Genomic DNA, 71,789 nt, shown 5'->3' with positions numbered 1-71,789 from the left:
CCTCTCCAATTTGTCAACATCTTTCTTGCACTGTGGGCAACAGAACTGGACCCAGGATTCCAGCAGCGGTCACACCAGTGCCAAATACAGAGGTAAAATAACCCCTTTGCTCCTACTCAGGATTCCCCGTTTTATGCATCCAAGGATTGCATTAGCCCTTTTGGCCACAGCCCTGCACTAGGAGCTCATGTGCACCTGATTATCCACCAACACCCCAATCTTTTTCTGAGTCAGTCCTTCCCAGGATACAGCCCCACATCAGTAAGTATGGCCGACATTCTTTGTTCCTAGATGTATATATTTACATTTAGCAATATTAATATGCAAATTGCGTGTGCCCAGTTTACCAAATGATCCAGATCACTCTGTGTCAGTGGCTTTTCCTCTTCTTATTTACCACTCCCCCAAATTTGGTTTTGCCTGAAAACTTTCTCAGTGAAGATTTTATGTTTTATTCTATTGATGAAGCTGAGAACTGTCTTCACTTCCCTCTAAACCAAGTTAGTTTTTTGAGCTAATACCTATTTTCTTCCTTGAGCGTGGCTTTTTGGGTGACTAGTAACACATCCGTAAATGATTCACTTTTTTCTGATTATACTTCCCAGCTGATTTGTCTCATAATTGTTTTCAGCTTTGTGCAATTGGCCCTTTTAAAGCCCCAAGTATATATATATATCACTATTCTAGGCGTTATTCTCTTTGCACATTGTATGCATGGTTAAGTCATGATCGCTTGTACTTAAGTAACCATGAATTTTTAGTTCTGTGATCAGTTCCTCTTTATCTTTCTAGATGAGATCTAATATAGAACTCCCTCATATAGGATGCAACACCTTTTGCATTAGGGAATTAGCATCTATAATATTTAGAAATTCAAGGGATGTTTTAGCATGGGACCTACAGCTAATGTCACTCAAATTGGAGTCCCCTATGATCACTCATCTTTTTTTCTTACACATTGTAGACAGGTGGGTTCATTCTGTTCTAGTGTGATTTGAGGTTCTGTCACAGTCTCCATCTTGTGCTTTATCTATTAGAATATAGATCCATAAGAATTCAAGATTATTTTCTTCCAAGTTACAGTGACTCGGGAACAGGTAATGCCATTTTTGATGTAGACTGTCACTCCACACTCCTTTTTGACCATTTGTTCCTTGCTAAATAGGTTATAACCATTAATTTTAACATTCCAGTCACAGGAATCATTAAGGGGCAGATGTTTCAGCACCCGCTAGCAAATCCTTACTGGGATTGTCAAAGGGGCCGAGGGAATTTAGGCACCAGCTCACATTGAATTTCAGTGGGAAGATTTTCATCTGTATTTGGGTGCTTACATTTGTAGATAGGTGCCTAGTGGGGTTTTCAAATGTGCCAACATTGATCTCCCAGTGATATCACTGAAGTCCCAGTGAACTCCTAATGTAACCATTCATTGAAATCAATGGGAGTCAGGCCCATGATGTGCCTAGGCATTTTTGTCAAGCCCACTAGGCCCCTATCTATCCCTTTAGGTACCTAAACACATTTGAAAAGCTGGCCATAGGAGCCTAGGCTCCTTTGAAATTCCTAGTCGGGGAGAGAAATTGTTGCTGCTGAGGGCTGAAGACTTTTGAAAATCTAGTCACTTATTTAGGTGATTGAATCGGGATGCCACTCTCATTCTCATGCTCTTTCTCTTTTAGATTGTTTTATTATTCTTATTCTTATTACTTATTGTTATTATACCAATCATTGTAGAATCTATGTCCTGACACTCTAATTTTTAGCTTGGGACATCACTGATTATGTCTGGGTGAAATCATTGATATCCCACCTGAAGCAAAAAACGCAGGTGCAAGAAGGGCTGAAAGAAACAAATGGTGATAGCAGGAAGGAAACTAGGTCTGCAAATCCTTACTGAAGAAAGAAAAGAATGGCTCAAGCCCAACTCTCCGCTGATTCTCTGATACAAAGTAGCTATAGCTATTAAGACAGAGAGCTGTTTTTTTTTTTACTTAAACTGAAGGGAAAGTGTGTGCATTAAAAACTGTGCATAACACAGTTGGAAACTATGACCTATTTTTTACTGGCTCAGAGGAAGCAATGGACTTGATTCCCCCTCTCAGTCACCCAGGTGTAAATCAGGAGTAACTCCACTGAAGCCCTTCATCTGAAACATCCAGTACTGGCCACTCCTGGGGATGTGTTGTAATTCATAATTTATGGCGTCAACTGACCAACTCTACTAGGAAGGTGTGACCGTCTGTAACCCTATATTCACCCCTTTGAGAGAACTATGATAAATCTTGTACAAAGTAAGCCTTGTGAGGTATCATTTTAAACTCATAATCCGCTGATTATTATTGTCTTGGTAAAATATGTGGGGTATCATTGTATGTAGGGTTATAAGATTCCACTGTATGATGTTACCAAGACATGTTCCAACATATTATGGAGGACAGTCACAAATCAGTTCCACAGAGACAAAAGGCTAGCCAAGAGCTGCCGGGCTGCACCTTCACCTAGGAGACGAGGGAGGGACATGTCACCACTTCCAGGGATCCTACCAAGGTAAGCACCACCCAGAGTCCGCAACCTCTTCTGTGCCCCTACCCCCTGCACTAGCCTTGACCCCCCTCCCACACTCTAACTCCTGCTGCTGGAGGGGCCCGATGGCTCGTGACTGCCCCAGCAGCGGCCGGTGCAGCTCATCATGGGGTTGCCCGAGCTGCTTAGGTGGTCCCCAGACCAGCCGCATGGGCCACTGCAGAAGTCACAGAGGTCCCGGAATGTCATGGAATCCATGACTTCTGTGACCTCTGTGACTGACTCGCAGCCTTACTTGTGATAACTTAAAATCTATCTTGCTCGCGTTAATACATTTGTTTTATTCTTATATCTAAACCAATGTATTTGGACTGAAGTATTTGGCATTTCCATTTTAGATAACGGGATTTGAGTGTATCACATTTATAGAATCATAGAAGATTAGGGTTGGAAGCACCTCAGGAGGTCATCTAGTGCAACCCCCTGCTCAGAGCAGGACCAACACCAACTAAATCATCCCAGCCAGGGATGTCAAGCCAGGCTTTAAAAACCTCTAAGGATGGAGATTCCGCGAACTCCACCTTTCTATTGATGAAGTGACAGACTTTATATGAGCTTGTCTAGAAGGAGAATGCTGGGCTGTAGAAGATGCACATTTCTGGAAGGAAGTCTGGGACTGGGAGTTTGCTGGTGTTCTGAAGTGTAATTCAAGAGTGGCTGGTTATAGCAGTCATACAATATAGCTAGGAGTGATTTACATGCTGGAGATGCTGTAGCCCACGAAAGCTTATGCTCAAATAAATTTGTTAGTCTCTAAGGTGCCACAAGTAGGCCTATTCTTTTTGCAGATACAGACTAACACGGCTGCTACTCCTAAATGCTGGAGATTGTGTGTCAACAGACTAGGTGTGGTGGCTTTCACAGTGAAGCACTGTAAAAGGCACCCCAGATTGGAGAATGGAGGGGACACAGCTGTTCAACAGTCCAGATTGTACCCTGGGGAATGTCATGGAAGGAAAAATGAATATTAAATTTAGAGTTTTGGATTGTAAAAATTGTCTAAGGCAGTTGAGTACTCATATTCCACTGTGAGGAGATAGGACGCCAAAGAAGATGAAAGAATTCAGATGGCACCAGCCAGGTGTGTGGATAAACAGAGCATCTGCTTGAACTTTCATAAGAGGAGATGGGTTACTAGAATTAAAATGAAATTTTATAGTGGGAATATCAGACATTCAAACTGCTGGGAGCCGAATACATGGTTGATTAAAATGTGAAGATACAGGAAAGTTCACCTTTCTGATCTGGGGTCTTGACTCACCTATTGGGAAAGTAAATAGCCCAGCACTTGGGTAGAGAACCCAGATCCCAGAAGAGAGGTGAGAATTTTGGTGTTCCTGGGATTAAATAAAAGATACTTGGCTAAAATTTACAAGTATCTCCTTAAATTTAAATGACTGAGTTTATTTTCTTTCCCCTAGATGCAATCAGCGGCAAACACTGAGTGGGGAAATCAGTCGAGCATCACAGCATTCATCTTCCTGGGATTTGAGAATATTCAGGAACTGCGAGTTCTTCTCTTCCTGGTATTTCTAGTGATCTACATTGTGACCGTGACTGGGAACATGCTCATCATTGCTCTAGTTATGGTTGATCAGCACCTTCACACCCCCATGTACTACTTCCTGGGGAATTTGGCCTGCTTGGAGACCTGCTACACCTCCACCATCCTGCCCAGGCTGCTTTCCAGTCTCCTGACTGGGGACAGAACCATCTCTGTCATGGGCTGTATTACACAAATGTATTTTTTTGGTTCTTTGGCAGCTGCAGAATGTTACATCCTCGCAGCAATGTCTTATGATCGGTATCTGGCAATATGTAAACCGCTGCATTATGCTACCTGTATGACAGGCAGGTTCTGCCTTCAGCTCACAGCTGGGTCTTGGATAAGTGGATTACTCGCTATTAGCGTAATAGTGTCATTCGTGTCACAGTTAACTTTCTGTGGCCCCAATGAAATTGACCATTTCTTTTGTGAGCTCACTCTGGTGATAAAACTCTCCTGCAGTGACACCAACGTGGTGGAATTTGTAGCATTCCTTTTTGCCTCCATTTTCACTCTGCCCCCATTTCTATTAACCATTATCTCCTATGTTCTTATTATAGCCACCATCCTGAGAATCTCTTCCGTCACTGGAAAGCAAAAGGCATTTTCCACCTGCTCCTCTCACCTCATAGTTGTTACAATTTTTTACGGGACACTAATGATTGCCTATGTGTTACCGAAAAACAACACACTCAGAGATTTAAACAAATTGTTTTCTGTCTTCTACACTGTCTTAACTCCTATGGTCAATCCCCTTATATATAGCCTGAGAAACAAAGATGTAAAGCAGGCTCTGAAAAAATATGCCAGTATGTTTTTGGCTTTCCCAAGAATGCAGACAATCAGAGCAAATCCATTCAGGATAACACCAAGTTGAAAGAACAAAAAAATTAAAATTTTTGAGATACCAAATTGTTCAGAAAAAATTTAGTTCATTTGTTTTTTAAATTTTCTTCTTTCTTTTTTTCTATTGGAACTTGCCATGAAAATTTGTTGGTTTCTTGTTTGTTTGTTCGTTTTTCTTTATTTTTCACTTTTTCACTTCGAGATTTTTTCCTTTCTTACCCTTTTTCCCGTAATTCCCCCTTTTCATTGGCAAAATAGGAAAAAGAAAAACATGGGGAAGGGAAGGAAAGGGGAAGGGAAAACTCTAGAGACATTGTGGAAAAAGCAAGAAACAAACATCAAACCACATAATAAATGATTTCTTCAACTCCATATTTCAATAATAAATGTCATGACAATTTTTGATAAATTAAAATGTAGTCCTTTTCAAAATATGCTGAAAGAAAATTATTATTAAGAGCTTGGGTTTTTATGAGAAATCTTTACCATTTTTCAAACAGCTCTTCGTGTTAGAAAAAACTTTGTGCAGGGTATGTAAAATTGGATAGTGTGGCTAGGAGTTTTCAAAGTATCCAATGTGGTCATTCCTAAAGAAGGAAAGGTTCTTACCAACTGTGCATCATACACATCTATTTCTTTAACTAATGTGGATTTTAAAACAATCAATAGCCTATAGGCTTGTCTGTCTAATCTAGAGCTTACCATCTCTGGAAAAGCTTAGGATGCACCAGTTGTTTTAGCCCCATCTGGAAGGGCCTGTCTATGGACTGGTCTACACTAAAGCTGTAAGTTGACCTAGTTACGCTACTTCACTTATGTAAATTACGCAACTTAAGTCCACATATCTTAGGTCGACTGACAGCAATGTCTACACCACGCTGTGTTGACAGGAGACATTCTCTTGCCGACTTGCCTTCCACCTCTCAGGGAGGTGGAGTAAAGACGTCCATGGGAGACCATTCTGCCATCAACTTAGCTTGTCTTCATCAGACCCACTAAATCAACACCACTGCATGGATGGCAGCAGTGCCGATTTATCTGTAAGTATAGACAAGCCCTATGTGTCAGTCTGTTTCCCTACAAAGAGCCCCTGACAACTCTCTCTCTCTCTCTCTCTCTTTCTCTCTCTCTCTCTTTAAAACTGTTTCTATCCTTTTGATCTGTCTTTTCCCAGCCTGGGCAGAAGAACCATAAAACTGAGCAGGATCCCCTGTAAATAACATCTTCACAGTTCAGTTTTAATTAGAAACCTAGACGGATACAAAATTAACATGGCACACATTAAATGGATTAAAAACTGATTAACTGACAAGTCTCAAAATGTAATTGTAAATGGGAAATCATCACCTAGTGGGCGTGTTTCTAGTGGTGCCCTGCAAGCCTTAAGCCATTTAAACTTTTTTGAAAAACCCATAAAATCTTCACTGGTAAAGTTTTCAGATGACTCAAAGATTCGGTGAGTGGGTAAATAATACAAATCTTGGGCAGGAAGGGACCTCAAGAGATCAAGTGCAGCCCCCTGTGCTTAGGCAGGACCAATTAAACCTAGATTCATAGATTCAAAGATTCCAAGACCAGAAGGAACCATTGTGATCATCTAGTCCAGGAGTGGGTAAACCTTTTGGCCTGAGGGCCACACTGGGGTTGTAAAACTGTATGGGCATCCCCAAACAGCCCCCTCCCACTTCCTACCCCCTGACTGCCCCCCTCAGAACTGCCAACCTATCCAACCTCCCTAACTGCCCCCTCCTGGGACTGCTGCCCCTAACTGCCCTCTGGGACCCCACCCGCTATCTAACCCCTGTTCCCAGTCACCCAACCCTTATCCACACTCCCGCCACCTGACAGGCCCCCTGGGATCCGACGCCTATCCACCCCCCCGTTCCCCATCCTCTGACCACCAAACCCCAGAACCTCCACCCCATCCAACCACCCCCTGCTTCGTGTCCCCTGACTGCCCCCCGGAACCTCCTGCCCTTATCCAACCCGCCTGGCACTGGTCCAAGTCCCCTTACCGTTCCGCTCAGTGCAGCATGTCTGGTAGACGCGCCGCCAGGCCGGAGCAAGACATGCTGCCACTCTCTCGGCAGGAGCTCATGGCCCTGCCATCTAGAGTGCTGCCCGCGTGGCAGTGGGGTAGGGGCTGGGTGCTAGCCTCCCCAGCCGGGAGCTCAAAGGCCGGGAAGGACGGTCCCGTGGGCTGGATGTGGCTCGCGGGCCATAGTTTGTCCACCTATGATCTAGTCTGACCTCCTGTAGAGCACAAGCCATGGGACTTCCCCAAAATAATTCCCAAAGCAGACCTTTTAGAAAAAAAACAAAAACAAAAAAAACCCATCCAATCTTGATTTAAAAAGTGCCAGTGATGGAAATCCATCGTGACCCCTGGTAAATTGGTCCATTGGTTAATTACTTCATCATTAGAGAATTACACATTATTTCCAGAATGAATTTGTCTAACTTCAACTGCCTGCCATTGGATCGTGTTAGACCCTTGTCTCCTAGATAGAAGAGCTCATTATTAAATATTTGTTCCCCATGTAGATACAAACAGAATTCAATTAACTTCTCTTTGTTAAGCAAAATAGATTGAGCTCCTTGAATCAAACACTTTTGGGCATGTTTTCTAATCCTTTAATCATTCTTGTGGCTCTTCTGTGAACCTTCTCCAATTACCAACATTCTTCTTGCTCTGTGGTCACCACAACTGAACATGGTTTTCCAGCAGCAGTTGCACCAATGCCAAACACAGAAGAAAAATGACATCCCCACTCCTTTTTGAGATTGCCATCTTTATGCATCCAAAGATTGTATTAACTCTTTTGGCCGCAGCACTGCACGTGGAGGTGATTATCCACCACGACCCTGCAAATCTTTTTCAGTCACTGCTTCCCAGGATAGAGCCTTTTGCTTGTAAGTATGGCCTACATTCTTCATTCCTAGATGTACACATTTCCATGTAGCCACATTAAAATTAAAATTGTTTGGTTTTGCCCAGTTTACCAAGCAATCCAGATGGCTCTGTATCAGTGACTTGTCCACTTCATTATTTACCACTCCCCCAATTTTGTGTCCTCTGCATACTTTATCAATTATGATTTTGTTTTCTTTCAGGTCATGGATAAAAATGTTAAATAGTGTAAGGTCAAGAACTGAGCCCAGTGGGACCCAGCTGAAATACACTCACTTGATGATGATTCTATTTTTATAGCTACAGTTTGAGACCTATCAATTAGCCAGTATTTAATTTATTTAATGTTCACTATGTTAATTTTACATCATTCTATTTTTAATCAAAATGCCATGTGATACCAAGTCAAATGCATTAGAGACTAACATTAGAGACTATCTCAGTATATTGACTAAACACTATCACCTTTATCAACCAAATTTGTAATCTCATCAAAATAAGGTACCAAGTTATTTTAACAGGATCTATTTTTTTAAATAAATTTATGTTGATTGTCATTCATTACATTACTATCTTTAACTCTTCACTAACTGAGTCACATATCAGCCACTGCATTATCTTGCCTGGGATCAAAGTCATTCTGACAGTCTTATAATTAATTGGGCCATCCCATTTATCCTTTTCAAATATTGGCATAACATTAGCTTTCTTTCAGTCTTCTGGAACCTCCCTAGTGCTCCAAGACATTGAAAATTAACATTATTGATCCATCAAGCTCCTCAGCCAGCTCTTTTAAAACTCTTGGAGGCAAGTTATCTGGACCTGCTAATTTTAAAAAGTCTGACTTTGGTATCTGTTGTTTAACATTCACCAGAGATATTAGTGGAATGCAAAGAGTGTTAACATCACTACTAAGGGGCATAAGAGAGTTAGGTGCCCACCTCCTATTGACTTTCAATGGGAGTTGCATGCACTGATTTGAAATGAAAATATGGTCCATGGACCTGCAGTGGGAGTTCTGTTAAATCTCAGCCAAACTCCACTGTACTGAATGGAGTTATTCTGAACCTTAACTGGTGGTAGGATGTGGCCATTTGTCTTTTTCAGGCCTTATCTCCAGTATTTCTCCTCACAATCCCACCTGCTGATCGCAACTTGCTCTTTCTGATGTATTCACACTGAGGGAAAGTGGTGTAGAGAGAGAGATGAACTAATATAAAAAGGAATTGTTATACAGACAGATCTCATAGTTTTCTTTGCGAAAGTATGTTGTGTGGCCATGACTTTCATGTCTGGGAACCTAAAGACAGGTTTCTAATCCATAACTTTCAAAAGGACCTAAAGGTGTGATACATAAGAAAACTCAATGAAAGCGAATAGACAAAAACAAACAAGTCAACAAAAAGCCAGCTATCTTACTCAAAGTCCTTCAGGGTTTATATGTGTTTGCTATTGTCCACCATCATAACTAGGGAGGGTCCTCAGAGTCCTTTCACCAGAAATCCTTAAAATATGACCGCATGAACTGTCTAGGAAACATTTCAATTTTGTCCTTCTCTGGAAACAGTCTGTGCTCCTACCAACATAGGCTCCGACTGTCAAAGAGGCCTATGGGAGTTAGGTGCCTGACTCCCACAGAAAGTCAATAGAACTTGGGTGCCTAATTCCCTTAGGCTCCACTGAAAATCCCAGCCTAGATCTCAACTAGTTGAGTGAGTCCAGTAAGCTAGTTCAACCTAATGATATGGTCTTGATGCAATTATCACTGGATGAAATACTTAGTACTGTAATGGTAGAAAGCTGTATTCTTCAGTCTTCCTAATTGCTCTGTAAATTGCAAAATGTAGTCAATTCCCCTATGACATTAATTTAAATATGATTATCACAAGCAATCTCAATGGAGAATCATGCATCAATATGATCCAGGGAGGCTGATTTCTTCTATAAAGCTGATAATAACCCAGAGAAAGGCAAAGGAAGATTTTGTGTAATGCAGTGTAACTGGACCAGACCAGCCTGTCAAGGAAAGTGGAGGGGTCTTTACAAAGAGAGTGAAAACATATGACAAAGATGAAAGACAGAAGAGCAAGGGTGGAAACTGGATCATGATTCCCAAAATCAGTCACTAGCAATACAACAGCCGCTCCTCAGACTCTGATATTATCAGTCACTCCTTCCCAGCCACAACTAAAGGTAGGAGTGAATGAAAATTGTCCACCAACATTTTCTCTTGTTACAGGAAATGAGATTTTCAACAAAAGGAATGTTTGCATGGAAAATGTCTGCTTTCCTCTTGTGATGAGGCTGTGAGAGTCTTGTACTTAACGGGGAGTCAGCTCCCGGACACCACTAGCCTGTTAGCCACCCAAGCAATCACCAGGGTTTGGCATAAGCATGTCATAAACTTTTATTGGATACCTCCGAGGCCGTCATTTGTGAATGAAAATGGCTTGCAAGGTGTAGTGAATTTGTCAAGCCTGTCTGGAGTTGCTGTTACTGAACAGTGACTCCCATGGAGCAGTTCTTAGGGTCACAGAAGATCGAGAGAAAGAAAGAGTTAAGAGTAACTGAAAGGCTATATCAAAAATAGAATCATTTCCCCAGATTGCACCATTCACAACGATGCCCCAGCCCCAGACCCCTCCCTGGCATCTTCCCAGGCAGATGGAATGCCCAGGATGAGTCCAGAGATGCATGTAGCAGCATCGTAAACGCTGGTCGGCTTAAAGAAAATGCAAAGGCAGGGGCCTTTCCTGGGTCCCTGGCCTAGAGTCCCATAGAGGTCCCGGTTGGCTCTAGGTAGCCGGCACCAGGTCGGATCTTTGCCTCTGGATCCTGGTCTCCTCAGGCTTGGATCTGCCTGATCCATGCATCGGGTCCCACATCAATTCAGGGTCTGCCTTTTTGGGGAGGGGGAGCTAAGCAGAGAATCCCTGAGCTGTTCTGCTTCTTATTCCAGACTCAAACTCTAAGCAGTCTGGGAAGTGGTGTCTGGAGGCCCTGGAATCATTATTGTTGTAGTCCATGAGTAGGTCCCCTCGAAGCTCAGTCCAGCATTCCAGGAGCCGACAAATTCTGAAATCGGCCCATTTATAGATTACACAGGAACACAGGACATGCACATAATTTCCAGGTCCTGATTCTGATCGCACTCATTCAGCTGTCCATGGGATTCTCTCCTTCAGAAGTTAATGTTGTAAAGAACAATTTAAGTGGGGTCAGAATGGGACCAAGGCAATTTCTCATGTGAGGAAAGGCTGCAAGATTGGGCCCATTATTATTGGAGCAATTCCCAACACTCTTGCTTAGCTCCTTAGACCTTTACTGAGTGGTATAAAAGTCCGCACTGGCTAGCATACCTTGAGAAACCAGTCCCAATGTTGCTCTGTATAGCTTAATTAAAGTCTTTATTCAGTAAAGCACTTGGGGACACATTTTTAAAGGTATTTGGGCACCTAACAGGATTTTCAAAAGCTCCTAGGCACCAAGAACTCATAGATTTCAATATAGGTCCTAATTGCCTTTTTAAGCACCTACTGCTTTTGAAAATCTGGCCTTCATCACTTGCTTAATCCAGTGCAAGTTCAGGATTCCCCAATTGTGCCTTTGAAAGTCCTGCCTCTCCTATATAGTATTTTTATATTTACCTAGATGACCCACATACAGAAAGCAGAAGTGGGCAATGAAACGGTCATCACCAAGTTCATCCTCTTGGGATTTGGGGATCTCCCTGAACTGCAGATTCTTCTCTTCCTGCTGTTTCTAGTGATCTACATTGCAACTGTGGCCGGGAACATCCTCATCATTGCTCTAGTTGTGGCTGATCAGCACCTGCACACCCCCATGTACTTCTTCCTCGGGAACTTGTCCTTTGTGGAGACCTGCTACAGTTCCACCATCCTGCCCAGGATGCTGGCCAGTTTCCTAATTGGAGACAGAACTATTTCTGTCTGTGGCTGCATCATGCAGTTTTATTGTTTTGGTTTATTGGCATGTACAGAGTGTTATCTCCTAGCAGCAATGTCTTATGACCGGTATTTAGCTATATGTAAACCTCTGCATTATGCAGCCCTTATGAATGGCAGAACCTGGGTTCTAGCAGCTGGGTCATGGCTATGAGCATTTGTGGCTAGTACCATAACTGTATGTTTGATGTCACAATTAACATTCTGTGGCCCCAGTGAAATCAACCATTTCTTCTGTGATCTCAACCCATTGATTAAACATTCCTGTCATGACACCAATCTGATCACACTTCTGAGTTTCATACTCACCTCAATAGGCGTCCCTTTCCCATTTCTATTAACCCTGGCATCCTACACTTTTATCATCACCACCATTTTAAGAATTCCTTCCACCACCGGGAAGAAAAAGGCATTTTCTACCTGCTCCGCTCATCTCATGGTGGTGACAATTTTCTATGGGACTATAATCATTGTCTATATTTTACCAGACACTGACACTCTTAGAGACCTCAACAAAGTGTTCTCTGTCTTCTACACTGTCCTGACTCCCCTGGTCAATCCCCTCATCTACAGCCTGAAGAACAAAGAGGTCAAGGAGGCCTTGAGGAAGATCATCCATAAATTGATGGTGCTCACAGGAATTCAGAAGGAGTGACTGCTGTGGGAACAAATCCATTTGGCTGAACTAGCAGTGGAGGTAGCATTTAGGTGGCTTCAAGCTCATGCCCATTGGTGCTTCCATGGGGAATGTGAGGACATACTAAGTTTTGGGATGGCTGCATTCCAATTAAATACTAGCGCTCCGATTTACTACTGCCTTCACTGCAAACATAACTGTGATATGCCTTGCACTCCACACAGCAAAATTCAAGATTCCTGTTCCGTATTTCATCTGCTCTTCTGCTCTAACTGAGTTTGGAAAACACATTTTGCATAGCCCTAGTTTTGGATTCCAATGGGTGGGTTTGGATTGTTACACTAGTTGGTCTCTCCTTTGTGTCCTGGATTCCTAAATGCTCCCTAATGTTGTATCTGGGAAGAGTTTATTTTTGTAATATGTGTTCTCTTGCAAAGATTAATAGGTTTAGAAGACCTAAATAGTTTCCTATCAATCAATCAATCAATCAATCAATCAGTCAATAAATGATAAAAATGATTTTGTTGAAAGATTTCTTTATAACAATGTCATTGTTAAATAAAAAAATTTCTAAGTACTTGTGGAGAAAATGCTACTCAATTCTGTATCTGAAAAACGTCAGGATCTATTCTCCTGAAGCACATTAGGTAAAATTATCAAAGTGCCTAAGTGCCTTAAAAGCCCAAATCCCATCGACCTACACTGAAACGTAGATTCAGGACCTTGTTCACTTTTGAAAATAGAACTTAGGCCCTAAATCACTTAGAGGCTTTGCAAGTTCTACCCATTGAGTAGTACCTGTGCCTTAGACATTCATTCAAAGTAATATACAGGATCTAATTCAAGGCATAACAATAGAGGGAGCCATTAAGCAGTGGTGCCCTCAGTATAATTAGGTTCAACATCCTAGGGGCAGGAAGGGTATCAAATAGTGATAGTTTTGGTTTTGTGGCTGAATGTTATCTGCTAGCATTAATGTCTTATGATTGGTATTTATCAATATGTAAACCACTCTATTATGCAGCCCTTGTGACTGGCTGTAGCATAAATACCTTTCTGACTATTACCATAGTAATATCTTTGTTGTAATGAATAATGTGGCTACCAATGAAATTGACCTTTTCTTTTGTGACTTCACCACATTGATCAATCTCTCCTGCCATGGCATCTCCTGAATGACTGGTGACCTTCAGATTCACTTCTACAGACACCCTGCCAATTCCTATTGACCCCAACATCCTATGCTTGTGTCATTGCCATCATCCTGATAATCCCTTCCACTACCACCTGCTCCTCTTACCTTATTGGGGTTACAATTTTCTATGGGACCTAATAGCCAGTTTGCTACCAAATGCTGTTGCACTAAGAGACCTGAACACTGTGAAATCTTTGCTAATCTTAAATGCAAAAAAAAAAAGTTTACAAGAAGTGGAAGATTGGACAAATGACCAGGGAAGAGTATAAAAATATTGCTCAGGCATGCAGGAGTGAAATCAGGAAGGCCAAAGCACACTTGGAGTTGCAGATAGCAAGAGATGTTAGGAGTAACAAGAAGGGTTTTTTTCAGGTATGATAGAAACAAGAAGAAAGTCAAGGAAAGTGTGGACCCCTTACTGAATGAGGGAGGCAACCTAGTGAGAGAGGATGTCGAAAAAGCTAATGTACTCTGTCAAGGTTCCTTCCCCACTCTTAACTTTAGGGTACAGATGTGGGGGACCTGCATGAGAAGCTCTAAGCTCAATTACCAGCTTAGATCTGGTCTGGCTGCCACCACTCACAAGCACTACTTCCCTTCCCTGGGTAGCCTTGAGATACTTCACCAATTTCCTGGTGAACACAGATCCAAACCCCTTGGATCTTAAAACAAGGAGAAATTAACCATCCCCCCACAGTATCCCCCCCTCCTTTCTCCCACCAACTCCTGGTGGATCCAGATCCAACCCCGTTGGATCTAAAAATAAGGAAAAAATCAACAGGTATTAAGAAAAAGGCTTTTAATTAAAGAAAAGAAAGGTAAAAGAAAACCCTCTGGGAGAGATTAGCAAACCAGCTACTCTCACAGACAACAGATTCCAAACACAGAGGGTGTTCCCATGGGCAAAAACTTAGTTACACAAAAAAATATCCAAATACCCAATTTGACTATTCCTCTAATTGCACAAGACAGGTTACAAAGAAATAAACATCAACCTATTTATTTCCTTCACTAATACTCACTACTTAATAAGAGGCTGAATTCTGGAGCTTTCCCACTCTGGTCAAAGTGAAACTGACCAAGACAAAGGGAACTTCCCTCCTCCCTTTTGAACCATCTTGTTCTTTCATTGGTTCCTCTGGTCAGCTGTCAGCTAGGCTAGGTGAACTTCTTAACTCTTTACAGGTAAAAGAGGCATTAACCCTTAACTATGTTTATGACACGCCCCCCAAATCTCAGATAGTGTTGGAGTGCACTGGCTGTGATTTCTTTCTAAACTTTAGAATAAACAGATTAATAAAACACATGAACCTTTACATATACTACTAATTATGTAAAAACTACAAGATTTTTCACATTTCAAGAATGATGTCCAGTTCATTCTGGGAAACTTTCACGGGAGCGTTCATCAGCCCTTGATCTGCTGTCGCTGCTAATGCCCAAGGGTCGTGGTGAGGTTCACCTCTTCCACGCCACCGTCACTTTTTCCTTCATAGTAGACACCTTCAGGCCCCTCCGTGTCATCTGTTTTCTGAGCTGTAAACTGGAAAACCTTTAATTCTCTGGAATAAAAGGGCTTAAGAGAATTAACATGGTATACCTTAGGCTTTATGTTGGAGGTGGGGGATGCTATGAGATAGTTAACAGCTCCTAGGCGCTCCTGGACCGTGAATGATCCTTTCCACGATGCTTCCATTTTATGGGCCTGGAGCGCCTTTAAGGCCATGACTTGGTCTCCTACTTTGAAGGACCATTCTTTGGAATGTTTATTATACCAGGCCTTTTGCTCTTCCTGAGCATCATTTAGGTTTTCTTTAGCAAGGGCTAAAGAGTGTCGGAGGGTGCTTTGTAGGTTGCTTACAAAATCTAGAATGTTAGTTCCTAGAGAAGGCGTAAACCCCTCCCATTGCTGCTTCACCAACTGTAATGGCCCCTTAACCTTACACAAGTTCAAATGGTGAAAACCCTAAACTGGGATTTGGTACAGCCCTGTAGGCAAAAAGCAACTGCTGCAGCACTAAGTCCCAATCATTGGAGTGTTCATTTATGAATTTACGTATCATGGCCCCCAAAGTTCCATTAAACCTCTCCACCAGGCCATTGGTTTGATGGTGGTAAGGGGTGGCAACCAAGTGATTCACCCCATGAGCTTCCCACAGGTTTTTTATGGTCCCTGCCAGGAAATTAGTTCCCGAATTGGTAAGGATGTTGGAGGGCCAACCTACCCTGGCAAAAATGTCTGCTAATGCCTGGCACACATTTTAGCCCTGGTGTTGCTTAAGGGTACTGCTTCCGGCCATTGGGTAGCAAAATCCATGAAAGTCAGTATGTACTGCTTTCCTCTGGGTGTCTTCTTTGGGAAAGGACCCAGAATATTCACAGCTACTTGCTGAAATGGGACCTCAATTATGGGGAGTGGCTGGAGAGGGGCGTTCCCACTTGTTGGCACACCTCACAAGACCGGACATAATTACCAACATCCTTGCCCATTCCCTCCCAGTGGAAAGGCTTCCCCAACCGGTCCTTGGTTCTGTTCACCCCAGAATGGCCACTGGGATGATCATGGAATAAGCTCAAGAGCTTTACCCGGTACTTAGTTGGAACTACCAACTGTTTTTGAGGATGCTAGTCTTCCTGGTGTCCACCAGAAAGAGTGTCTTTGTATAAAAGTCCTTGTTCTACAACAAACTTGGATCGGTTAGAAGACTGAGAGGTGGTGGGGTGCTCCGTGCTGCCACCCAAGTTTTTGAAGGCTGTCATCTGCTTCCTGCTCAGCCTGGAACTGTTCCCTTGATGCTGGAGACATCAGTTCCTCCTTGGACTGTGGACTTGGGCTTGGTTCCTCTGGAAGCGATGCAGGTGCTCGGGTTGTTGTTTCCGTTGACTGTGAACCGCTCTCTGCTGGTGCACTATGTGGTATTTCAGGATCTGGCTGAGCCTCTTGGGTAGGGTTATCTGCAGTTTCTGCCAGTTCAGGCTTGCTGGTGCTCTCTGGCGTTATAGTTGTTGACGGGGTTGCAAGCACTGTACTCAGTGCTGGCAATGGTTCTGGTGTTGGTTCCACTATGGCTGGAACACTTGTGGTAGAAGATCCGTCTCCACCACCTCTGTCTGGGTCTCTGGTAACACAGACGGGGCCCTGGTGGAAGGCTCAGGAACAGGGATAGGTGTGAAAGCTTGCTTAGCCTGGCTGCTGGTGACCATTCCCACCCTCTTGGCTAGCTTCACATGGTTGGCCAAGTCTTCCCCCCAGTAGCATGGGGATGGGATAATTGTCATAGACTGCAAAAGTGCACATTCCTGACCAGCCCTTGTACTGGACAGGCAACTTGGCTGTAGGCAAGGTTATAGGGTGTGACATACAGGGTTGAATTGTTACCAGAGCCTCTGGGTTGATGAATTTGGAGTCCACTAGGGATTGGTGGATAGTTGACACTTGTGCTCCAGTGTCCCTCCATGCAATAACCTTCTTTCTGCCCACTCTCAAGGTTTCCCTTCACTCTGAGGGTATTTGAGAGGCATCTGGGCCTGGGGATCTTGGGTGTGATTGTGGTGTAATGAGCTGTAATCGGTTGGGGTTCTTGGGGCAATGGGCCTTTATATGTCCCAGTTCATTACATTTAAAACATTGCCCTGCTAAGGTATCACCAGGGTGAGGTGCGTTGCTAGAGACTGGTGTAGTGGGACGATAAGGGGTTTGGGTTTTACCTTGGGATGTAGGTGGGGCCTTGGGCCACCCCCGGTGGTAGGGTGTGGTTTAAGGGTTCCCCTTCTGATCTTCGCTCAGACTGTGACCTGGGTTGTTCCTCTCTGCTCCCTCTACCCGTTTTGTGTCGATTTTCCCCGCCTTGCTGGAAGCCTGGAACTGCTCGTATTTATCAGTGTAAGAAGCAAGACTTCCGACTGAGTCCATGTTCTTATCCCATAACCACTGTTTAATATGATCCTTGGTCATGTTCATGAATTGTTCCTGAGTCGTCAAATCAATCATTTCTTCAAAGGTATTTACACCCCTGCCATCGACCCATTCCTTTAACAGATCCTTTATCTGGTGTGCGTAAGCCATATTACCTTAGTCCAAGCCCTCTCTGAAAGGTTCTAAATTTGACTCTGTAAGTGTCAGGGGTAACTTGAATTTGTTTTAAAACCAAATCCTTAAATTTACCATAGTCAGAAGCCTCCCCAATAGGCATCTTGTTTAATACGTCCAGAGCTCTTCCAGTCAATTTTGCTACCAATATGGTCATCTTTTGATCTTCAGGAATGGTATGGAGGGTGCACAGTCTCTCAAAGGTGAGGAAATATTCAGTAATATCACTGGATTCAGTATACTGTGGACATAGTCGCTCCCATCCGTGGACTTTTGGTAGAGGATGGTTAGGATTAGGTGGTGCATTTGCCTGAATCTTTGCTAACTCCTCCATCTCTTTCTTTCTTTATCTTTCTCCTCCATCTCTTTTTGTTTCTCCTCCATAGCTCTTTCATGGGCATCCTCTTTGGCTTTTTCTTCTTTTTCCCTCTCCTCCATAGCTCTTTTGTGTGCAGCCTCAGCCCTGGCCATCTGTCTGCCATGTTCCTTTTTGTTCTCCTTAGCCTGGAATTTGGCTAATTCTAGGTCCTGTTGCATAGTTTTTTTTCCTTTGCCTGACATTTTCTCCCTGGTCTACCTTAGCTATCTGAGGGGGTGTTGGGGGGGACAGCTTGGAATCTTTGGTTACTGTAGTGTGACTCTTTAGGAAAAAAAACAAGTAAAACAGATTTTTGTTACTTGCCTTGGCAATATGTTAATGACCCTCCAGTGATCACAGCTGGAGCTTCCCTTCTAACAAAAAGCCCTCTGTTAGAATCTGTTTGCCTTCAGGGTATCTCTCCTTCACTGCTTCCCCAGCATCTCAAAGGAGGGAAAAAAGTTTGGCTTTTGGTTCCTAAAAAATCCCTCACTGCTGCTCACCATGTCAAGGTTCCTTCCCCACTCTGAACTTTCCATCTGCTTCTGGGGAACAATTTTAAAAAACAAGATAAAAATCAATCAGGTATTAAGAAAAAAGGCTTTTAATTAAAGAAAAGAAAGATAAAAGAAAACTCTCTGGTTGAGATTAGCATACCAGCTACTCTCACAGACAACAGATTCCAAACACAGAGGATGTTCCCATGGGCAAAAACTTAGTTACACAAAAAAATACCCAAATACCCAATTTGACTATTCCTCTAATTGCGCAAGACAGGTTACAAAGAAAGAAACTTCAACCTAACTTCACTAATACTCACTACTTAATAAGAGGCTGAATTCTGGAGCTTTCCCACTCCAGTCAAAGTGAAACTAACCCAGACAAAAGGAATTTCCCTCCTTTCTTTTGAACCATCTTGTTCTTCCATTGGTTCCTCTGGTCAGGTGTCAGCTAGGCTAGGTGAACTTCTTAACCCTTTACAGGTAAAAGTGGCATTAACCCTTAACTATCTGTTTATGACATACTCAATGCTTTTTTTTGCCTCTGTCTTCACAAACAAGTTCAGCTCCCAGACTGCTGCACTGGGCAGCACAGCATGGGGAGGAGGTGATCAGCCCTCTGTGGAGAAAGAAATAGTCCGGGACTATTTAGAAAAACTGGACGAGCACAAGTCCATCGGGCTGGATGCCCTGCTAAAGGAGTTGGCGGATGTGATTGCAGAGCCATTGGCCATTATCTTAGAAAACTCATGGCGATTGGGGGAGGTCCCGGATGACTGGAAAAAGGCTAATGTACTGCCCATCTTTAAAAAAAGGATGATCCAGGGAACTACAGGACAGTTAGCCTCACTTCAGTCCCTGGAAAAATCATGGAGCAGGTCCTCAAGGCAGTGCCTCCCAGAGGATTCAGGGGGTGTTCGGGACACTTCAGCGGTGGATCCCGGAGTGCAAGGACCCTCTGCTGTGCGTCTTGGGGGCACTTCGGCGGTGGGTCCCGGAACAGAAGGACCCCCCGCCCCCGAATTGCCGCTGAAGAGCCAGAGCGGAAGAAGCTCCGGGGGCCTGGGCCCCACGAGACTTTTCCGTGGCCCACAGAGCAAGTGAAGGACCTTGTTCCAGGGGCCCCGAAAAACTCTCATGGGGGCCCCTGTGGGGCCCGGGGCCTGGGGCGAATTGCCCCACTACCCCCCCCCCCAGGGCGACCCTGCCTCAAGGAATCAATTCTGAAGCACTTAGAGGAGAGGAAATTGATCAGGAACAGTCAGCATGGATTCACCAAGGGCAAGTCATGCTTGACTAACCTAATTGCCTTCTATGAGGAGATAACTGGGTCTGTGGATGAGGGGAAAAGCAGTGGATGTGTTATTCCTTGGCTTTAGCAAAGCTTTTGAAACCGTCTTCCACAGTATTCTTGCTGGCAAGTTAAAGAAGCATGGGATGGATGAATGGACCAGAAGGTGGATAGAAAACTGGCTAGATTGTGGGGCTCAACGGGTAGTGATCAACGGCTCTATGTCTAGTTGGCAGCCGGTTTCAAGCGGAGTGCCCCTAGGCTCGGTCCTGGGGCCGTTTTTGTTCAATATCTTAATTAATGATCTGGAGGATGGCGTGGACTGCACCTTCAGCAAGTTTGCAGATGACACTAAAATGGGAGGAGTGGTAGATATGCTGGAGGGTAGAGATAGGATACAGCGAGACCTAGACAAATTAGAGGATTGGGCCAAAAGAAACCTGATGAGGTTCAACAAGGACAAGTGCAGAGTCCTGCACTTAGGATGGAAGAATCCCATTCACTGTTACAGATTAGGGCTGAATGGCTAGGAAGCAGTTCTGCAGAAAAGGACCTAGGGGTTACAGTGAACGAGAAGCTGAATATGAGTCAACAGTGTGCCCTTGTTGCCAAGGCATTTTGGGCTCTATAAGTAGGGGCATTGCCAGCAGATCAAGGGAAGTGATTATTCCCCTGTATTCTGCCCTGGTGAGGCCACATCTGGAGTAATGCGTCCAGTTTTGGGCCCCCCACTACAGAAAGGATGTGGACAAATTGGAGAGAATCCAGCGGAGGGCAACAAAAAATGATCAGGGGGCTGGGACACATGACTTATCAGGAGAGGCTGAGGGAACTGGGCATGTTAAGTCTGCAGAAGAGAAGAGTGAGGGGGATTTGATAATAGCCTTCCACTATGTGAAGAGGGGTTCCAAAGAGGGTGGATCTAGACTGTTCTCAGTTGTAGGAGATGAGAGAACAAGGACTAATGGTCTCAAGTTGCAGTGGGGAAGGTTTAGGTTTGATATTAGGAAAACCTTTTTCACTAGAAGGGTGGTGAAGCACTGGAATGGGTTACCTAGGGAGGTGGTGGAATCTCCTTCCTTAGAGGTTTTTAAGGTCAGACTTGACAAAGCCCATGGCTGGGATGATTTTAGTTGGGAATTGGTCCTGCTTTGAGCTAGATGACATCCTGAGGTCTCTTCCAACCCTAATCTTCTATGATTCTAAGAAGCATTTTATTAAATCCCAGCAACACTCCGTATTAAGAACGGCAAGAAGACAGTATCATTCAGTTCCCTTCAGGAGGCAGAAAAATACTTCACAAATCTGCAAACTCCTCCCTGCTGTTACCCGGGGTGCTTTCAACCCAAAGATCTTGGTAACTTTTAATCTGTGTGAGGTGGTGTTAGGAAATAAATCGGGGGAGAGACGGCCGTCCAAGTGATAGATGGCTGGCACAAACAGGACAACACAAGAGTGCTTTCACTTAATGCTAAACTTTACTAGTCTTAAGCACTTACACACATCCACAACAGGTTAGTAAAACACCCCCAACCCTCAATAATTGCCAAAGGTGAGTGTGGCTCTCGAGTGGTACAGTGGCAGCCCGTCTGCTTCTGGGGAACACAAGATGCATCCAGAGGGAGAGACCAGTCCTGAAAAGTCTCCCTACCTCAAACTTTTCCTCCTTATTTTATACATTAGTAACACAATGACATGTCCCTTAAAGAACACTTGTCAAACAAGCAGTTTCAATAGTCAAGCAAGAGGCTCCTTCTAATCATTGATTTACCAGGTGTGGGTTTTTCCAAAGTTTGCAGCCTTGAGGCCCTGTTGGACACATTCCTGAGAGCACATCCTGCCCTTCTAAAATGCATGTATCAGCAACTTCAACACAATTCTTATCAGGAAGGACGTGGGGTCAAACTGCCCTTTCTGTGGCACCCAAAATTCCCTCCCCTCCTTCCTTCGTTAAGCTAACTTGGCTGCTTTTAGCAATAAGCCATAGTGTTTTCAGGCACTTTACTGGTTTGCTGACATCTCCCTGTACACTGCAAGAGAGAATGAGCCAACCATATGGAATTTATGTAGTGCTCACTGACATCCGACATGGGTGCTCTAAACTAGTTGATGGGTGCTAGTTGATATTAATGTTAGTTTCTTTTGTTTTTTGGGGTTGAAGGGTCAAAGGGTTATTATCACATTACTTCTTATTGCCTTAATTCATGAGATAAGCACATCAATGTAAAATCTGTCATTTGATTAATAATTACACATATATTTTTATCTGTGCTTTATTAGAGGGTGTTTCTTTATGGACTAATGTATGAAGTTACTGTTGGTAATAGGTGATCATTATAGTTGTAATGTTTGGGGGCCAGTGGGCTGTGAGATTCACCAAGTTTCACCTGATCTGGATGCTCCCTCTGGGTGTCAGGTGTGTATTTTTGGACAGTTTAAACAGATTCTCCTTTTAAATGGTATGGCACTAATGTGCATTTCTCACTCCACTATCTTTTTTTTTCTCACTTATTTAATTACTTTTTCTGTCCCTCTCCTTCCCATTTTTGTGGAATATGTGCTGGGAAGTGATACCTACCCCTGGATTATATAACTTTTCCTGCTTAGGTATGTAAGAATTGTGTATGCTGCCCAGGAAAAAATGAAATTTCTCTTTTATTCACCAAGCGACTTTATATTTTGTCTGGTACATTTTAACAATGATGGCTCCAATAATTAAATGTGTCTTCTGGAATATAAAGAGTTTCAATAACCTTATTAAGAGATAATAAACACATACACACATAGCCAATGCTTAAAGAAGAGAATGTTGACTTTCCCATCGTCCAGGAGAGACATCTGACAGAACTTGAAGCTTGTAAATTGGACAGAGATTGGGAAGGCCTCTCCATTTTTAGCTGTTTTAATTCTAAAGTGAGGGGCGTTGCTATACTAATGGATAAAAAATATGAATGTTAGTATTCCAAGCGCAGTGTCTGACAGTAAGGGCAGATTGACTGTTCTCAAGGCTGAAATTGGCAATTCTGTAGTCATCTTTGCCAACCTCTATGTGCCAAACCAGAATGATCCCAATTTTTTCATATTTTTTTATGAGTATAAATGACCATGGGCCACCATTCAAATATTATAGCTGGAGACTTTAACAAAACTGTTGACCCAGTCCTTGATAAATCTTCTCCATCTCCATATAAAAATGTGAATGCTCGCCAGGCACTCTTACATACCTGGGTGATTTAGGTTTAAGAGATGTATGGAGATTGCATATTCCAACAGCCAAAGACTCTAGGGTTGGTTTTTTTTATTTCTGCAGATCATTCAACATAGTCAAAATTTGACTATTTCTTTGTGTCACAAAACTTGATCAGTTCTGTCACTGATAGTGGCATTATTAATGTATTATTATTATTATAATATCTAACCATGCTTATATGCGTATGTCTGGCATGTACCCCCAAGTAAAATGTGGAAGTTAAATATCTCTCTTCTGTTTGACAGATCATTTGTTAACGCTATCAAGTGGGAGTTGAAAATTAAAAAAAAAAACAAATGCCCCCTCTCCCCCAGTTCATCAGTGTCCCACTTTGGGGAGTTGTTAAAGCCTTCATTGGAGGACTCATAAATGCTGATCGCTCTTGGAAATGTAAACTCGCTTGGCATTCCATGAGCTCATATGTTTTAAGAATTTCTCGTCTGAGGTGGGTGAAAGGAACAATTTTATACTGCATGCAAAGCTGAAGCCCTCCCCGCAAAATTCCATGTTTGGACATGTTCCCGATACATGGAGATTACCTGGTAACAAGGCAGCTTTGGTAGCTAAAAAATTAATCCAGCAAAAATGAAAAATATTCTCCCTACCAAGTACTGATGCCTGGCTCAGTGAGATGGCTGCCCTCGCAGCTGGCAAATGACTGGTATTCCGCACTAGGCAATGGCCGAAAAATCAAAGCAATTTGCACTGACTTCTTAAAGGTCTATGATTAATATAGACCCTGAAGATAGATACGTTGCTTCCCCTCCCTTTAACCTAACCCCTCTTCATTTACATTGTGTGTTATGAGGAGTCTGAGATTTTGGAATATTTCTTACATTGGGAAAAATTAATAACAATTATAAATGAAAAAAGGAAACTTTAAAATGAACAACTGATACTTGTTCTGAAATGTCAAACATTTCAGTTCTGACATTCTCAAACTTTTTTTTTCCATTCCCCCCCTCCCACCCTGCATGAAATTGATTTGACTTTTTAAAAACTGGTTTAATCAAAATGGCATTTTTGGATGGAAAACTGTCTCAATTTTTTTTTCCACCCAGCTCCACATCTGGGCCATTTTGACAAGACAACGATTCAGGGAGTGTCCAGGGACAGTAAAGTGGCAGCAAATTGTATTTATGGCATAAAGAAGCCTTTGTGTAAATGAGAATCAGACCCCTTATGCATTGACTTCACCTCTCATCTTGATGTTTAGTGTATTTCGTATCTGAAATGCCTATCAGTTTGTGTCTTGTTTCAACTAACGAGAAAAGTTAACTTGCTGCATTGACCAATGGATCTGCCACATGCCTTGATTCAAGGAGACATGGCTTCTCTGCCACTGTTCTGATGGCTAACCCTGGGCAAATCACTTCCCCTTCCCAGGCCTCAGTTTCCCCATCTGTGAAATTAGCATTCATGGACATATAATCAGTATATTGAAAATGTATGGAATAAAATTATTGTACACTGTGTAAGTACAACTAGTAAAGTGATGGAGGTGTATTTTTCAGTCACCTGGGCTCCTCACACACACAGGACATGACAAAGAGGGAAGTTTCCCGTTGGGTTGCACTGGCCTCCACATTCACACTGTTTTAACAAGTGACATGGGGTTAATTCCCCAGGAGGTCAATTTAAAAGTGATCACAATCAACAGTCTGGGAGGAGACCCGTCTAGCAGCAGGAGACTGTGTGAGGCTGCGCTCCCCTATAAACCCTGTAAGAATCCACCCCAGGAAGTGCTGAGGTTCTGTGTAAGCCGCACAAGCAAGAGCATCAAGCAAGAGCGACTCAGGCCAGTAGCAAAAATGAGGTGTCTTTGCTGAGTGAAGGAGAGTGCGTGAGACAGTGAGGACAGCGGGTGCCCTTGAGGGAGAGGTCACCACTGGATGCTGAGGATTAAAGGTAAATTGGATCATTCCGATTGACCTCCTGAGGTCTCCTCTAACCTTAATCTTCTACAATTCTATGATTCCTGGGACAAGTGCTGGGGGGGTTCAGTTAAGAAGGAAAAGTTGGCATGTTGGGATGGAGAGTGGCCAGAGCAGTCACTCAGGCCCGCCCTGTAACCGTGCACTTAGAACTCTGTGGCACTGCCTGTTCCCTCCTCAACATGTCTCATCACAGCTCCTAATGCCGCTGAGCTGAGACCCCACATAGCACGACTGTGGGGGACGGCATCACAGCATCAATCTGCGGTTCATGGACCCCAGGGGGTCAGCAGACTACATCTAAGGGATCTGTGAAAGGTGGTTGTTACCACAGAAAGTGGTTTTTAACTCGTGTTCTGCAGATCCCTGGGGGATTTGCCAACTATGTCTAATATTTCCACGGGGATCCCGCACCTCCATTCAAAATGTTTAGAGGTTCACAAATAAAAAACAGTGCTCTAGGCCATAGAATTCCCCGAAAGTAATTCCTGTGTGACTTTGGGGCACCGGGGATCATTTCCCTCCTCCATTACGAATGCCTGTGTGACCTTAGCAACTCACTTATGGCCAAAGTTTCAAAGATGTTTAACTAACTAAAGCAGCATATACGCAGCTAATGGGATTTTCAAAATAATCTAAGTTGTTTAGGCACCTAAGTCCCATTGACTTCAATGCAACTCTGGTACCTAGCCTGCTCGGAGGCTTTTGAAAATCCAGTAAGCAATTTCCTGCATCTTTAGTGCCTACATGCATTTAAACATCTGACCCTCTGCGTAAAACAGGCATAATGTCATTTTCCTACTTCCTAGGAGGTGCTGTGAGGGTAAGTATATTATAGAACATGAGGTGCTCAGATACTTTGATTATGGGGTCCTAAGAATAAATGCATGCACATAGTTGCACTAGCTGAGTTAAAAATGTACAAGAGATACAAGATTTCATAGTACTGGACAGGAGGCCAACAATTAATTGTCTGGCCAAACAATTCCCCATGTAGATGCTGTTGCATCAGTGTCTGTTATGGGAGTTTATAGCTCCTCTGTAGAATCTGAGAGTGCCCACTGTTAAAGGCACACTATTAAAGAAACCAGATAAGATGAACTGTTCCGGTGTGGTAATGCCGATGTCTATGATTCTATGTCCTTTACCGAGTCTCAAAGGTTTCAGCCTTAGAAGACAGTAAATGACCTTCTCGGAGTCCCATTGGTACTTTTCTGTAATCGTATGGATACTGCTTTATTGAGTTTAACAGGAGAGAGAGAAAAAAACTCCACTGTTTCTTGTTTCCTTCCCCCTACTAGATACATCTCATGGGGAAAAGAGAAGGGGAAAATCGAACGTCCATCACCGAGTTCATCCTCCTAGGATTTGGGAATGTCCCAGAACTGCGGGTTCTTCTCTTCCTTGTGTTTCTAGTGATCTATATTGTGACAGTGGCCGGGAATATCCTCATTGTTGTGCTAGTTGTGGCTGATCAGCATTTACACACCCCCATGTACTTCTTCCTGGGGAACTTGTCCTGCTTAGAGATCTGCTACAGCTCCACCATCCTGCCTAGGATGCTGGCCAGTCTCCTGACTGGGGACAGAATCATTTCTGTTCGGGGCTGTATTGTGCAATTATATTTATTTGGTTCTCTAGTAGGTGCAGAATGTTGTCTTCTAGCAGTGATGTCTTACGACCGGTATTTAGCCATATGTAAACCCCTGCATTATTCAACCATTATGAAAGGCAGCTTCTGTCTCCAGCTATCAGCTGGGTCATGGATATTGGCATCTATGGCTAGTGCCCTACTTGTATGTTTGGTTTCACAATTAATATTCTGTGGCCCCAATGAAATTGACCATTTCTTTTGTGACTTCACCCCAATGATTAAGCTTTCTTGTAATGATACCAACCTGGTCACACTGGTGAGTTTCATACTCTGCTCCACAGATGTGCTTTTCCCATTTCTATTAACAGTAACATCCTATATTTCAATCATCATCACCATCCTGAGAATCCCGTCCACCACCAGGAGGAAAAAAGCATTTTCCACCTGCTCCTCTCACCTCATGGTGGTGACCATTTTCTATGGGACCCTGATCATTGTCTATATGCTCCCAGATGTTGCTGCCCTGAGAGACCTGAACAAAGGCCTCTCTGTTTTCTACACTGTCCTGACTCCTCTGGCCAACCCTCTCATCTACAGCCTGAGAAACAGAGAGGTCAAGGAAGCCATGAGGAAAGTCATCCAAACTATGCGGCACTCACAAAAATTCGGATGGATTGACTGATAGGGGAGACAACCTGTGGGGTTTAGCCAGCAAGTGAGATAGCATCGATGTTTCCTCTAGATCATGTTAATCATATGATCTGTGAGTAATTTGGAGATAATACTAACAACTACATGTTTCCTCCGCTTCTGTGTTCTGACTCTCCAAATTTTAGAAGGCACTGACCTGGAATTCTTGTGGATGGGTTCAGCCCCTTAATATACTTAGGATTTTCTTGATGTTCTGGATTGCTAGATCCTGCACACCTTTGTATCTGGAAACATCGTGATGGTCTTCATGAATATGTGTGTATGTGTGTGTACGTGCGTGCACATGATCTTGCAAAGATCAGTAAGAGTCTAGAACTCATGGCTAGAGCTGGGTGATTTCTTTTCAACACAGGATTTTTGTTCAAAAATGCATGTTAAGAACACAGAAAATATTAATAAATTCAGATTGAATTAATTTAGTAGTTTTCTCTGAAAAAATGGTATTTTCATTAAAAAAACCAAACATTTCTTTCTACCATTTCGGACAGAAACATTTCAACTATTCATTTAGAATGCTTCCTTTGGAAATTTATATTATTTTTTAAAAAGGTTCAAAAGGCAACGCCAGTGGGTACTGAGACTGAGATGGATGTAGGTTGCTTGTGCTTTGAAGTCGCCCTTGGGGAATCCCCAAACTTTGACCCCTAAAACCTACCATCCAACCCCAGGAAATATTGTTTCCATCTACTGAAATCCCCAAGATTCTCTGCACCTTCCTCTCCAAATCCAAAAGCAATGAAAACACAGAGAAGATCTGCCTACCTCACTTCTACAAACAAAATGTCACCTGAACCTGATGGAATGTAGCTGATGGCTGTTCTGCTACTGGTGGCCACAGATTCTCTTGCAATTAAATCTACAAACCCTGCAGACCACCATGTATGAGATTCAGAATGTGCTACAAGCTCTATACAGATGGATGGGTGAAACAGAACCCAGAATTTCTGAAGTGGAAGAAGATTTCAAAGAGCTGTAATGTAATGCTTGGGGGCCCAGGCACTGTGAGGATCACCTGATCTGGTTGCCCCACCTGGGTGTCAAGTGTGTATTTTTGGACTGTTTCAACTGATTCTCCTTTTTTACTGTATGGTACTGATGTGTGTGTTTCTCGCTCCACTATTTTTTTCTGATTTTTTTATAACCATATGAAAAGAAAAATATACATAATGCTTACAAGAGAATGCTGGCATTGCCTTGCTCCAGGGCACACATCTGACAGTACTTGGAGCTTGTAAATTGAACAGGTTGGGAAGGCCTCTCCATTTTTAGCTGTTTTAATTCTAAAGTGAGGGGAGTTGTTATACTAATGGATAAAAAATAGAATGTTAATATTCTGAGTATAATGTCTCACAGTGAGGGCTGAGTTACTGTCCTCAAGGCTGAAATTGGCAATTCTATATCATCATTGCCAAACTCTGTGTGCCGAACCAGGATGATCCCAATTTTTTTCATCATTTTTTAATGAGTATAAATGACCAGGGGCCATCATCCAAATATTATATCTGGAGACGTTAATGAAACTCTTGACCCAGGCCTTGAGAAATCTTCTTCATCTCTACAAAAAAATGTGAATGCTCACCAGACACTTCATATATAACTGGCTGATTTAGGTTTACAGATGTTTGGAGATTGGATAATTCAACAGCCAGACACTATATAGATTGTCCTGCAGCTCATTCAATTTAGTCAAGATTGGACTATTTCTTAGTATCTCAAGACTTGATCAATTCTGTCACTGATTGTATCATTATTAATTAATTATTACAATAGAATCATAGTATCTCAGTGTTGAAAGGTACCTCAGGAGGTCATCTAGTCCAACACCCTGCTCAAAGCAGGACAAATCCCCAAATAAATCATCCCAGCCAGGGCTTTGTCAAGTCTGACCTAAAAACCTCTAAGGAAGGAGATTCTGGAAAGTGTAGGGGACAATTTCCTGGTGCAAGTGCTGGAGGAACCAACTGGGAGCAGAGATCTTCTTGAACTGCTGCTCACAAACAGGGAAGATTTAGTAGGGGAAGCAAAAGTGGATGGGAACCTGGGAGGCAGTGACCATGAGATGGTCGAGTTCAGGATCCTGACACAAGGAAGAAAGGAGAGCAGCAGAATATGGACCCCGGACTTCAGAAAAGGAGACTTTGACTCCCTCAGGGAACTGATGGGCAGGCTCCCCTAGGGGAATAACATGAGGAGCAAACGAGTCCAGGAGAGCTGGCTGGATTTTAAAGAATCCTCATTGAGGTTTGTAGCAGGGTGGTTACCCTGCTCCTGCCCTGAAAGGGCTTAAAACATCCCTGGGAGAGGGCTGTGGCAGGGAAAGCAGCTACTAGGTTGACTGGGGAAGCAGTCGCAGCTGGGCCAGTCCCCAATCAGGCCTCAGCTGGCCCTATATAAGAAGCTGGGAGCCAGGAGCTCAACAGTCTCTCTCTGTGTTCTGAGAGAGAAGGGTCGGGCTGCAGGGAGGTTAACCAGATATCTGGAGTGGAGCAAGGCTGGGGAAAGGCCAAGGGAGCCGGGGAGCTTGGGCCTAGGAAAGCCCGAGGCTGCAGGCCTGGTAAGGCTTATTAGGTACTGGATTACAGGGGCAACCCGTGGGTGGCCAGAAGCAGCAGGTCCAAACCTTTTTGTCTGAGATGAGTGGCTTACACTGCAGGCTTCCCCAGTGAACGGGGGCTAGATGGAGACTGGGCAGTAGCCAAGATTGAGGTGAAGTGGGGATAGTGGGTGGGGATTCCTCTGGGAGGGGGAGACCCAGACTGTGGCGGTACTGCCAGGGAGCAGCAACCAATTAAAGAGGTATGGGGGTCCTGAAAGGGACATGGGGGCCAGCGGTGGTGGTGGGACACCAACCTGCAGAGGGTGCTCCAGAGGCTGGATGAGCTAATTCTCTGAGACAACCAGCAGGAAGTGCTGCAGCAGTGAGTCCTGCATGCTTGCAAGGCTGCAGGAACAAACTATCCCGATGTGTAGAAAGAATAGTAAATATGGCAGGCAACCAGCTTGGCTTAACAGTGAAATTCTTGCTGATCTTAAACACACACACACACAAAAAAGCTTACAAGAAGTGGAAGATTGGACAAATGACCAGGGAGGAGTATAAAACTATTGCTCAGGCATGCAGGAGTGATATCAGGAAGGCCAAATCACATTTGGAGTTGCAGCTAGCAAGAGCTGTTAAGAGTAACAAGAAGGGTTTCTTCAGGTATGTTAGCAACAAGAAGAAAGTCAAAGAAAGTGTGGGCCCCTTACTGAATGAGGGAGGCAACCTAGTGATAGAGAACGTGGAAAAAGCTAATGTATTCAATGCTTTTTTTATTCTGTCTTCACAAACAAGATCAGCTCCCAGACTGCTGCACTGGGCAGCACAGCATGGGGAGGAGATGACCAGCTCTCTGTGGAGAAAGAAGTGGTTTGGGACTATTTAGAAAAACTGGACAAGCACAAATCCATGGGGCTGGATGCGCTGCATCCGAGGATGCTAAAGAAGTTGGCGGATGTGATTGCAGAGCCATTGGCCATTATCTTTGAAAACTCATGGCAAACAGGGGATGTCCCGGATGACTGGAAAAGGGCTAATGTAGTGCCCATCTTTAAAAAAGGGAAGGAGGAGGATCCGGGGAACTATAGGCCAGTTAGCCTCATCTCAGTCCCTGGAAAAATCATGGAGTAGGTCCTCAAGGAATCAATTCTGAAGCACTTAGAGGAGAGGAAAGTGATCAGGAACAGTCAACATGGATTCACCAAAGGCAAGTCATGCCTGACTAATCTAATTTCCTTCTACGATGAGATAACTGGCTTTGTGGATGAGGGGAAAGCAGTGGACATGTTATTCCTTGATTTTAGCAAAGCTTTTGATATAGTCTCCCACAGTATACTTGCCAGCAAGTTAAAGAAACACGGACTGGATGAATGGACTATAAGGTCAATAGAAAGCTGGCTAAATCATCAGGCTCAATGGGTAGTGATCAATAGCTCCATGTCTAGTTGGCAGCTCGTGTCAAGAAGAGTGCCCCAAGGGTCGGTCCTGGGGCCGGGTTTTGTTCAATATCTTCATTAATGATCTCAAGTGTTGTGTATTTGGTTGTCATGGTTTTTGTTGCTATGGCAACTGAGTTAGATTATTATGGGTTAGCTCAACCGGTTTCAACCGTCTGAGTGAGCTCTCTGTATATCTGTAAATAAAATGGAGGTTTTGGTTAGCTGCCTGCTCTCTGGCCTCAAGTGATTGCTTCCTACACCGGCTGCCCCAAGGATACAACATCAAGTATGGTGTGGACTGTATCCTCAGCAAGTGTGTAGATGACACTAAACTGGGAGGAGTGGTAGATAGGATACAGAAGGGCGTAGAAAAATTAGAAGATTGGGCCAAAAGAAACCTGATGAGGTTCAACAAGGACAAATGCAGAGTCCTGCACTTAGAACGGAAGAATTCCATGCACTGCTACAGACTAGGGACTGAATGGCTAGGCAGCAATTCTGCAGAAAAAGACCTAGGAGTTACAGTGGATGAGAAGCTGAATATGAGTCAATAGTGTGCCCTTGTTACCAAGGCATTTGGGGCTGTATAAATAGAGGCATTGCCAGCAGATCAAGGAACGTGATCATTCCCCTCTATTCTGCATTGGTGAGGCCTCATCTGGAGTATTGCGTCCAGTTTTGTGCCCCACACTGCAAGAAGGATGTGGATAAATTGGAGAGAGTCCAGCGGAGGGCAACAAAAATGATCAGGGGGCTAAAGCACATGACTTATGACGAACAGCTGACGGAACTGGGATTATTTAGTCTGCAGAAGAGAAGAATGAGGGGGGATTTGATAGCTGCTTTCAACTACCTGAAAGGAGGTTCCAAAGGGGATGGCTCTAGACTGTTTTCAATGGTAGCAGATGGCAGAACAAGGAGTAATCATCTCAACTTGCAAAGGGGGGAGGTTTAGGTTGGATATTAGGTAAAACTTTTTCTTTAGGAGGGTGGTGATGGAATCTCCTTCCTTAGAGGTTTTTAAGATCAGGCTTGACAAAGCCCTGGCTGGGATGATTTAGTTGGGGATTCATCCTGCTTTGAGCAAGGGTTGGACTAGATGACCTGCTGAGGTCCCTTCAAACCCTGATATTCTAGGATTCTATGATCTAGTTTGACCTGAAGAATGCTATCCAGAGAGCTCCACCCACTGATTCCTGCAGCCAGTCCTGTCATTTGGGTTTTACCTATAGTGTATCATTTAGCAAGTCACTCAGCAGGTCGTCAAGGAATGGAGAATCCACCATATCTCTTGGGAATCTGTGGGTGAGGCCTTTAGCCCTTTAAAAACCCACTGGGTTTGTGGTTTACATTGCTGTGTAACCAAAGTTGGGTTAACAGAAGTTCCATGGTGTCTGAGTTCAAAGGGGTTTCATTGACCCAGCTCTCTGGGATCCAATGATCTCTGGAGGGTGCCTACTGGGGTCTTTGAGGATACCACATGCAGGGAATGGAAGCAAAAGTGGTGTTAAGAATGGGATTTACTGTGGACTTTGTTTGAATGAGCCCATATCTGTCTGTCTCCACCGGCATCATCATTATCCTTTTATTCTTCATGTGCTGCACCTTTACATTTCAAGGAGTCTGTCATTCTGTGAGCGGCAGCTGCCATTTTCTCTCCGGTTCTGAGACATACACCCTGTGCTCTCCTCTCCTAGACATTCTGGGTGGCACTTTCCAAACCTGCTAAAGGATTTTGGCACCATCTCCTAGTCAGATTAACATTTCTTTCCAAGTGCATGTTGGAGACTAGGATTGTCAAAGGGCACAAGGGATTTAGGTGCCCAACTCCCATAAAAATTCAGTTTAACCTCTTTAGTGGTTGGGGCAGTAGCCTAGGGGAAACCTAGGTTCAAGTCCCTGCTCCACCAGACACTTCCTATGTATTGGGCAAGTCACTTAAGCCCAGATCCACAAAAGGATTTAGACACCTACCTGCCATGGCAGGCCCCTAAGCCTGACCTTTAGAAGCCACTGAGATCCTCAGAACCCCTGCTCATCTGCCACCTAACTCTGGAGGCATGTAAAAGCCCCTAGACACCTACATTTTCCCCACTAATGTCCCCAAGGTGCCTAAGTTTCTGCCACGGGGCTTGTGCCTTTCTACCTGAGTCCCAATGGCTGACGCCCATCTCACAGCAAAGCCATAGCAGCTCGGCATTGTCCTGTCTTCCTTGTCTGGGGGTGATACTCAGACCATGCCCATGGCCACACACGACAGCTGGGGAGGGAAAGGGAATTAAAGTGGGGTCTCCTATGTCACACGTCACAGGCGAGCACCCTAGCAATTGGGATAAGGGTGCACTTCCCCCTTCATTCTGCCCCACCTCCCAGAATTCCTTGCAAAATGGCTTTGGTGCCTAACTCCAGGAGAGGGGTCACAGCTGAGAACAACAAGCAGAGGGAGGTGCCTCCCTCTGGCCCAGCCCCTGAGAGTGAAGGGACTTAGGCCCCACCCTCCTCCTCAGCACCTCCCATTGGCTCGCTTAGGCAGCTCCCTGCCTAGTGTGCTTCCTTTGTGGATCCCATTCCTAGGTACCCAAACTCTTACTATGCATTGTATAGGGCACCTTACCTGGGGCTGGAGATGTCACTGGGTGGTTAGGTATCTAAAACACTTTCCATTGCCCAAGTCCCTTGGTGGGTGTGTGCCTGAGTCTCTCTGTGCCTCAGTTTCCCATTGGTGCAATGGGAATAATACCTCTGTGTGGCATTATGAGGATAAACATTTTGCAGAATGGGAGACGTTCTGATGCTACAGTCATGTGGCGCATGAAAGTACTTTAGAGTGCTAGATTAGTGAAACCAAAAATTTATCCTTAATGTGGGGTTTTGAATGACATTTCCTAGGGATTTCTAAAAAGAATATACATATCTCAATTGTTACATGTAACAGAAACAATTCCCCACATCTAACACCCAGGACTGTCCAGTCCACGACACAGCCCTCTGCCACTTGAACTAGAAGACGAAGTTAGTGCCTTACTGGTACCTGTTAAACTCTAGTACTTCAAAGTCTCACCATGCTATACACTAGCAGAGAACCTGAGCAGTCAGCTATTGTCACCTCTCTGCTTGTTTATTATACATTCAACATCATGGTGTTTGGGTTACCTGGGAGCTAGGTGGTTCTTTCCCCCCAGTAGTCTCCTCAGAGCTGCCTTCACCTCTTTGTTTTTCAGGCTGTAGATGAGGGGATTTAACATGGGGGTTAAGATGCTGTACTGGATGGACACCAGGCCATCCAGCACCACCGAGGAGGCCGAATTGGGTCTGAAATACCTAAATAAGCCCGTCCCGTAGCATAAACCCACTACAATGAGGTGGGAGCTGCAGGTGGAGAAGGCTTTACGCCTGCCCTCTGCAGAGCGTATCCTCAGGATGGTGGTGAGGATATGAATGTAGGAGCCCAGGGTAAGGGAGAACGAGACCAGACCTGTTGTCAGAGCAGAGGTGAGAAACACCAGATCGCTCGTGAAGGTCTCAGAGCAGGACAGAGCCACCAGGGAGGGGAGCTCACAACTGAAATGGTTGATTGCGTTAGGCCCACAGAAATGTAAGGCCAACAGAGGGAGCGTGTTGATGAGGGCATACAAAAATCCGATCAGCCATGCACCGGCCACCAGCTGACTGCAGACGCGTTTGCTCATTGTCCTCATATAATGCAACGGGTTGCAGATGGCAGCGTATCGGTCATAAGCCATCGCTGAGAGAATGAAAACCTCACTACACCCTGACAGGAGGAGGAAGAACATCTGGGCAAAGCAGCTGTTGACAGAAATGGTTTTCCGCTCTGATAGTAGGGTCTCCAGCATCTTAGGCACTGTTACTGAGCAGAAGCAGATATCTGAGAAGGATAAATGGGAGAGGAGGAAATACATGGGGGTGCCCAGGTGGGGATCAGCCCTTATCACCAACATGATGGACACATTGCCCCCTAGAGTGGTCAGGTAAATAGCTAGGAACACCAGGAAGAGGAAAGTCTGGAGATGTGGGTCACTGGAAAGTCCCAGGAAAATAAACTCGGTCACCATTGTCTGGTTTGCCATGGACATTTATTCAGCCAAAACTGTGACCTGTAAGAACAGAAAGAAATCATAGAATCATAGAACTGGAAGAGACCTCGAGAGGTCATCTAGTCCATTCCCCTGCACTCATGGCAGGACTAAATATTATCTAGTGTTTGTCTAACCTGCTGTTAAAAATCTCTAATGATGGAGATTCCACAACCTCCCTAGGCAATTTATTCCAGTGCTTAAACTCCCTGACAGTTAGGAAGTTTTTCCTAATGTCCAACCTAAACCTCCTTTGCTGCAATTTAAGCCCATTGCTTCTTGGCCTATCCTCAGAGGTTAAGAAGAAGAATTCTTCTCCTTCCTCCTTGTACCAACCTTTTATGCACTTGAAAACTGTTATCATGTCCCCTCTCAGTCTTCTTTTTTCCAGACTAAACAAACCAGATTTTTTCAATCTTCTCTTATAGCTCATGTTTTCTAGACCTTTAATCATTTTTGTTGCTCTTCTTTGGACTTTCTCCAATTTGTCCACATCTTTCCTGAAATGTGGCATCCAGAACTGGACACAATACTCCAGTTGAGACCTAATAAGCGCAGAGTAGAGCGGGAGAATTACTTCTCATGTCTTGCTTACAACACTCCTGCTAATACATCCCAGAATGATGTTTATTTTTTTTTTTGCAACGGTGTTACACTGTTGACTCATACTTAGCTTGTGAATCATTGGGAAGCACTCTTTAATACCAACACCTTCTCCACTCTTATACCTCCCCAAGCCTGCAGCATTTCCCTGTGGCAACTTTGCCAAAGGGATTTAGATGTAGATAGGTAACTAGGGCCACATTTTGAAAGCTCCTATGTGAGTTCAGTGGGAATTAGGCAACTAGACACTTTTGAAGCGCCAGGTTCAATACATAGGGTCCTTCCCTCAACATAATGCAAAGCTCGAGCCCAGTGACCTCTCAAGGAGGCAATGCACAGAGTCTTGGTGTAGCAGAAAAGGTTTAATTACATGATAAACGACAAGCATTAAATTGGGAAAATACCTCAGCAGAGTTCATAGGTCAAACCCCACCCCAGCAAATTGGTCCTTCTCTCTGGGCCCTTGAGTCCAGCAACCCAAATCCCACAGTCCCAAAGTCCCACAATCCCAAGTCTCTGTCCCGGGTCAGTGCAGCCCCAGAGTCTCTGCAGAAGCCTGGGTAGAAAGGGACATCTTACGTAGTTTTGGGGCCAACTGCGTGGGGTTCTCTAGTCATCCCCGCAAACAGCTCAGCTCCGCTTGCTCTGTGGGCTGCTCCGCTCTGCCAGCTGCTCTGGTCCACCAGCTGTCCTGTGATCCACTCCAGCCATCCTCACGAGCTGCTTGGCTCCACTCACCCAGTAGCTGCACCAACTGCTCCACTCCGCTCTGCCAGCTGCTCTGCTCCGCGGTATTGCTTCAGGCAGCAAGTCCAGCTCTTCAGTGATTTCAGCTCTTAGTGATTCCAGCTCATAGTAGGGGAGCCCCAGTGCCAGTGAGTGACATTCTACAGTGGAGAGAGGCATAGGGAACTGGTGCTTCTGGCTCACACACTCTCTCTTTTGGAACCCATGTCCCTTGTCTAGCAAGTGCTATTTAGTTGACAATGAATAAGACAGTTTTGTAGTTCCTCATTTACTTAATCGGGATGACAACATTTTATTGCTCCTGCCCCAATAACAACGAAATTGGGGCTCCCATAGCTGTGAAAATAACCATTCCAGGCTGCTGTGCGGAATACTAAGTGGGCTGGGAGTGCCAATGCAAATAACTGAAATGCTAATGTGAATACTTGAAACTTCTTTCTGCACTCCCCATAATCTACCACCAGATGTCAGGGTAGAGCTCATCCTGACTCTGCTTACACTGAAAATCCCATTAAGTGGCTGGACACCTCTAAAAACATGGCCCCCAGTTCCCATTGAAATCAGCGGCTCCTGTCCTGCAGGGTGGGGCCCAGCTCCGGGCATTGCTACCTGACGCTCAGGGTCACAGCACTGCTTGCTAAATGTTTGGCCTGCCCACTGCTCTGCCATGAAGATGGAGGGGCAGCTGGACCAAACCAGAGCAGTTCTGTGAAAAAACGATAAAAGGAGGAAAGAATTTCATGAAGCTCTACCTATCTGTGTCTTTAGACACATCTCTGTCAATATACTTTTGAAATTCTGGTTTCTGGTGCACTGAGGTCCCTGAATGGGGCATGGATAAGAATGGAACCCATGACGTCTGGCTATAAAAGCATGGGCTGCTAAATCTTTAGCTCTAGAAGCAGGTGTATGGGACATAGGCTATAGTGGACAACCTCTGTCTAGTCATAGAATATCAGCGTTGGAAGAGACCTCAGGAGGTCATCTAGTCCTACCCCCTGCTCAAAGAAAGACCAATCCCCAACTAAATCATCTCAGCCAGGGCTTTGTCAAGCCGGGCCTTAAAAACTTCTGAGGAGGGAGATTCCACCACCTCCCTAGGTAACCCATTCCAGTGCTTCATCACCATATTAGTGAAAGTGTTTTTCCTACTATCAAACCTAGACCTCCCCCACTTCAACTTGAGACCATTGCTCCTTTTTTTGTCATCTGCCACCACTGAGAAAAGCAGAGCTCCATCCTCTTTGGAACCCCCCTTCAGGTAGTTGAAGGCTGCTATCAAATTTCCCCCACCCACACTCTTCTCTTCTGCAGACTAAACAATCCTAAAAGCAACACAGAGTCCTGTGGAACCTTATAGAGCAACACATCAAAACCAGAATGTTTTGCTGGTTTCAATGAATTACCCAAGTCAAAATAATTTTTGGGGAAAATGAAAAATAAAACAAGATTTTTGTTTAGAAATTTAAGCAAATTATACTAAAATATAAAATTAAAACAGTTAAAAACTGAAATGACATGTATTGAAATTATGAAAGTGAAACATTCTAATGGACGTGAACAGCAGTTCAAGGGGATTTTCAGTCTGTGAACATTTATGAGATTTTGACTTTTCATCCTGATTTGGAATGGGAAAAAATTTTGAAATCTTGAAAAATTTCACAGCATAGGAAAACTGTTTCCCATTCAGCTCTGCTTCACATGTAAGTCATGAGCCCTCCTGGCTTCAGGGGTGCTCAGAATCCATGAAAAAAAGGCTTTGAAGTGGCTCAGGTTTGGCACTGATTTATCTAAATTCAAGTCTAAGTCCCCCTTTCTACCCACTGGAAGAAAGTTCCTTGTTTGAAGATTCACTGGCAGTACATTTTTCTCCTTTTCGTCTTGTGAGTATGAAACTCAGGTCTATACAAGTTTGCAGCAGTGGGTTCCTATTGTCCCACAATCTGCCAAAGAAACTGACAGAAGAAAATCTGAGCTCTGATTTCTCCTCTTGCTGACATTGGTTTTATGATGGTGGCATCCCTACAACTAGTTTGAAATTTTCTGATGGAACGTTTCTCCATCAGAAAATGCTGTTTTGTCAAAATCTAAATGTTTTGCTGGAATGGGTCAATTTCCACATCACTATGTTTCAGATAAGAAAGAAACAAGGTATGCAAAAGGTTGTGATTTTTTATTTTGAAACGACTTTGCAGTTCTAATTATTTTAAGTCAAAACCAAAACCAAAACCTCTGGATTTAATTGGATTGGAATGTTTTCACAGATCCAAAATGAATGGTTCTTTTTCAGAATTTCATTTAACGGGAAATTTAAAAAAAACCTGTTTTCATCCTCAACAAATTTTGAAATGTTAAAACGTCCCATGGAGTGGGAATTCCTAGTTTCAACCTCTAATAGCCCCACTGGCTTCTATGGATGAATTTCTGATTCACACCAAGACAAGTGAGAGAACAGTCAGATCAAGACATTTGGATGCATTTAACAAAATAAACTTTATATTTTCAAAGATGAAAATCTGCAAGCAATGTCTGGGGAATATTTTACTGGTTGAAACCTTGATTATTTCACAGTCATGTAGCAATCCAGAATGTCGATAACTCTGTGTTTCGCTCCTGAAACACCCAGCAGCTTCCAGGATTCTGCTGTCAGGTACAGCTCTGAGTCCCTTGGATAATCTAATGATCCATTATGCCCTGAGTCTGCAGTGGGGTCTGGTACCACAGACCATTGCAATCATGCAGAACTATATTCATTGTGACTCTGTTCAAGGGCAGGGGTCCCTGTTAGCAGATATGCTGAGAGGACTGGGGTCTGCAACTCCTGGAAACAAAGGAGCAGGTAGCACTGGAGGGCAGTGGGTGCTAAAGCAGGGGAATTCCCTGTTCAGCTCTCATGGGAAAGCAGACCCACAGTAAGGGGTTCAGGGTAGGCAGGCTGGGAGGAAGGGGCTCAGAGGAACTGAACGAGTCACTGTGCCATGGAATGAAGGGATCAGGGACCCTGTGACTGATGACAGAGAAAGGGAGGAGAAAAACAGCCTTGCTGATTATAAGAGGGAAAGGAGCTGTGGGAACCCTGAATAAACGGATAGAACAATGCGCTAGCCCACACCCTCAGCTGGTGTGAATAGTTCTTTGAACGATACCAGCTGGGGATCTGGTCCCATTGACTCCAGTGGAGCTATGGCAGATTCACACCTGCCGGGGATCTGAACCATTGACTGCTATGGCTGATTTACCCCCGCTGGGGGTCTGGCCCTTTATTTTTCCCTCTTGCGCAAATTTTCCTCCATATCACTGGTTGATCTGATTTGTGTTTCAGTTTCTCGGTTCCAAACACTGACATTATTCATTTAGGGACAGATTTTTAAAATCCTACTAGATGCCTAAATACCTTTAAAAATCTGACCCTTGGCGCATTTCTGGTTGTTTTTTTCTCTGCTGCGAACATACTATCATCACTTACACTAGTGCAGAGGGAGTGCAGCTGGATCCCAATACATGCACTCTGAGGTGGGTTTAGGGCACTCATATGGCATCAAACCACACAGAATCAGGTATTGCCTCTTCAAAAGGAAAACGACAGTTGGAACAGGTTTAAAAGAGAATGAAACTCACCTGCAATCCATGTGCCCATTGCACATAAAGTGCAGCGTCCCTTGTGTCTGGGTCACAGATGCAAGAATAAATATAGGAAATCTTCCATCTACAAAAAAAGATAACAGAATAATCCAGACCTCAGACAGGTGAGCCCCTTCTAACTGGGAGCAGACAACCGTGGCGAATGGAGCTTTAGTAGCTCTCTGATCTGTCACTAGCCCCACTAAGGAACTGAAGCTGTCTTCTCCGTTGGATCTCGGATTTAAGGCAGAAGGCAGGATGAAGTGTGTCTCTGATTCCTTTGGGAGCCAATCCCTGAAGTTTCCCCATCTTAACAACCCAATACTCGTTATGGGTCAGAAATTCATTAACATTTTACTTCCCACACAGCTGACACCACTACATAAAGTTCAACAAGTCATCTGAATTTACATGATTTTATTTATTGATGTATGTTTAAATGATGTGACTTTAGCTGCATTATAGGTCTGGCAATAGCAACACAGGTAGTAGGCTGGTTAACACTTCCCACTCCAACGCCTGTTTGTAATTGCTTAGACATTTGCCAAAATTCTCTGCCTTGGCCTCTGCCTTGGCTCCATTTTTCAGCTGTTTCCAAGAAGCAGGGTGGTGACAAATGGGTGGAAATTCGCCATCTTTGAAAATTACCTGGGACCGACATTTGAACAGCTCTAATACTTCAAAGGATTCAAGTAGGAAATTGAAATCTGAGATGGTCTAGAACTCAGAGGTGGCCATAAACATGTGTCTTGATTTGGCTGAGTTCTAAGCCATGGAAAATCACCGTTTATACTAGCTCAACCGATTTCATTCAACCTTAGTCACTTACTGTCCTTAACATTCCAGCTGGGGTTTATCAGAGGAAGCTAAGAGAGTAAAATACGCTCAACCCTTTGAAAACTCCCAACCATGGGAGTTTGAAAACCTTTGAAAACTCCCAACCATGATTTAGTTGGGTTTGGTCCTGCTTTGAGCAGGGGGTTGGACTAGATGACCTCCTGAGGTCCCTTCCAACCCTGAGATTCTATGATTCTATGATTCTATGGTCCTAGGACAGTGGTACCCAAACTGTGGCACATGTGTGGAGGTAAGTTAGGGGGTCGTATTGGGGCCTAAGCCAGCCCCCATAGGGGGCAGGGAGGGAGCAGCCCCCAGCCCCACTCCACTCCCAACTCTGCTCCAGCCCTACCCCCTGCTTTGGCCCCAACCACAGCCCCACCCTGGCCCTGGTCCCGGTTGCCAGCCCTCACCATGGCCCAGCCACGGCTCCACCTCCAGCCCCAACCCCTTGCTCATCCGTGGCCCTGGCCCCAGACCTGCCCCCAGCTGCAGCCCCAGCCTCAGTCCCGTTACACCTGTCCACGCTTCCCCCACCCCCCAGGAGCTATGGCCCTGGCTCCTGGGGGAGGGATGACCCTGAAAAGTTTGGGGACCATTGTGGTAGGCCACACTGATCTTCCTGCATTGTTCTGAAGCAGACACACAGTACCCAGAAGATAAAACAGATGACCATCTGCACCCTTTCCTTCACCAGATTACTCTTTGGCCCAGAGGAAGATGCACTGGATTGGGAGCCAGGAGCCTATTCTCACTCCCCTGAATGACTGGTATTAGGAAGTCTGTGCACTTCAAACACCTTATTAGCAAGCAAGATCTCAGACCTCTGTCCCCGAGGAGTGACAAGTATCAGCCACTCCATTTCATAGGTGACATTTTATGGAAGTGAATGGAACCACACTGATTTACAGCATGTGGTGATCTGGTCCAGAGGACTCCAGAATAGACAGTGACTGGAATGGAGATCTGTAGTGGATAGGGATGAGGAGACCTTGCTAGAGCTAGCTGAAAATTTCCTGACAGACCCGTGTTGCTGATTCAACAGATCTGACGTGCTCCCTGGGAACAGGTGGATTCTGTCCCAACTTTCGATGTAACCAGGCCGGGAAGCAGACTGGCTAACCTGCCCACCATGCAGCCAGCCTAGCAATTGGAAGGCCAGCTGCCAGGTGACCAGGGCTGCACAGGTCCCAGGCAGCCTGCAGGTCACTCAGCATTACTGGCTCCGCTGTAGCGCACTTGCTGGGCAGACATTCCGCAACTCCCTGAGCAGCTGACTCCCTGGGCAGCCATAACCTCGACTCCTTGAGCAACGAACGTCTCGGCAGCTAGCTCACTGAACAGGCAGCTTCCCATCTCCCAGGGCAGCCCAGAAAGTCAAGCGGCCCCATAAGCCTATGAACAATTTTCAAGGTTTCACATTTTGTCCCTGGGCTGTCGATTTGGGATTAAAATTTGTTCCAACACCCACAGGAAGGAAATTCACTTTTCCAGGCAGCTCTACGCCCTGCTCTTGTTCATTGCAGAAGCTGGAAAGTGTGTAGCCGATGGTGCACAGGCCTAACAGAAGAGCAAGGAAAATTGTCTTCTAGCCCTGCTTCTGCTACAGATTTCTGAAGCAATGTTTGGAGAGTCACTTCCATCAGGACTTTTGTGGGCGGCCGCTAACTTGATAGGTCTGCAGTGCAATTTTCAGAAGTGTTGAGTGCTCACAACAGCAGCAGAGGTCACTGGGAGAGCCCAGCGCACCTCAGAAATCATGTCCAAGGAGTCTTAATTCAGTCACTAAGGTGACCAAAACCAATAGTCACTTCTGCCAATTGTGCCCCCAGCAGTGTGCTTATTAGACAAGTCACATTTTCTGAGGATTAGAGGTCACTGGAGATTTTTCAATCAATTTTTTTTCCCCCAGTGGAAAATTTCAATTTGTTGAAATGGAAATTCTGGAGGGAAAGTTTTGGTTTTGATGAATGTTTCATTGGTCTAGAATGGGAGCTGAACTGAAGAAGAGAGCCCACCCCAAGGGTAGAATGGGGCTAGGACACTAATCTGGGGAGTCTGGGGACAGTCTACCAATCATGTTCGTGGGAGCTGTTCCACTTTGTATAAATAATTCTATATTTAAAGCTCTACAGAGCTGGAGGCTATAGCTTGGTGCTTTAGAGGACGTGGGTGAGCTGAATTTGAATCCCTGCTCTCCCTGTTTTGACCCAGGAAACCCAGAGCTGAGCCCCCTTTGCTGTGGGGGAGAGGGTGGGGCCTTGCAGCAGAGCATGGGTGGGACCACAGCCTGGGTTAGCGGGGGATTAGTCTCCCCTGGCCTATTATACCTGCTGCCCATGGCTCTAATGACCCGGCTATTCTGGGGTGGGTGGGTCTTGCTCTTGTTCTTTGTGAAAAATTTTCTTAGGCTTTAGATTCATCCTGAAGGAGAACAGGCTGAAAACTCTGTTTCCCACTCAGCGCTAGCGAGGAACCATTTTGTTCCACATATTTCTCTTCAGGGCCCTTTGGATATCCCTGTTCCTCAGGCTGTAGATAAAAGGGTCAACATGGCAGGCAAAACAGTGTAAAACAGGGAGAGAAGTTTACTGCCGTCTGGAAATTCACTGGATCTGGGTCGTAAATAAAGGAGGATGCCAGAACCATAGAATAAAGCCACAACGATGAGGTGGGAGGAACAGGTGGAGAAGGTTTTCCTCTTGCCCTCAGCTGATGGCATCATGAGGATGGTGGCGATGATCCGGATGTAGGACAACAGGATCAGGACAAAGAGCACCATTCCAAAGAAAGTGACCATGATGTAAGTCAAGATTTCATTCATGGAGGTGTCAGCACAGGCCAGCAGAAGCAGAGGGGCTGGGTCACAGAAGAAATGGTTGATCTGTTTGGAGCTACAGAAGGGTAAGATGGATACCAAACTGGTCTTCACTACCTGGGCCGGGATGCCGATAGTCCAGGAAGTGGCTGCCAGCAGAACACACACCTTCTTGTTCATAATCATGGTATAACACAGGGGGCTGCATATTGCCACATAGCGATCATACGCCATGATGTCCAGAAAGGAAGAGTCTGTGCTCCCAAAGCAAAGGAAGAAGCCCATTTTCATTGGCACAGCCAGCAAAGGAGATGTGTTTATCCCCTGAGATGAGGCTCACCACCCTGTGTGAGAGTTAACCTCTTTGTAACAATATAGCAACCAACATCAATACAAACAAACAGATGAACGGAGAATATTGATAAAATAATATAGACAACTTCCATGTCCCTCACAACGATAATAATTTTATTTACCACTAAAAACTTTGGCAAATATCAACAATGGAAATTTTTACCTTTATATATAAAAGAAATGAAAAAAATACCAAGCTTTTATTGAATTGATAGTAAGAAATTAACAATTCCAGCAATCAAACACATAGAATTTGCCCATTTGTTTAATTTAATGATTGATGTTTAACTAGACAGCTAGATAACATTATGTCTTTGGGAATTTTCTTTTTCATGCTTTTTCTCCTCATTTTTTGTACTGAAAATAAAAACCAAACAAATATTATAATTTTCATCCTTTTAAATAATTTTACATTAATTATCCAAAACATGGCAGCCTATAATAGGCATACTGCAATACTTTTGGCTACTGCTATTAATAAAGTATTTAACCCTAACTCCTAGTACTGTATGGTTAGCTTCCCATGCCTCCTTTTCACCTTTGCCATGTTATTGATGTTTATATGTATCATGACCACAGCATTCTCTGGAATCTCTCTAGTCTGTTGACTAGAGCTGGGTGAAAGTTTTCCAACATAACAGTTTTCCATCAAAAAAGGATGATTCAAGTAAATAAAAAAGAGAATGTACCAATGTTGTTGTATTTTGATTGAAACATATAATATAATATAATATAATATAATATAATATAATATAATATAATATAATATAATTGAAATGATAAAGTCAAAATAAAGGGCTTCAAACTTTAAAAAATGAAACATATTGACCTGATTGAAATAAAATGTTTTGGTAAGGTTGTTTCAATATTTCCAAATTGAGGGGATTTTTGGCATGTTGGTTTCATGGGAAATTTCAGAAAAATGGGCAGCAAAGAGTCCTGTGGCACCTTATAGACTAACTGACGTATTGGAGCATGAGCTTTCGTGGGTGAATACCCACTTCATCGGATGCATGAGTTTTTCTTCCAGTTCTGGATGAATGAAAGTTTCAAAATGTAGAATTTCCTGTGGAATAGAAATTCCAAGATTTGACCTGCTCTGCTGTCAATTTAGTAACAGTCTGCACACAGAGCCATCCTCCATTTCAAATTAAACAAGCCGTGTCAGCAATAGGTAGCATTTTCTGTACGTTTATCTGGAGCCAGATCAAAAACATTCCCAAGGAATTGTGGGTTACAATACATATGTTTATCCAAAGGTCCAGGCCCCCTTCTTGGTTATTCACAGCACAAGAAGTAATAGTGCTAGCACTGTAGCATATAGAGGCCTCAATCACCAACCACTTCCCTGTTGTGCTGGGTGTTTCACACACATGTAGTAAAGAGACAGCAGCTGCCCAATAAACTTACGGGCAGGATGAAACAGGTGGACAAGAAAAGAAAAGAAAAGTTCAGTAACGATGGGTAAAGACAGGAAGAGGTCTGCATCTCCCTCACCCTTTTCCTTTGTAACCTCCCCCAGATACACCAGGTCTTTCACCAGCTAACACACCTTAGCTTTATGGGAAAACATAAAATATTCCCAGCCTGTCAATATTTCCTATTCCTTTCTTCCAACTCCTGGATCGACCCACATCTACATGGCCACACTACACACCCCTCATCAGATCCCTACCGCAATAATTCCACTTCTTTCCAAGCCCCCTTTATCCCCTTCTCTCACTAGCACCTTTGCAGCCTTGCCCAGGCTGCCAGGCTCAGATTTTCAAAGCTGCCTGACAGTTTGGGCACCTCATTCCCATTACACTTCACTGGAATGGTACCCAAAGCCATGAGCTGCCTTCCCTGAACCAGTTCTGCACAAACATCTCTCTCCTCCTTCATTTCAGTCTTCAGAACAATGCCTTATTCTAGAATCCCTCTAGTAATACTTCCAGTCAAAGAAAGAAAGAAAGAAAGAAAGGTCTGGTCTACACTAGGGTCGGGGGTCAAACTAAGGTATGCGACTTCAGCTACACGAATAGCGTAGCTGAAATCGAACTACCTTAGTTCGAACTTCTTACCTGTCCAGATGCCGCGGGATCGAAGTCCGTGGCTCTCCCATCGACTCTGCCACCACCGTTCGCGGTGGTGGAGTTCCAGAGTCGACGGGAGCGCATTCGGAGTTTGAACTATCGCGTCTAGATTAGACGCGATAGTTCGAACTCCGAGAAGTCGAACGCTACCCGTCGACCCGGCCGTAAGTATGGACGTACCCAAAGAAACTAGGATGCCTGTGCTACTAGCCAAGCAATGCTCATTGCCCAGTTGTGTGTGTTCTGTCCCACTCCATCCATCCATTGCCTGTTGTTATCTCTCCAGCATGTTGACTTGCCATGATCACCTGAGTCAATAGGCTCTTAGGAGCAAGACCATGTATTTACGTCCATTATAAGGCACCGTGCACCCCACCTATCTCTCAATACTTGGCTTAAAGAACAATGTGAGACAATATCATTATTAGTTCTCTAATAAAATCAAGCAAGTCTCTCCCCTGCCTTGAGAACAAAGGGCCATTTCTTCAGTAGCTCATCAGGCAGATATAAGTATGAGCAAAATGACGTGTCTAGGGATACGAGACCCTACGTGTGGTCTCACTGATGTCCACAAACAACTGCAGCCTCCCCAAAGCATTGTCCGCCTTGAACACCAGTGTGAATAGCAAGTATTCATGAAGTTTAACATAACCAGCTAATGTTTCAGCACTCAAGTGACTAACTCTCCCTCTAGCTGTTAGTCGCAGAGTTCTCCTGCCCTCCTCAGCAATGATCACACATTGCCCAAAAGAATAAGGGTTGCAGGATTAGGTCCTTAAGGGAATGTCTATATCATAGATAGGAGCTAGCTTGGTTCCAGCTAGGGCACTAAAACTAGCAGTGTGGACATTGCAGAGATGCAGGGTGTGAGCTGTGTTTGAGAGCTGCTGCCTGAGATGCAATGTCTACACTGCTAGTTTTCGCTCATCTGTGGCTAGGGCAAGTCTGTGTGCTCAGGCTGGGGGACTCACATCCACCTGCAGTGTAGACCTAGCCCTAAGGGTCTTCTTCAATCCACTGGGTTGTCCACTGAGTTTTTCTTGCAAAAGTGGCCTCCTCCTGAAGCCCTTACTCACACAGCTAGTAGATACTCATGCAAGTGCTCATAGCAAAGCCAGCATGGTCACTAGACTGAGTTATGGTTATTCATGTAAAGGTGGCAGGATCAGGCCCAAAGAGTGAAGAATCGGGCCCAGGTCAATTACACAGAATGAATCTGAAGCTGAATCCTGGTTATGAAGTCAGCAGGAGCTGTGTGCGCAGCACCTCTCAGGAATGGGCGAACAAAGCTTGTGTTGAGTCTATGCATAAACTACTCCCTGAATGAATGTAATGTGGAGCTCTGCATTGGGCCAATTTGTCACCCACAAAGGGCCACATTAAATAGTTTGAAAACTCTGTGATTCATGCAAGACTTTTGTATCCAAGTGGTCAAGTTCCCATGGGCTGTGAGTGCCAGCACTTGGGGAACAGTGCGTTCTCAGTCTTTTAAAATCTTTCAATCCAGACTGGTTGCCTTTCAAACATAAGTTATTGGGATCAGTACAGAAGTAACCAGGTGAAATTATCCATCCTTTGCTATTCAAGAGGTCAGGCTAGCTGATCTAATGGGTCTTTCTGGCCATCAAATCTATTAATCTATTAAAAAAACAGGAGTAACTAAAATCTTTGGCGATTATTTCCAAAAGTTGTTTCCGGATTTGGGCCTAAATTCCAGCATTGCTGACCACCCCCAGATCATACTAAAGCCAACGGGAGCTGAAGCTTCTCAGAAGTTCCAAAAATAATTCAAGCCCGATGGCCAAAATCATGCAGCCTGTCCACTAATTTGGGGTGCCTCCATTTCTGGTGCCCAGTTTGTGAGAATGGAGACCTGGGTTTTCTGATTTGCTGAGCACTCTGAGCTTGCATGGATTTCTGTTGGGATTGTAGGTGCGCAGCAATTTTGGAAAGAAAGACCATATTGGTTGATGTTAAACTGAGGCACCCAAAGTTAGTGGCTATTTAACAAAATTTGGCTTGCAAAGACCCATCACCTGCAGGGTCCAACTTTTGGTAGAATCAGACCTTTAGCACAATGTCCTTGTGTTGTTACTTAGGACCCTAGTGCTTTCTTCATCCTTACTTTTGTCATGTGAGTTGTACCATTGGAGCCAATCATAGAACCATAGGGTTAGAAGGGACCACAATCCCTTCCAAGATGCAGAATTTGTTGTGTCTAAACCATCCAAGACAGATGGCTATCCGGCCTCCTTTTGAAAACCTTCAGAGAAGGAGCTTCCACAACTTCCGGAGGCGTCTGTTCTATAGTCCTATGAATAGTGATCTGCAAAATCCATAGATTAATAGATTTCAAAGGCAGGAGGGACCACTGTGGTCATCTGGTCTGAACTCCCACATAACACATGGCAGAGAATCCACCCAGTGTTTCCTGCTTCTAGCCCAGCAAATTAGAATTGAATTTGAATGCATCATTCAGAAAGGCATCTGTCCTTTGTACAGGCTGGGATTTTGAAAATTCCTGAGGGACTGGGTTGCCTAACTAATTTAGATTCCAAGACTCCAAGATACGAAGTATGCAACACTTCTCTTGTCGAGTCCTTGCTCAGGAAAATAGTTCTATTGTATATGGTTCTGTAACCAGGACTGAATTAAGGCAGGATCCTGGGAGCAGCCCTTAGACTGGAAAGTTGCCCCTGGACCCACAGAACTACAGAGGTTGCCTACTTCCAGAGAGTATTGGAATCTGCTGTGGGGACAACATTGGCAGACCACTGAGCCAGTGGTATCATAAGCACTTTGCTGAGTTGATGGCCCTATGGCTGGATTGAATCCAGGCCTTACTCCACCTCACACCATCAGTGAATTTGCTTTCTGAGGCCTGTTCTTTATGGCCCCAATTCAGCAAGGTATCTAAACTTATGCCTAGTTTTTAAGGATGTTTGTTGTCCCATGGAACTCTGGGAATTCTCTTGTGCTTAAAGTTAAGCATGTCCTCAAGTACTTTGTGGAATTGGGGTATAAACTTCTCAGACGCTGAGGGAACTTTTACCCTGAACACTTAGGCACTTACAGAGTGAGGCAACAGCCAAGCAGGGGTTTTGTGGATCATGGTGGAGCCTAAAACTGGGCCTTAAGTGCTGAAAGCTGGGGTTTAGGTGCCTAAATACCTTTGTGGCTCTGTGCCCCAGGCCTCACTTACTACTGCGTTGTCACTCAGTGAGCACTGTGGTGGGTTCCTTAGATTGTCAGCCATGGGTGGTGGGTATAATAGGCCAGAAGAGTCTCTGCCACCCTCAGTGCTGCCACAGCCACATATACCGGACCCTAGTTCCTGGGTTTGGTGGCAATGTTTTTGTTTTATTATGTCTCATTCAGGTTCTGGGGCATCTGAGGAGGCACATACCACCTCCTCAGCTGCCCCAGAACCTGCATAGGGCATATCAAAAGCATCTTCTAACAGACGCTTTGGCTTTTCCCTGGGAGGGTTGGGTCCCGGGATGGGAGGCACGGCATGGCTTCTGCCAGCCCAGGGCTCCTGGTGGGAGGTGGGTGCGCAGAATTTCGGCCAGCCGGGGACTCCTCCGGATGAGGCGAGGAATGCTCAGGACTTCGGCCAACCTGGGGCTCCTCCAGCCAAGATGGGGGTTACTCAGGGCTTTGGCCAGCCTGGGGCCCATGTGGCTGGGGGAGATGAGGTACTTGTGGCTCCGGCCATGGAGGGCAGGTCCTTTTGTTTTGCCTTTTGCAGTGCCCTAGTCCATGACAGGGCCTCTGTGCACTATGGCAACAATAATACTGTTGCCTCTTTCCAACCCGAGCAGCTAATCATAGTTCGGGACCCTGGGGGAGTTCCCAGCTGGAAGCAGAAGCCAATGGAGGATGGTGTTCACTCAGATACAGTCTTGTTTATTTACAAGGGATGTACCAAGTCCTGCTTCTCCAAACACACGAGGAGCTAGGAACAAAAGGAGCAGTTCCTCAGCTCATGGCCCCAAGCCTCTCTATCCAACAGATCCACAAGCTCTCCTCAGATTTTGTCAGAGTTTCACTGTGTTCACAGGCTACTGCTTGGCTTTGTTGCCTCTGCCTCTCTCTCTGTTCTTGTCTGGTCTCATTTTCTGTGTGTTCTCTCACAGACCCGGTCACAATACCCATAGAATCTTGAATGCCCACGTGGTGCTACTTTCTGTGCAGAGCTTGTTGGCCTCTTGTCTCTTACAACTACCTTAAATGAAGGGCCCATTGACACATCCATTTGAATGAGGTTTTACTCAACCTGTAACAAGTTTTCACCCAGCTCATAGCAATATGGTAAGAGTAACCATACTTAGCAGGGTTACTGTATTGCTGGATGTATCTTTTTGATGGATGTAAAATGAAGCCCTCTCATTAATATGCTCAGTAATGGACTAAATACAAACATATAAAGGATTCTTTTTTAATGCTGGTCCCCCAAGGCATGTACTTAATTAAAAAAAATGCTTATAATGCACAACATTGTAATGATTCCCTTTAGAAGAGATTTTCACAAGATCACTCAGGGGAGGTTCCTGTCGCCTATAAAGAGAATAGGAAATGGGTAACATCATTTTTGGTGCTGCTTTTCCAGAATGACAGGTCCAGAATGATAACTAAACTCTGGACCACTTGGAAAAAGACTTGATGAACTGAAGACAGAGATGAATTGACACAATCCCATCAGCTGCTATCTGCTTCATGACCCAAATAAGGATGATAATCCTACATTCCTGGTGCAGGAGAAAGGTAACATTTATGCTATATGAAACTACAGTAATTTCCTTCTCCATTCAGGCTTCCATGGTGCTCTGTAAATGCATAGTGAGACAGAGGGCAAAATGTTCAAAAGTGCCTAAATCCCTTCATCAGGGGGTTACTAAGTGAATAAGGTGCTTTTGAAAATGGGACTTAGGAGCTTTAAAACATTTTAACCAGAACCCCTTACCACTCTATAGGTGACGGGATGGATCACATGATGATTGCCTTTCTGTTCATTCCCTCCGAAGCACCTGGCATTGGCCACCATCAGAAGACAGGATACTGGGCTAGGTTGACCTTTTGGTCTGACCCAGTATGGCCGTTCTTATGTTCTTAGCCATATATGCAAAAAAAAAAATCAATTGGATAAGGCCAAGATTTTCAGACTTGACTCGTGTTTTTGTAAGCTTCTTTATTTCAGTTCCCAATAGCAGAAGTTTTAAAGGGGCTTGATTTTTCAGAAAGTTCTGCGCGCCCACCTTCTGAAAATCACTAGTCACTTGCTACTTGGCATACATTATTCAATGAAGAACAGCAACATTTGCTGAAGACTTTTTGTGATCAAAGAGCATCCAACCAGCTCTGTTTGTAACTGTGGTAGTTGTGCTTGCTGTACATCATTGAGAAGTCTTTTTCCAGTTTTCTGCTCTGTGTGGCTCTTTCAGGGAGTAGTTTAGCTAAGAACTGTAGTGTGGTCCTGTGCACAGTCTTTAAGGAAGCATGGATGCCAGTGATAGAAAAAAAAACTGCTGGACTATAAATAATATAAATAAATAAATAAATAAATAAATATTTGCCAGGATTTTAAGGGGCCCAATTTGAGACACTTTAAAAGGGCCTGATTTCCAGAAAGAGGTGAGAACATATTGTACATCTAAACAGTGAGACCTGGTCTATTGTAGCTTTGTATCTATGCATGTGAGAGGCAGAAAGAAGCAGAAAAAGAGAGAAGCAGGGGTTAGCATAGCCTTGAGATAAAAGCAAGAGACAGAGCTACTTTTGGGCACAGGACCCAATGGAAAGGCAGACTTGGATTGCTGAATGAGGAAAGTGTCCTCTGCACATTCTTTGTAAATAAACAGGATTCCCTACAAACATCTCTGACTTCTATCACAGATCTCTGCTACTTGTGCCAGCCAAGGGACAATGGTATTTAAATTTATTTCCCCATGTTAACTGCTGAAAACTCCCTGTCCCACTCGTGCTAAAGATTTCCCTCTGTTGGGGTGTGACCATATGCCCAGTGAAGACCCTTCACATTTTGTAAACTGTCCAGGGAAAGGACTTGGTTCATCGCTGTGTCTTGTACTTAATAAATAACAAAAGTGAGGCACAGAGAAGTTAAGAGACATACTCAAGGTCACCAGCAAGTTAGAGGCAAAAGCCAAAATCGAGACTTTTGATAGGAGAGGTCTATCCTGGCACACAGTCGCATGCTTTTACCTTGACATAGTGCTACCTATCATCAGTTATTATCCACTGTGTCCCGAATGCTCAGGGTTCACAGCAAAGTTTGGGCCTGGAGTTGGTCCACAATTTGCTGAATGACCAATTTTCCTCTCAGTTTGCTGATTCAACAAAATGTAAATGTTTCATGGGAACATACCAATTTTGGCACATTTTTTATGACAAATAAGTGAGGTATTTTATTTCTGTAACTTCAAAGCACGTAGATTCGACTATCATCTCAAGTTTAATAGACTACAATAGAACCAAGTAGAAATGAAAAGTAAAAAGGAAGTGCTTTATCGTTATACCAACAAAGCACGTCAACATTTTGATAACATTCTTTAACTGTTTCTGAAATGAAAATTGTCAGAATTTTGCTGGAAATGTTGCTGTTTCATTATGATCTGGGATGAAAGGCAATTTCAGAATGTCAGGATTGCCCATGAAATGGACATTCTGAGTTTTGGCCAGGTCACATCATTGAAGAAGAGAAATAAATGAAGCACAGCTTCAAGATACTTCTTCTTATTCACAATGGGGGTGGAGGGCCAGTACTTTTGCTCTATCTTGCTAAACTCCATTGCTCTTCTAGACCTAAGCTAGAACCCAGGAGTCCTGATGCTAAGACCCCCTTCTCTAGCCCACTAGACCCCAGGCCTTTCTCAGAGCTAAGATACAACCCAGGAGTCCTGGCCTCCATTGCTCTAACCACTAGACCCAACTCCCCTCCTTCACTGCTGTAAACACTATGCAGCACTACTTCCCACAAGGACACATAGCTTCAGGTTTTATGGATAGTTTTTTTCATTGTCTCGTAATTATCTGCTGACTCTCTTTCCTTCAGACCCTCCCTATGAAGGAGACAGGCAGTGGAAACCTCACCACCATCTCCCACATCCTCCTCCTGGGATTTGGGGACCTCAAGGAACTGTGGATCCTTCTCTTTACTGGCTTCCTAGCTGTCTATATCATATCCATGGCTGCCAACCTCATCCTGGTAGTGCTGGTGGTGCTGGATCCGCATCTCCAGACCCCTATGTATTTCTTCCTCTCCAGCCTCTCCTGCCTGGAGATGATCTCCACCTCCAACATCTCCCCTGTGATTCTTGCTGGTCTCCAGGCAGGCAATGTGACAATATCTCTGGGTGGCTGCTTTGCACAGCTCTATCTGTTCGGCTCCCTGGCCACCGTGGAGTGCTTCCTGCTGGCAGCCATGTCTTATGACCGGTATTTGGCCGTGTGCCGCCCACTTCACTACCCTTCCCTCATGGACGGCAAGGTCTGCGGGCAGCTGGTGGTTGGGTCCTGGGTGGGGGGGTTCCTATTCATGGGGATTGTGTCACTGTCACTTATAGCCTTGAGCTTCTGCGGGCCCTGCAAGATAGACCACTACTTCTGTGATTTCCAGCCCCTCCTGGAGCTCTCCTGCACTGACACCTCCATTGTCCAGATGGTCACGTTCTTCCTGTCCTTCATCCCAGCCTCCCCATTATTTCTGACAGTCACTTCTTACATTTGCATCACCTGGGCTGTGCTGAGGATCCCCTCTGCCTCAGGGAGGCGCAAAGCCTTCTCCATCTGCTCCTCCCACCTCACTGTGGTTATGCTGTTCTACGGGACGTTGGTGGCTGTGTACATGTTCCCCAGGGGCAGCACGGAGCTGAACCCCAGAAAGGAGCTCTCCCTGCTCTACACAATGCTCACCCCGCTCCTCAATCCTCTCGTCTACAGCCTGAGGAACCAGGAGGTGAGCAAGGCCTGCGGGAGAGTTGCCAGGATGGTCTCATCGGGGGGCTTATGCCTCCAGCCAGTCTCCAGCTTATGGCCCACCCAATAGCTGCTACTGCATGAGAGAGGCTAGGGGACACCACTACTGGGAATTCTATCAGCTGCATTATCCTCATTCCACTGCTCCCTGATCATCATCCTCTGGGCCCTACTGACCCTGTAGGACTGTAATAGTCTCTGATGGTCTCTACTGCTCTCTCTTGGAGTCTTTTGGCCTGCTGGTCTCCCTCCACCCCTGCTGCTCCCTGTTGGTTACAGTTGGGTTCTACCAGCCCCTGCTGGTCCCACGGCTCATCCCTGGGTTCTACCAGCCATTGCTGGTCTGTGCTGGCCCCTGCTTTTCTCTATTGTCCACAGCTGTGATCTTCCAGCCTCTGCTGGGCTCGAACTGTTTCTACCAGCCTATGTTTGTAACACCGGAGCCCCTAAGTTCACTAGATCCATTGCTCCCTTCCAAAATCTGGTTGCCAACTGGAAGCAGTTGAATTTTTTCCACTTGGATGGGGAGAGGGTGAACAGAGGTGCATTCCCATTCATAGTGCATCCAAGCGGGAAGCTACTGTAATCCACTGCTAATGCATCCATTATGAGGTGCTTCATATCCCAAAAGGGGCATGTTTAGGTGTGCAGGAGGTATAGCTTGGACTCCCCCAGTCCTGCATATTCACAAGCAGTGGAAGGGAGGGCCCGTACAGGACAAGCTGATCTTCTGCTGTAGATGTAGAAATTGCTGCTGCCCCTGATTATTTCCCCAATGCCTTTAGAAGGATTTGTCCTTCACAAACACATGTCAAAATTCGAGCTGGTTGAAAAATTTCTGATGGCCATTTCACTGAAATCCGCAGGAGTGTCAATTCTGATAAACATGTATAAAAAAATGTTTTGCAATTTGTTTTATTTTCTATTCTACTCTAAATTTGCCTCTGTGTTCCATTGACCTGAAACAAAGTTATTTCAAAAATTTCATTTGGCAGGAAATGTCAAAATTTGATGGTTTGTTCCAGTGCGAAACAAAAGCAGATTTCAAAATCACCGGACTTCATGTCAAATGGAAATGCCAGGCCTAGGCGCTGACTTTTATTTTTCCCTCAGAGTGCTCTACCCCCACTCTGCCCTGAGGCCCTGCCCCCACTCCACTCCTTCCCCAAGACCCCTGCCCGCCCATCGCTTGCTGCTCTCCACCCTCCCCCAGCCCTCCCCCTCAAGCCACCAAACAGTTGTTTGGCAGTGGCATCGATCAGCCCTTTGCTGGCACCACCGATTAGTTGTGATTTATTTTTCCATCTGTACTCCAGCCCTGGAATACTCATGGAGTCGACACCTATGATTCCAGGTCCTGCACAAACTAGTCAGAATGCTTTAAATTGTCATCTGATTTTGGTTACCTTCTTTTTTGGGGTGCCAAAACTGTTGTACTGAAGCTGTGCATGTTCACCATCTTTCAAAACCGGGCCTGACATTTTCTAGTTAGGGGCCTAAATTTAAATCTCTAAATATGGGGCCTGATTTTCAGAGGGCCACTTCATTCAATGGGAGTGGTAGGTGCTCAGCACTTCTGAAAATCAGTATATACTTGGCCAATCAGCATTTAGTGCTAGGCACTCAAGTTAGATACTTCCTCACCAGGAGCCAAAATGTAGTCCTATGTGAAGCCCCACACTGTAAACATAGAATCAAGTTTGGGGCCTCCAGAGTTGAAGGTTCAAGCCCCAAATATATGAACTCAGGTGTTGATGCAATACGTCCTCCAGCAGACTCCCAGGCAGCTGCTACTTTGAAGAATTATCAGCCAGACTCAAAACTGAACAGGCATGTTAGTGCTCTGAGTCATAGATACAGTGTTAGGGCAAGCTACTTGTCTTCTCTTTCATGGCCTGGCCTAGCCTTGCCCAACCTGTTATCTTTAATTTGCTGTTGAGATGTTGACTCCCACCTCTGACTGGCCCAGGATGTCCGCCTTCATCGCCTGCTTGTTACATCTTTAAACGAGACCCGTTGTGCTGTCTCTCGTGTTGCCACTCATGCTTAGGAGAAGCTCCTGGTAAACAGCCAGAAACTACCTCATTATCATCTTTCAAAATGCTCCTTGAAGCTCTCCTTTCCCGTGATGCCTATAAAAATTGTGACTATGGTTAGGCCACTGGTTTGCTGAGATCACTGCCTCTCATGCTGACCAATACTGCCTCATAGTTGCCTTGCATTCTCCCATCTGTCTGTATCCATCTATTCTCTCCTGTCTTATATTTAGATTGTAAACTCTCCGGGACAGGGATCATTCTTTTGTTTTGTGTTTGTACAGTGCCTAACATCAGGGAGTCCTGGTCCATGAATGGGGCTCCTAGTTGCTACTGTAATACAAATAAATAATAATAATACTTGATCAGGATTGTGTGACACAAAGAAAGAAGGACCTCTTGTGACTCTGAGTCAAGGGGGAATTCACACTTGGCGTGGTCAGATGGAATAGCGTGTAAGGCCAACCTGAGGGGATCATTTATGGTGGACTGGTGACATTATGGAAACTGATGTGAAAACAAGAGCGAGACCGGCCTTTGGGAAACAGATGTGTTGGTGTAATAGTTGTGATTTAGTGTCCAGGAACCTCCAAAGCCTAGGACCCCCTCAAAGAGACTTAGGCGCCTAACTCCCATTGGTACTTTTTGGCACCAGTGGTGTCTACATTTTTGGGGGCCCAAACTGAGATGATTTAGAGGCCAGATTTTCAGAGGTGTTGACTGCCCACAACTCCAGTTCAAGCCAATCGGCGCTGCAGGTGCTCATCACCTATCAAAATCAGGCCCATGGTGTATCAAGTTGGGCATGCAGCACACCTTCCTATCTACAGTCATATAAGGCCCCCTATTGTCATAGGATTGGAGCACATCCCAATCTCTAATGTATTTATCCTCACCACGCCCCTGTGAGATACGGAAGTGATGTGTACAGATGGGCAACTGAGACATGCGGAAACAAATGGCCAGATTTTCAAAGGTGATTTTGGTGCCTAAACATGCAGATAGATGCCCAGAGGGATTTCCAAAAGTGGTCCGGGCCCAGATTCTCAAATGGGATTTAAGTGCCTAAATTAATGTCAATGGGAGTTAAATGGCGGGAGCTTTAGAAACCCACTAGGCATTTATCTGCATCTTTGGGCACCCAAATACCGTTATTAATCTGGTCTGAAATGACTTGTCCAAGGTCCCACCACTCTCAGTGAAAGGCCCCACGCTGAGCTCTGTATCCATACACCCTCCGAATTTGGCAGGTTCAAGATCCTAACCCAGCTCTGAACGTTACAGCGGATAACAAAGTCGTGTGCTACCTGGAAAAGGAAAGCTGCTCTGTTAGCTCCAGGCACATACTAGGGGAGCCAGGATTAGAACCCTGATTTTTCATCTCCAAAACACAGCAGGAGCCTGCCACCTGCATTAAAAGACGCTGTTAGGAACGGCCACCGCTAGTAAGCACTTTGGCCTGTCTGAACATTCACCACTAGGTGGCAGTACCTTCTCTTACAACAGGGGTTGGCAACCTTTCAGAAGTGCTGTGCCGAGTCCTCATTTATTCACTCTGATTTAAGGTTTCATGTGCCAGTAATACATTTTAATGTTTTTAGAAGTCTCTTTCTATAAGTCTATAATATATAACTCAGTGGTCCCCAACCTTTTTATGGCCAGTAGCACATTCATGTTTCCAGAAGTGTGGGGCGGGCGCCAACAATTTTTCAAGGCTTATTTTGTATTTGTACATTAAATAATACAAAAAACATATTTACTATTACATAATATATGAATCCATAAGATAAAAGGGTAATTTTACATGTAAAAGGTATTAATTAAATTATTTGGCAATTACTTTCACCTTACCTTATGAATTTGCTCTTTTTTATCTACCTGTAAGAAAAATTAAGGAGTTTTTACAAAATAAATATCATAAACAGTTTTCATCTTATTTATTTCAAAAAAGTACAACATTGTTGAACTGCTGGTCCAAATATATTTATTATTCTTATTTTAATATAGAATGAAGCCTGCAGCCCTGGAGGTTTCTGTCCCCGGCAGGTGCGGGGCCCCAGCTTCTCTCCCATGCTGGGCACTAGGCGGGTCCCGCACCTGCCGGGGACTGAGAACACTGGCGTCTGCAGCCTGCAGCCCCGGAGTTTGCTGTCCCCAGCAGGGGCAGGGCCGCGGCTTCGTGCTGGAGAGAAGCTGCGGCCCCACGCCTGCCGGGCACAGAGAACACCGGCGCCCACAGCCTGCAGCCCCGGAGAAGCCGGAGAGAAGCTGCGGCCCAACGCCTGCCAGAGACAGGGAACGCCGGCGCCTGCAGCCCCGGCATTCCCTGTCCCTGGCAGGCGTGGAGCCACGGCTTCTCTCCCCTGCTGGGCACTAGGTGGGAACACATAAATGCCCTGGTGGCCGCCATGGCACCCGCGGACCGCGTTGGGGACCACTGATATAACGAAACTATTGTTCTATGTAAAGTAAATAAGGTTTTTAAAACGTTTAAGAAGCTTCATTTAAAATTAAATTAAAATGCAGAGTCCCCGGGACCGATGGCCAGGACCCGGGCGTGTGAGTGCCACTGAAAATCAGCTTGCGTGATGCCCTTGGCATGCATGCCATAGGTTGCCTACCCCTGTCTTACAACATACACACTGCTAGTGCACCTGAAACTGCCTCCTAGAATTCACACTGGGCTGACTCAAAATCTCCCATCTAAACACCCTGGGATTGTAGGCTGTTTGAAATGTGGAATAAGTAAATAACTTTCCTTATCTACTTTCTCCACATCACTCATGATTTTATATACCTCTATCATATCCCCCCTTAGTCTCCTCTTTTCCAAGCTGAAAAGTCCTAGCCTCTTTAATCTCTCCTCAGATGGGACCAGTTCCAAACCCCTAATCATTTTAGTTGCCCTTCTCTGAACCTTTTCTAGTCCCAGTATAACCTTTGGCTGGTCAGCATGTACTCTGGAAGGATTGCAAGTAAACAGAGCCATTTACAGGTGATTAATTCTGAAGCACCCTTAATGGCTTCCACATAACATGTTTACATCAGTAATACAAGTTTATACATACAGACAGACATAGAAATAATACATACAAACAAATGGGATGAACACACTCAGTAGATCATAAGCTTTGTAATGATACCTTACAAGAGCCCTTTTGCATAAAGCATATTCCAGTTACATCATATTCACACTTATAAACATTTTTATAAAGCATATGGACTGCAACATCATACTCTCTCTGGCCCAGTCTGGTCAGGACTCCTCTCACGATCAGAGCGAAGAAGGTCTGGGGTCCCAGGAGACGGTGGGGGTGGCAGCCATGATGGTGAAGCTCACTACTTCCCCTCCTCTCATCTTTTGCTTAGCCTGCATTCACATCTGTCCATCCAAAGTTTCTTTTGGAGGACCCCAAAAGGTAGTGGTGGAGGGACCAGCACATCTTCTCCTTATTTGTCCAACAGTTAGGCCTAATTTCTGACACAACAATTTGGGTTAATAGTTTCCCAGTCCCACACTTCTCTTGTTTACTAGGCATGAGCTTAACACAGGCCTTGAATTATAGCAGGAGACCGAATTGTTTTGACTAATTCAGTCCTTCTCTCTCCCTTTGCACCCCAGTTCATGACCTCAGGAGGTCATCTAGTCCAACCCCCTGCTCAAAACAGGACCAATGCCAACTAAATCATCTCAGCCAGGGCTTTGTCAAGCCTGACCTCAAAAACCTCTAAGGAAGGAGATTCCACCACCTCCCTAGGTAACCCATTCCAGTGCTTCACCACTCTCTGAGTGAAAAAGTTTTTCCTAATATCCAACCTAAACCTCCCCCACTGCAACTTGAGACCATTACTCCTTGTTCTGTCATCAGGTACCACTGAGAACAGTCTAGATCCATCCTCTTTGGAACCCCCTTTCAGGTAGTTGAAAGCAGCTATCAAATCCAGCCTCATCCTTCTCTTCTGCAGACTAAACAATCCCAGTTCCCTCAGCCTCTCCTCGTAAGTCATAAGAAGTAACATAAGAAAATACCCAGACTCCTCCACTGGGAAACTGACCTTTGAGGCCCTGGCATCTGTTACTATGGGGCAAAGTGGTGACCCTGGTGTCCAAAGAAGGGGAACATTATTACTATTAGAGGTTCAAGAGCCAAGCAGTGCTAGGTGCTGTACAAAAGAAGATAGTTCCTCTTGTGTCTCTCATGGGATCTTTATTGATGGATGTCTAGAAGATTTGGACATCTGAGTCCCATTAAACCTGATAGAACATGTAAATCCCCTGGACAGATTTTCAAATCTCAGCCCAAGCTCTATGGAGGACTGTTGGGATTGCAGTTCGCGCATCTTGACCTCAGTTTCCCCATTTGTACGAATGGGGATAACAATCCTTCCTTCCTCTATTTGAACTGTAAATTCTTCAGGGCAGGGTTGTCTTTCACTGTGTCTGTGCAGTGCCTGCCATGATGGGGACCCTAATCTCAGTTGGGGTCTATGCAGGATTGGGTATAATAGGTCCCCAGTCTTTGTTGAGGATTTTAGGTGGTCCTATAATTAGGGCCCTACCAAATTCACAGCCATGAAAAACACATCATGGACCATGAAATCTGGTCTTTTGTGTGCTTTTACCCTATACTATATACATACAACCTTATGTATAGTATAGGGTAAATGCACACAAAAGACCAGATTTCACGGGGGAGACCAGCGTTTCTGAAATTGGGGGTCCTGACCCAAAAGGGAATTGCAGGGGGAGTCGCTAAGGGTCTCTGCATTCAGAGCTGGGAAGCCAGAGAGCGGCAGCTGTTGGCCAGGTGCCCAGCTGTGAAGGCAGTGCTCCGCCAGCAGCAACACAGAAGTAAGGATGGCAATACCATACCATGCTATCCTTACTTCTGCACTATTGCTGGCAGTGGCTCTGCCTTTAGAGCTGGGCTCCCAGCCAGCAGCTGCTGCTCTCCAACTGCCCAGCTCCGAAGGTAGTGCCGCCGCCAGCAGCAGTGCAGAAATAAGGGTCGTGTTAGAAGAAAAAGGGGCAGGTTGACCCAGAGGCAGATTTGAGTATGGGCTTCTTTATTGTGATACTTGTTCCCCTGGACCAAATTTTCCAGTAAGCACTGAATTAGTTACAGCACAGTCTTTTTGTTTAGGTTAGTATTGTGACAAAGTTCCTCCTCTGCCTTGGTGGGTCCTGCACTTATTGGCAAATTTGCTCACCTCAGAGATTCATGGCAACCCTCAGTTTGGCCACTTTTGTTAGTGGCTCAAACCTGCCATTCACTCAGCTAACCTCATCACTGGCCAGCTTGGGGAAACAGAAGGAGAACAATCCCCACAGTCTCTGCTGATCCACCTATGGGGTCAGGGGACAGGCCAGGGACCTTACCCTTTGGTGGGATCCACAGTCCAGGACAACTCCTCCTGTATCCAATAGGGAGCTGGGGGGATGGGGGAAACCCAGGACCACCCTCTACTCCAGGTTCCAGCCCAGGGCCCTGTGAATCACAGCTGTCTACGGTGTTTCTTGTAACAGTTGTGTGACAGCTACAGTTCCCTGGGCTACTTCCCTAAGGCTTCCTCCCAACACCTTTATCCTCACCACCGGGCCTTCTTCCTGATGCCAGATACCATTTGTACTCCTCAGTCCTCCAGCAACACACTCTCTCACTCTCAAGCCCCTTGCAAGCCCCTCACTGACTGAGCTGAGGTCCTTTTTAAACCAGATGCCCTGATTAGCCCGCCTGTCTTATTTGATTCTAGCAGCTTCTTAATTGACTCAAGGTGTCCGAATTAGCTTGACTGCCTTAATTGGTTCCAGCAAGTTCCTGGTGCTCACCCATGTCCCAGTTCTCAAAAGGATCACTATCCTGTAGTTATCTGGCCCGACTCTGTCACAGTATGTACACGCCTACATTCATTACAACACCCCCAAGACCTTTATTAAGTAATAGAAACACCCACGGATTAGTGAACCCACCTCTATCTATTACTCATAGCATTACACATTACTTTTACCCTGAAGATATATTTATTTTCAACAATTTATTGCCATAAATCTTCATTATTAGCAGTTCTCATGAGAGGGAGGAAGGGGCCCTAAGTTCTCAGGGGAGGGTGGGGGAAAGGGCCCTAAGCCAGGGCTGGTTTAAGTAGCTGGGAAAGGGAGAGAGGGGAAGATAACATTCCTTTTACCTTCATTTACGCAAAGAGCATTTCTCCTGAAGCTTCTGCAGTTGCATCCTTATCAATCTTTATAAGCAACAGAGAAGGGAAGAATCTGGCAATTTATATTTTAGAATCAGGGAAGAATCTGGCAATTTATATTTTAGACACAGAAATACTAAAGAATTTGCAACTTATGTATTAGACACAAAAATATTGCCTACATATGCCTTTGTCGCCTAATACCATGTCAGCACATTAGCAGCTTATTGTTATACTTAACCCTAAAATATCCCAATAGGTAGCAGTACCACAACCCTCCCACAATAACCTTGTGACACCCCCCTCCCACAACTCCTTTTTGGGTCAGGATCCCTACAATCACAATGCTGTGAAATTTCAGATTTAAATAGCTGAAATCATGAAATACGCAATTTTTAAAATCCCGTGACCGTGAAATTGACCAAAATGGACCAGGGATTTGGTAGGGCCCTACCTATGATACAAATAATGGTTTCATTGGAGCTAGGATAGTTTACTCCAGCTGAGGATGTGGTCCTGTAACAAAATTTTCCATGGGTAGGATATTCATAGAATCATAGAATCATAGAATCTCAGGGTTGGAAGGGACCTCAGGAGGTCATCTAGTCCAACCCCCTGCTCAAAGCAGTACCAAACCCAACTAAATCATCCCAGCCAGGGCTTTGTCAAGCCTGACCTTAAAAACCTCTAAGGAAGGAGATTCCACTATCTCCCTAGGTAAACCATTCCAGTTCTTCACCACCCTACTAGTGAAAAAGTTTTTCCTAATGTCCAACCTAAACCTCCCCCTCTGCAACTTGAGACCATTACTCCTTGTTCTGTCATCTTCTACCACTGAGAACAGTCTAGATCCATCCTCTTTGGAACCCCCTTTCAGGTAGTTGAAAGCAGCTATCAAATCCCCCCTCATTCTTCTCTTCTGCAGACTAAACAATCCCAGTTCCCTCAGCCTCTAAAGCCCTCTAAAGCAGACAGATGCCCCAATCTCATTAATATTACTGGGAGCTGGGTAGCCAAATCCCTAAATGACTTTGAAAATCTGAATCTGTAAACACAAGGGGGCAGAGCTAAGGTGGTGAGTGCAACATTGTCCTGAAATGAGTCCATTATTGTGCAGGCTTTGTGTTTTCTTATGCATAATTGTGTGATGGATTTTCCTAGGTTTTCAAGTAGGAAGATTTCAGAAGGAAAAACACAAAAAGAAACAGCTTCAGTCTCCAGAATTTTGAAACCTTGCTAGCAATTGGCACAAGAGGAAGAGCAGAGGTTACATTTTAAGGGATTATTTTTCATTATTTGCTTTAAAATAGGTTGATGTTCATAGTTCTTTTTAAACCTATCTCAGCACACACAGTGCTCATGCTGATTATCTAATGCATCAACTTTCTCCTACTCAAGCATATTGCCTGATATATATCTCCATCTGTATTTTAACATAATAAACACTAATAACACAAACCTCCTCACAATGTTTGGTCTAATAATACTTATGTGAATGAAAATGAGCATTGCGCAGTCAGTACAAATAAATAAAAGAAAAAGAATCTGTGTTCTTTGTTAAACCTGGTTTAAACAATTGTGTTACCTGCAAGTTACTCAGGAGATACACCAGAGTTGCCCCATAGATACTAACAAAAACAGTACATTGTTATTCCATAGATAAACCTGAGTTAATCAACAGATACTACAGAAGTACTACATTGCTATTACTTCATAGATACTACAGTATTACAACAAAGTTACCACACAGATACGGTCAGCAGAATGTGACTTTTATTTTTGTAATTTGAATGGATAATATTGATATTTATTTTTAAGCATTTTTTCAATTTTTATTGATTTAAATTTTCACTATTGCAGAAAATTATGTGGGAGTCAAATAATTTTTTTAATGGCAGTAGACTGAGATTCAAAAATGTAAAGCTTTATAACTGTTAAAACACACATTGTCAACATCACATGTAAATATATACAAAGTAAATATCTTTAAATCAAACTCTAATAACTGCAAAAGCAGCATTTTTTTTACTTTGCCAAACTGTAAATTTCACTTATTATCGATGTAAATATTCTTTTTGTTGGTTTCTGTGTGTACAGTGAAATTTACCTTTACCAGCATTTACAGATAAAAATCTAATCCTCCCATGCCTATGCATAGATAATAGAGATTTGCTACAAAGTTATTCCACAGACTATATAGGTTTATTAGATAAAATCTGCATAATTGCTAGATAATGTCTTCATAGATACTACATACTTACAATAGAGTTACTCAATAGATATTACAGATTTACAACACTATTATCCAACAGATATTATAGGTATTACATAAAATGTGAAGAGTTACTCCATAGATAAAACAGAGTTGCTCCATGTGCTGTACAATTACAATATATATTTCCCCATAAATATTACAGAGATACAACTAAGTTGCTCCAAAGATGCTGTGATGTTACCACTATATTGCTCCTTATATAACAATGAATACTGCATGGATACTACAACATTACTACTCAGATACTAGAGTTGCTACAAACGTACTCCATATGCACTACAGAATTACTCCATAGATACTATAGTTATTAATTGTAATATATCACTTTTGAGATGGTGCGACCAGAACTGCACACCATGGATTTATATAGTGCCATTATGGTATATTCTGTTTTATTATATATCCCCTACCTAATGGTTACTAACATTTTGTTAGCTTTTTTGACTGCCTCTGTATATTGAGCGGATGTTTTCAGAGAACTATCTCTGGTGACTCCAAGATCGCTTTCTTGAATGGTAACAGCTAATTTAGACCCCATCATTTTGTATTTATTGCTGGGATTATATTTTCCAATGTTCATTACTTTGCATTTATCAATGTTGAATTTCATCTGCCATTTTGTTGCCCAGTCATCCAGTTTTGTGGGATCCCTTTGTGAAGCTTCACAAACTGCTTTAGACTTAACTATTCTGACTAATTTTGTATTGTCTGCAAACTTTGCCACTTCACTATTTGTCCCTTTTTCCAGATCATTTATGAATATATTGAACAACACTGGACCCAATACAGACGCCTGGGGGACACCACTATTTCTGGCTCTTCATTTTGAAAACTGACTATTTATTCTTACTCTTTGTTTCCTATCTTTTTACCCAGTTACTGATCTGTGACACATTTTCATTACCAATCTTCCCAGGACCACAGTTGACCAGGCTGTGGCCACAGGCTCTTTTGGGGAGGAGATGACGAGGCACACACCAAGGGTCTAAATTTTAAAGCTTTATTGATAAAACAATAAAATAACAGGAGATTGTGCTGGTACCATTCCCATGTCACTCAGGGGAAGAAAGAAAGTGTTAATTCCCCCAGGTCCTAACCCACTTTCATACTCACACACACATCAGAAGAGTGGGGGAAGGTGGACGGGAGTACTGTCCTGGGCCTAGGCTGTCCAAGAATCTGTTGTGCTCTCCAAGTTGCTCCAGCTCTCAGGAGGGTTTTAAGTCCTGGGCTGCTTTGGGGGTGTTTTCGTCCAGAGCCCTCTGTTCCTGGTGCTCTTTGTACCAGTCCAAACAGGCTTGCTATGGTCTTGTTCCCTTTCCCAAAACATCCTAGCTTCAGGGACGCCTGACTCGGTGCCCCCTTTTGTTATCTCGCCTGTGTTTTCAGACTGGCAGCCCTGGGCTTTGTTTTCCTCTCCTCTGGCTTTGCTGTCCTGCAGGTGCAGGTCAGTGTAGTCAGTTTCCCACAGCCTCTCAGGCAACTTTCAAGCCCCAGTCTTTCTCATTTGTCTGCCAAGTCTCAGCTGTGAGCAGTGTCCTTGGGTGGAGGCCAGCATCTTATCTTCAGACTGAGCTTGCTAGCTGCAGGGTTGAGTTAACCCATTCTCTGCTTTCTTTCTCCTCCCCTTTCGGCCTTTCTTACCTACAAAGGAAACTTCCACTCTCCACTTACACACCTTTGACCTTCCCCAAAATGCTTTGCAATGCTTGCAACAGAGTTAATCACATATAATGCTGATCTGCCTTCCCCAGGGGACTCCCTACGGGGAGGAGGGCATTGGGGTGTGACACCTTCCCTCTCGTCCCATGATAGCTTACTTTGCTTAAGAGCTCTTGGTGAGGGACTTCGTCAAGGGCTTTCTGAAAATCTAAGTATACTATGTCCACTGGATCCCCCTTGCCACATGCTTGTTGACCCCCTCAGTTTCTTCTTCTTCTTCTTCTTCTTCTTCTATTTCCCTCTCCACAGCCCGTATCTGCCCAGCAGCCTCTTCATGGCACTGATGATCTCCTTGTTCCTGAGTGTGTAGATGATGGGGTTCAGCAGGGGGAAGACCACGGTGTGGAACACGGCCACCACTTTGTCCAGGGGGAAGCTGCGGAAGGGCCGGCAGTAGATGTAGGTGGCCGGGCTGAACATGATGATGATGATTATGATGTGGGTGATGCAGGTGGAGGCTGCTTTGCTCATCCCCTTTGAGGAGCCACCTGCCCACAGCCGGACCAGCAGGGCCCCATAGGAGATGAGCAAGAGGATGAAGCACAGCAAAGTGACCAGGCCACTGTTGAAGAACATGAAGAACTCCAGCACATAGACATCGGTGCAGGCCAGCTTGATCACCTGGGTGATGTCACAAAAGAAACTGTCCAGCTCATTGGGGCCACAGAAGGGGAGCTGGACAATGGGGATGACCTGGATAAATGAGTGCATGAACCCCAGGGCCCAGGCAGCCCCTACCAGGGCCCAGCAGACCCCTCTGCTCACCACAGTGGTGTAGCGCAGAGGCTGACAGATGGCCACATACCTATCAAAGGCCATGCCCATGAGCAGGTTGATTTCAGCCCCTCCTAGGAGGTGGAGAAAGAAGAGCTGGGCCAGGCATCCCCCGTAGGAGATAGTCTTGTGGTGGGACAAGAAGTGGCTTAGTACCTTCGGGGGGATGATAAAGCAGTAGCAGATGTCCAGGAAGGCCAGGTTGGCCAGGAAGAAATACATGGGGGAGCCCAGGTGGGGGTCACCCCAAATGCTGAGGATGATGAGGATGTTGGCTGGGAGGATGATGATGTAGAAAAGCAAGAAGAGGACAAAGAGGAAAAGCTGGACCTCCCGGGTCTGGGACAGCCCCAGCAGCAGGAACTCTGTCACCTCTGTGTGGTTCCCATGCTCCATCCCATCAGCATGAGGTCCTGAAATAGAAAACAGGGTGAATGTTATTGTAAAATTTACTATGCACATTATGGTAGTGGTGAGGTGCAACTTATACCATGGCCCCCATTTTATCGGCTTCTGCGAAGATCCCAACTGAGATCAGAGCCCCCATCATACCAAGTGCTTCACAGACACTCAGCGAGAGGCAATCGCTGGCCAAGAAGTAAGATACAGGGCTATAACTAGGGCTGATTAGAATTTTTTCCATCAAAATGTTTAGCTGGTGATGAAGTGAACATTTTTGTGAGAAGTATCTGCTTCCCTTGTAATTAAAAAAAATGTTTTTTTCCTTGGAAAAACTCAAACCTGTCACTTTGAAATTTTGGGGATTTTCAATGCAAAGTCAAAAATTCCCCTCCTCTCCCCAACAATTTTGACCCGAAAGGCTTTTTCTTTTCATTTTAATCTTTGGGGATTTTTTGGCAGGGGAATGATGGTGGCATGTGTGTGCATGCATGTCACCAAAAGAATTTGGATGGGGTTTAGTGAGGAGGTGTTAGTCAGATAATCAAATCAAGAAAATGACAGAGCCATAGAAGCAGAGAGATAAGGGGGACAGGGCACATGGGGAAACAGGAGGGCTAGTAAAGAAGAAGCATGTGGGAATTGTTACTGTGAGTAGTAATGTCTTGATAGTCCTTCCTTCCTTTTCTTATTCACTTATTCTTTTATCTCATCCTCATTTATGTATGTATTCCTCCAATTTCTTATGCATGCATTTGATTAGTTGTCCCTTCATTTACAAATTAATTGAAATTATTAATGTAATTTAATCAGCACAATGGGGGCACTGATTAACACATCCATTTCTTCATTTATTTATATGTTCATTCATTGTTTGTTATTCGTGTATTTGTTCAATACACCATTTATGTTTTTATTTATACATTGTATTCTTCCACTGTTTGTTCATTCATTCATGTCTTCATTCTTTTCTTTATGTGTTATACATGCATTTATTATTTCCTTCCATTGTTTAGTCATTTATTTATACATTAATTTAATCATCTATCCACTTTCTTATTTATTTATACATTCTATTCTTAATTTAAACTTTAATTTATTTAGACATTAATTTATTCATTAGTTTAATCATTCATTCATTCTTTTATTCTTTCACTTAGTTATACATTCGATTAACATATTATATATATTCCTTCATGTATTGGTATTCATTTATTTATTTCATGCATTAATGTATTCTTTTTAAAAATTACTTATATTTTCATTGACTAATCAATTTAATCATGTATCAATCCCTTCGTTTATTTATTTATGCATTCTCACCTCGACTTATTTATTTACTCATTTATCAACCCAGTCATGGATTCTGTCTTTCCTCTAATCCTTCATTTATATGTACATTCTGTTATTCATTTATTTATTTACATAATCATATATTTATTCTTTTATGTATTTATCTGAACATTCACAGATTGCTTCATTGATTTATTTATAAAAGTATTTATCACTTAATTATTAATTATCTTTACCCAATTACATATCCCTTCATGTTCATGTGTAGACATTTATTAATTCATTATAACACATATTTGCTCTTTTATTTACTAATTAATGTATGAATTTATTTACGTTTTAATTATTTATTTCTACATTCCTCTTCCTCCTTACTCATTTATTAATTCTTAGGTCCCGGTTTTGCAGAAACCTTACAATCCCTGTCAATCACTGGGATGACTCAGCAACATAAAGTTCAGCACACACATTGCAGCACTGTGTGTGTGTGTGTGTGTGTGTTACTTAGTTCCTACTCTAGCCATTTAGTAATGAAGATAATCCTGTATTTATCCTTCCTTGTACTCATTCATTCCCCAGTTATTCATTCTCCTGCATTGATAGTCTTAATAAATACGCACCATGGCCAGGCGTGAACAGTGACATTAGAAATGCTCCTACATCTCCCCATTGTATTCCCTGAAAATCCCAAACTCTGACCTCTCCGGGAATGTCTGGGATAGCCAGGGGCTGCAGGTTGGGATTGATGGGGATTGGCAGAGCTATGTGTGTAGAAAATCCAGGGCTGGTATAACAGGGATTGAGGGGCTCTGGCAAAGCTGGGGATGGGGGAAACCCAGGACTGGAAAGAAAGAAAGAAAGAAAGAAAGAAAGAAAGAAAGAAAGAAAGAAAGAAAGAAAGAAAGAAAGAAAGAGTCACCCTGCACTGCCTTAGCTGGAAAGGGGGCCTTCAGTCAGGTTCCATCTCTGTCCCCTCCTGCCTGTGGCCCCCTCCCCTTCGGCTGCCCCTGGCTATATCCCCTCTGTCTGGGAGGGTGCTGGGACAGGGGGTGGGAGGACGGAGCTCTGGGGCCCTGGGGAGCACAGTTGCTGATCGGCACCACAGGGCTTGTTAGTGAATCAGGGCTGATCCCCGGGACCCCCAAGGGAGGAGAGACGGATAGGAAGAGGAGTCCTGACTTCCTGCATCTCTGCCCCATCCTGCTCTAACCACTAGACCTCACTCCCCTTCCAGAGATGGGTACAGAAGCCAGCAGTTCTGATGCACAACCCCTCTACTCTAATCGCTAGATGACACTTCACTCCCAGAGCCAGAGAAAGAACCGAGGAGTCCTGACTCCTGGCCCCATCTCCTGATCACTCAACGACTACTTTGTGGGGCTGTCACACTTCATCACCAGTTTTCCTGTATTAAGAAGCACAGCTCAGTGTAGTGTGCCAATGAAAATGATGACATACATATATATGTATTAATATTAATATTAATACCCCATTGCTTACTGTCTTACTGATCTCCTGTTTACTGCTCATTCTTTACTATTATTAATGTCATCACTCTTCATAATGGTTCTGCTTCTCATGACTTTTAATTATTCAGCTGGTTTATTAGCAGAACCATTTGTTTTACGTTATCTTAAAATTAGCATAATCATTAAGGTTATCATTTATATCATTAATCACACTACACATGCAATTGTTCTCTTCTCAGGTGTTAATTTGTCTATTCATCTCCACACTTATTGTTCTATTAAGGATATACTGCATCTTATTAAGATTAATAGACCAGTAAGTGTGGAGATTGCCTTGTGAACATGTCCCTTCTCCTTCATCATCTCAGCAACTGCCTCTCCATCCAGACACGATTATAGAGACTGTATCTCTTGCCAGTTCAAGTTCACACAATAGCCCAGCATAATCTACAGCAACTACGTATATGGCAGCGTGATATCAAAAAGCCTTCGGGGCTGGATTAAAGATTACACACTATAAACCAGTGTCTAGGGTCTCAGCTGCAGGAGTCATGGCATTACAGTAGAATCTCAGCTTCCATTTTCTAAACTATAGCAATTTCCTAGTCTTTGTGGTTGAGAATGAAAACTTGAAAATGTTACCAAGACTAAGACAAAAGCCAAGTGTAACCAGTAGAGAAAATCTGTCTGAGTCTTGCATGAGCCAATCGCTCATGGAGAGGAGGGAGCTGTTCTGTGTTAACCAATACAACACCTGCCTGAGTCTGCAGAGAGCCTGAACCAGTCACAAAGATAGCTCCATAAGGTTGAGGCACAGGATGCTGTTTCAAGACTTCTCTTGCCATCAGTAGACAGATGGGGTGATTCTGGGTGATACAACCCATTTTTTTTATAGATCTGTCTCTCCTAATGCAAATGGAGCAGTTCTTAGAGGGTGCTCCTGGGGAAACAGAAAGATACATCCTAGATGGGAAGCCCAACTCTGTAATCAAGGCGGAGGGAAATCGGAACCAAATGAGTGGAGGTGGTGGAGAAAAATAAAGCTAGTAGCAGTTGGAGCGAATAGCAGAAGAGGCAACCCAATACA

At 44.2% G+C, this 71,789-nt stretch overlaps 4 protein-coding genes, 1 long non-coding RNA gene and 2 pseudogenes across 5 annotated transcripts; 4 read left to right on the top strand and 3 right to left on the bottom strand.

Annotated features, from left to right (window-relative positions):
• Window positions 1-4,007: 4,007 nt before the first annotated feature.
• On the top strand, window positions 4,008-5,009 carry LOC120379950 (olfactory receptor 6N1-like). The gene has a single exon (XM_039497461.1). It carries the CDS (start codon window positions 4,008-4,010, stop codon window positions 5,007-5,009), a length of 1,002 nt encoding a protein of 333 aa, XP_039353395.1.
• A 6,723-nt stretch (window positions 5,010-11,732) lies between these two features.
• LOC120379949 lies at window positions 11,733-12,509 on the top strand (annotated as a pseudogene).
• Window positions 12,510-26,419: 13,910 nt separating this feature from the next.
• On the top strand, window positions 26,420-27,385 carry LOC120379948 (olfactory receptor 11A1-like). Its single transcript, XM_039497460.1, has one exon. The coding sequence runs from the start codon at window positions 26,420-26,422 to the stop codon at window positions 27,383-27,385; it is 966 nt and encodes a 321-aa protein (XP_039353394.1).
• Window positions 27,386-34,541: 7,156 nt separating this feature from the next.
• Window positions 34,542-35,486, bottom strand: LOC120379947 (olfactory receptor 8S1-like). The gene has a single exon (XM_039497459.1). It carries the CDS (start codon window positions 35,484-35,486, stop codon window positions 34,542-34,544), a length of 945 nt encoding a protein of 314 aa, XP_039353393.1.
• Window positions 35,487-43,759: 8,273 nt separating this feature from the next.
• LOC120379946 lies at window positions 43,760-49,797 on the bottom strand (annotated as a pseudogene).
• A 932-nt stretch (window positions 49,798-50,729) lies between these two features.
• Window positions 50,730-64,173, top strand: LOC120380259. Its single transcript, XR_005587677.1, has 3 exons — window positions 50,730-50,855; window positions 51,154-51,308; window positions 63,932-64,173. It is a non-coding gene; the product is annotated as an uncharacterized LOC120380259 (long non-coding RNA).
• Window positions 64,174-66,241: 2,068 nt separating this feature from the next.
• Window positions 66,242-67,940, bottom strand: LOC120380945 (olfactory receptor 4N2-like). Its single transcript, XM_039498886.1, has one exon. The coding sequence runs from the start codon at window positions 67,935-67,937 to the stop codon at window positions 66,999-67,001; it is 939 nt and encodes a 312-aa protein (XP_039354820.1). The 5' UTR covers window positions 67,938-67,940; the 3' UTR covers window positions 66,242-66,998.
• Window positions 67,941-71,789: the final 3,849 nt, after the last annotated feature.

Source organism: Mauremys reevesii, linkage group 13 (genome assembly GCF_016161935.1).
Source record: "Mauremys reevesii isolate NIE-2019 linkage group 13, ASM1616193v1, whole genome shotgun sequence".
NCBI lineage: Eukaryota > Metazoa > Chordata > Testudines > Geoemydidae > Mauremys > Mauremys reevesii.
The sequence above is the reverse complement of the archived record's forward strand: the minus strand, read 5'-3'. Positions and strand labels throughout refer to the sequence as shown.

Bases quoted from the DNA above. Each gene is read 5' to 3' on its own strand.
- LOC120379950 (XM_039497461.1), top strand. From the start codon at position 4,008: ATGCAATCAGCGGCAAACACTGAGTGGGGAAATCAGTCGAGCATCACA.
- LOC120379948 (XM_039497460.1), top strand. From the start codon at position 26,420: ATGGGGAAAAGAGAAGGGGAAAATCGAACGTCCATCACCGAGTTCATC.
- LOC120379947 (XM_039497459.1), bottom strand. From the start codon at position 35,486: ATGTCCATGGCAAACCAGACAATGGTGACCGAGTTTATTTTCCTGGGA.
- LOC120380945 (XM_039498886.1), bottom strand. From the start codon at position 67,937: ATGGAGCATGGGAACCACACAGAGGTGACAGAGTTCCTGCTGCTGGGG.